Below are 72,089 nucleotides of genomic sequence, written 5' to 3'. Positions count from 1 at the left end.
CTCCTGCTATTGAAATAGTTCCTTTCCCACCATTTAAAATAATCCTTTTGAATGAAGTCTCTCCTTACCTAAATGCCAGTATTTTTACATGGCTATTTGATTCTCAAATAATTCATGTTCCTCCTAAAAAATCAAGCAAATGAAAATCATTGTTTTTGTATGTTTTTATGTATTTGATGGTAAAATTAAACCCCTACATAATAGTCAAAGTAGGGTCCAAAATATCAAATGCATAAAACATGTGCCCTTGCTATTGTGAAGTTAATGAAACAATAAAAAATATAAAAATATTGAAACTTATATAAAGATTGTCTGTACTCAGTATTCGGCAAATCCAAAATAATCACAAGGCATCACTTCCTAAGCTTCCTTTGGCCTCCTGCAAAAAGTAACTCATTTCACATCTCCCAATCCTTCTACCACCTTCTAACCCTACTAAGTTGACCAGAGTACAGAGCCAAATTGCTAATCATATCATAACCAAATTTACATGTTTGTGGGACATTATTGTGGAATATTATTGCTTTGCTTGTCTTTACTTGAGCAACAAATTCATTTTTTTTCTAACATAGCAGGAACACTCTTAGTGGAAATTGATCTTTGTGTTAAAGTATTATCTATGCTCCAAAACAAAGCCTCTAACAAATTTGATTACATCAATTGCTTTTGTAATTTTCAGTGGTCATAGAGCAGGAATTGTTCTATGAACACTTTATTTTTTTTATATACTGGCTCCTAACTACAACAAAGAATTTATCAAATTTAAGAGAGCTATCATTTTTTTAGTTTTTAAACATTTTTATTTCTTAATTATATTTATTAAGGTGACATTGGTTAACAAATTATATCGATTTTTTTAAAAGATTTTATTTAGTTAGTTTTAGACAGAGGGGAAAGGATAGAAAGAGAGGAAGAGAAACATTAATGTGTGGTTGCCTCTCATGCACCCCACCAGGGACCTGGTCCCCAACCCGGGCATGAGCCCCAACTGGGAATTGAACTGGCAACCCTTTCCTTGACAGTCTGGTGCTCAGTCCACTGAGCCACACACCAGCCAGGGTGAAATTATATAGGTTTAGAACGTACAATTTTATAATACATCATCTGTAAGTTGCACTGTTCATCAACCCAGAAGAACTTGATAAAGCATACATAGAGGACCTGATCCTAAAATTATTTTTTTCCATTTCCAATGCACAAGATTTCACTCATGTTTTGGCTTATTACATGACATTTATGTTCCTAATGTGAAACTTAGTGAAAGTAAACATGTAATGAGCCTTCATAAATGTCACATGGCCAAGATATCTAAGCTTTACAACCCAGTATGTGGTATATGTTTTATTATAGATTTTGATAATTATAAGGAAATTACAGAAAAATCTGTTTATTCTCCAAATTTTGAGATTCAAAGGCTACATTTCCTAATACTGAAGGAATTAGGCAATAAAAAGGACAACTAAAAGTGACATGCTAACCACTTGAAAATTATGACACACCCTCTTAATCCCTAGATAAACATAAAATAAAATAAAAAATTTAAATTATCTTGAAAGTATTAAAAAAGAGAATAGTTTAGAAAATTACTGGCACACTTATAAATAAATGTTTTTATCATTTAACAAGAACTGAAAACAAGCTGGGTATTAAAAAATTAGAAAATTAGCCCTGGCTGGCACAGCTCAGTGGATTGAGCGCGGGCTGCGAACCAGGCATCGCAGGTTCAATTCCCAGTCAGGGCACATGCCTGGGTTGCAGGCCACGGCCCCCAGCAACTGCACATTGATGTCTTTCTCTCTCTCTCTCTCTCTATCTCTCTCTCTCTCTCTCTCCCCCCCACTTCCCTCTCTAAAAAGAAATAAATAAAATCTTTAAAAAAATTAGAAAATTAGAAAGTAGACATAAAGATAAAATCTTAAATTAATGAAAAATTTAAAACTAGAAGAGATACTGATTAAAGCAAAAGGATGATCTTAATAAAGACCAGTAAAAATCAATCGATAGCAAACTTGATTAAGACTAACAAGAGACAGCAAGTTCTACCAGCAATGAAAAACACGCCATCATAAATGGATTAAACAAAATCATTATAACAAGATGATATCTGCAATTCTGTAGCAACATTAACCAACATTTTAGTGCCTACTCTGTACCAGATACTATTCTAGGACTTTATCACATTATTCATTTAATTAGCATCAAAATAAATACACTCTGACCCAGATACTTAACTATTTTACACACCAAAAAACCGAAGTACAATTATACAACATATTTGCAGTACAAATTTGAAAATCTAAAGATAATTTCTTATACAATTATAATTTTCCAATATTTACCAATTAGAGGTAAAATATTAACAGGCCAATAACCACTGAAGAAATTGGTAAGGTAATTAAGAACCTAAAATTTTAAAAAAGACCCTGAAAGTTTTGCAGAGGCATTAATATCTTTTAAAGAAAAGACAAATTCTTCATTTTTAAGTTGTGAAAAAATGAAAAGTTCCTTTATTTTATGAAGCTAATAAATCCTTTCCAAAACCCATTAATCTAGCACCATAAAAAAAAGAATACTAGAACACTTTTGAAAACAATTTTGATCATTAAAAAGACAGAAATTAGAGAATTTACATTTCTCAATTTCAAAACTAACTATAGAGTCTCCTTGTAATAAAGAGCCTGACTCCATTTTTTGATATTTGACTGCTGATTTTGATATTTTAATCCTCCTTCCTCCCTCCTTCCTTTTTGATTCACATAAGGCCAAGCTGACAAGAAAGCCTGAGCTCCCTCCTTTGGCAGGAGAATCAAACCAGCAAGTCTCTGCTAACTCAACCTCTAAACACAATTACAGCCCCTTGTCACTCTGATTTCCTTGTTCTCTCCAACCAATTTCAGATTAGCCTAGCAAGTGTGTCTTGTTCTCCCACAGAAAATCTCCTCATGGGAGTGCTAAATTTTTTCATACATTTTTAGGAGGTGGCCTCATTTACCTTGACATCTGAGCCCCAAATCTTGGGTGTGGTTCCATCCTCCTTCTGCAGTGTGGCTACCACACTTCCAATCAAAAAAATGCAATATTGTCACAAGGGTGGACATAGAGATCCACAGAACAGCCATTTGTGATCAAATGTTTTCCATGGTGAGAGGACAGTTTTTTCAAAAAATAGTACTGGGACAAATGAGTCTCACACTCAAAAGGGTGAACATAGACCATAGAAACATTGTGCCATAGAAAAATGAATGTAGACCATATTAACATTGTACCATAGAAAAATTAATTTTAAATGGGTTATGGACCTAAAGGTAAGAACTAAAACTAAAAAATATTTTGAAGAATATAATAGAAGAAAATCTTCTAAACCATGGATTATAAAAGTTATACAACACTAAAACCATAACACATAAGAAGTAATTAATTAATTAATCATTAAAATATTAAAAATGGTGGCACTTCAAAAGATACTACTAAGAAAATAAAATGATAAGTATAGACTGGGAAAATATTTACAAATCATGTGTCTGATCAAGGATTTTCATCCAGAATATGAGGAATTCTTACAACTAAATACTAAGAAAGGAACTCATTAAAGAATGGCCAAAACACTCAAGACAGAAATTTCACCAAAAGAGATGTACAAATGTTCAACAATCACATGAAAAAATGCTAAAGATTAAACAGTCACTAAAAAACTGCAAATTAAAACCATGAGCCCATGAACAACTTCCTGCCCATAGAATGGCTATAATAATGAAAACCAGACCAAAGCAAGTGTTGGTGTTGAAAACTGGGATTCTCAAAGGCTTCTGATAGGGATAAAAAATGTGGCAGGCACCTGGAAAACAGTTTGACAATTTCTTAAATTGGTATGTATATAGATACCATATGATAAGCTATTCTAACAAGAAAACTAAAAACATATGTCCAACAAGATTTTATGAATGTTCATAACAGTATTATTTACAGTAACTAAAGAATGGGAACAACCCAAACATCCATCACCTGGTAGATAAACAAAATGTGGCACATCCATCATTTAAAAACACAACAACAGACCCAAAATGGAGTTGTTTATGCTAAGTCTCACATCACCAAACCGAGACTTAACTTAGTTTCAGCTCTCCTAGAAATGGAATCTTAAACGGTCCACCAGCAGTCACCTGACCAGCGCTAGTTAGGCCACTCCTTACAGTGACCTGCTTTTTGCCTAGTCTCACTCCCTTGTGCCCATTCCCTTTTACCCACAGAAGTCAGTTTGTTCAGCTCCTCTGGGTGCCTTTCTATCTACTAGATTGTATACTGCCAATCTGAATCAAATTTTGCTCAAATAAACTCTTACTTTTAAAAACTATGCCTCACTTTATCTTTTAACCCTTCCCAGAAGAGGGAACCCAAGGAGACCCTCCAGTAGTCCCCAGAGGCAAGGGGAAATCAGGGGTAGTTACCTGTTGAGCCCTTTGAGCTAGCTGCTTTTCCACTACCTCTGCAGGTGGTGAGTTAGCTCCTCTGCAGCTTTTGTGTTTTGAGCATGTCAACTTTTGAGTATTTTCTTTTCCGGACTGGATCGGAACACTGGCCAGATTTGGAGTGGGCCTGACTTAAGAACCAGACTGGGTCCTGGTGGGAATGGGTCCGGCGTCAAAATAGGTCCAACTTAAACTGAACAGGGTCCAGTGGGAGTCCTCAGGTGAATAAACTTTTGTTTTAAGGCTGAGAAAGCCAGTTAAGCTTACCAAAGATAATCTTGAATGACAGTGGCCACAGTGGGGAACTTTTAACCTGAATAAGCTTATTCCTTTATGATGTGCCTTAGAGCAAAAAGGGTCTCAGCCAAGCACTCGCCACAAAAAGGTAAAAGAAAAACATTTTCCCATCCCGATGGTTTCTGGTAACAAAGATGAGACACCCTGGGACGCCCCACTCATGTGTTACAGCTCCGCAGAGCTCCAATCTACTGGATTGGATGCTACCCAATGACAATCAATTTTTACTCAGATAAACTCTCAAAAATTTTAATATGCGTAAGTTTATCTTTTAATACCATATCATGTAATACTGTTCAGTAATGAAAGGAACAAACTTTTAATAGCATGTTACAGGATGGAAGAATCTCAAAAACATTAAGATAACAAAGGAGGCCAAATGCAAAACACTTTGTACTTTAATATTCCAGTGTTTACATGAAATATCCAAAAAGATGAACTTACGAAGAAGAAAAACAATGAGTGGTTGCCTGGGTGGAGGAAAGGAATGTATATTGATTGCAAAGAGGCAAAAAACAGCATTTCACAGTGATAGAAATGTTCTAAAATTGGATTACAGTAAAGGCTGGAAAACTGTAAATTTAGGAAAATGTATTGAGTTGTACTGTTTAAATAGGTGAATTTTACAGTATATAAACTCTCAATAAAGTTGTAAAAAAAAGACCTGAGACCTTTATACAAAGGGTTATATAAGTGGGCGCTGAGAAACTATTTGATAAAATTCATCAGTCATTCCAAACTTAAAAGAAAGTTCTAAATGACATTAAAATTAATGAACTTAAATTTGATATATAGACTGTTTACTCAAAACCAACAGTAATCAGCATTCCAACCTGTGGGAATAAAACAAAGCTATTTCCATTATAATTAGGAACAAAGCCATGGCTATAGTCATCACAATAACTTAACATTTTTTAGAGGTTCTAATTAGTTTGAGCAAAAACATTAGAATTTGAGTATTTACATATTGGGAAATAGTGACAAAGTATTTTTGAGATACAGCTGTACACCTGGAAAACACAAAAGATTCCAATGAAAATGGTATTAAAATTAAGAGAATTTAGAAAAACTGACCGCAAGACAAATAAAAATATGTATTTTCTCTCTGCTAGCAATAACCAGTAAGAGATAGAACATAAAAACATTATTCATAGTAGTGACAAAATTATAAAATACATAGGCATAATTTTAACAAAAAAGGCACACAATCTTATAACCCTTTACAGCCTAAGAAAACTTTTAAGTTGTACTAAAAAAAAACTTGAAAAATTTACTGATATCAGTTCTTCTTCATTTATAAATTTAATGCAATTTTATTCAGATGCCCAGTTTTGTTTTACTTTAAGTTGGGTGAAAAATAAATTTAAAGTCATAATAAAAAATATATCTTTTAGTAGCTAAAATTTTTTTGGAACAAAATAGTGGGAGGACCCTTGCATACTAGGTATTAAATTAAACATCACAGTAGTCCCCCTTTGTGGGGATACTTCCTAGACCCCAATGAATGGATGCCTGAAGTCACAGAGAGTACCAAACCCCATATATAACTATGTTTTTCTCCTATACATATGTATCTATGATAAAGTTTAATTTATACATTAGACACAGTAAGAGATTAACAATATTACTAGTAATAGAATTAAAAAATTAACAATATACTGTAATAACACTTCTGTGAATGTGGGCTCTCTCCATCAAAACATCTGATACTACCCTCACGCTTCTTCTTGAGACCATGTGAGACGATGCAATGCCAGTGTGACCAGAGGGGGCGAGGTGCATGTGACGCTCTCACATAGACGAGGCTTCCGGGTTAGTTTGTTGCACACAGGCACTGCAGTGCCACCAGAGTGAGTCTAGTAACTGAGACGGCTACTGCGAGACGGGGAGGGAACGTGTACCAAGGATAAACGGGACAAAGGGACGATCCACATTCCAGCAGGGAGGGAAGGGGACAACAAAATTTCATCACACTACTCAGAACAGTGCATAATTTTAATCTTATGAATTGCTTGTTGCTGAAATTTTCCATTTAATATTTTCAGACTAGTGGACAGTGGGTAACTGAAACTATGGAAAATAAAACTGAAGATAGGGAGGAGGCCGACAAGACTATAACACTATATATAATTTAACCATTAACAAAAATGCTGACATTTGTATGGGCAAATAGTTCAATAAAACATGGCAGCATAAAAATTCCAAAAATATAAGAGAACTTATTATGCAGATATGGTATCTTACTTCAGGAAGTTAAATACATTAAAAATAATGTATTTAATAAATTATAGAATAGAATCTTACTTCACTCTATATGTAAAAATACATTTTAGAATGATTAAATATTTTAAGGTTAAACAGTAATAAAATAAATTTATATGCTGAAAATAACAAAGATTATTTATACATTTTGGTTTGGGAAACAAATTCCTATAAAAAAATAGGAAATTTTGGAACAATGTGCCATTGATTACACAAAAGGTTTTTAATTAAAATTCTGTCCAAAGATAAAAGACAAATAATAGACTGGGAGAAAAAATGCAACACATATGTCAATCAAAAGATTACATTTTCTAATATACAAAGAATTTCCATAAATTAAGTATAATTAAATAAAAATGGAAAAGATTATGAATAGCTGATTCTGAAAAAAATAAAAAGCATATTCAAATACCAGGATATATATGAACACTTGCTCAGTATCACTAATAGGGAGATACAAATTACAACAAAGAAATGCATCAGATTGGCAAAAACATAAAATATTATAGTATTCACTTGTGGCCAAGAAATGAATAAATCAGCATTCATACACTACTAGTATGAGCTGCTGCACTGTTTTTAGAAATGATCTGACAATATCTACTAAAATTTTAAAATATATAGTATTTCACCTATAAGTATGTTTAGATGGTAGCCTTGCTTTTAACTCCAGAGTTAGGTTATTAGAAAGCAAGTGAGATTCAGGTTGCATACCATATACAAAGAGATCCTAAATGCCATAAATTTTTCAAAAAATACTTTACAGAACTAGGTCCACAAAAATGTTCACAACAAAAGGAACATAGGAATCTGAATCCAACTGAGACAGTGATAGATTTCCTGTCTGCAGACATGTTCACTCTTGTTGGGATGCGTAGGGTCACTGAACACAGTGGCAAGTGGGGTGACACACACTGTGGGCATTATTTCTTTCCCACCTTAACAAAGTTACAAAGTTAGCATCACCAATAGCGCAACAAAAACGACACAGCATCTCTCCCAACGTAATGCACTGAATAGGGCCTAATATCACTTAGGTAGTGCTCTGTCCAAAAATGCAAACACTGAATCTAATCAAGAGAAAAAATCAGAGGAATCCAACTTGGGTGACATTCTACAAAACAATGGTTCTTTACTCTTCAAAATGCCAATGTTATAAAAGATGAAAAATGCTTATGCATTATTTCAATTAAATAAAACTAAAGGAGTAAGACAAGAAAGCTAAAATGGTATGACAACTAAATGTATTTTATGATCCTACATTGGATCTTAGATTTTTAAAAAATTGCTATAAACAATATTGGGACAGTGGTAAAATTTTAGTAAGGGCTGTATATTAGACATTGTCACTATCAATGCTTGATTTCCTAAATTTGATCAATGTATCATGGTAGCTAATTATTATTTATTCTTCAAAAACTCAGGATGAAATAGAAGTGAAAGCTACATGCTGAAGTATTTAGGAGTCTGCTACTTTCAAATACTTCAAAAAAAACCTACATATAAGCACACATATACTAAAAGTTAGTAAAATCAGGTGAGAGCTATATTACTCATGTGCATACTTTGCTATTTTTGTAGTTTTAAAATGTTATCCAAACAAATATGAGAAAAAATTTAGACAACCTGTAATCTTTCAAATTGTGCAAAGTGGGTGTATTAGAGTTCTATAAAGTAACAGAATCATGAGGATATATATATATGTGTGTGTAGAGAGAGGGAGGAGGAGAGAGAGACATTGATTTTAAGAAATTGGCTCATGCAGTTGTGGAGCTTGGCAAGTCTAAAATTTGTTGAGCAGGCTGGTAGACTAGAAACTCAAGGAAGACCTGATGTTGCCTGTTTGCATCTGAAATCTGAAGGTTAGTAACTTAGGCAGGGTTTCTAGATTCAGTTTAGAGGCAAATTCCTTCTTCTTAGGAAACCTCAGTCTTTTATTAAGGCCTTCAAATGATTGAATAAGGTCCACCCACATGTCATAAAGGGTAATCTGCTTTACTTAAAGTCCACTGATTTAAACATTAACCATATCTAAAGAATACATACACAGCAACAACTACACTAGTGTTGGCCAAACAACTGGGCACCGTACCAAGTTGACACATAAAAGTAGCCATGACAGAATGCTAAAGGATATGTTTTTTAAATTATTAAACTTTTACCATAAATGCATGATATCTGTATTGTTAAAACCTTCTCTCCTCTCTATCAACACACATTCATAGGCACACAAACACACAAAAAAAGGGAGACAAACGTGAATCTACTCAGGCAGCTGTGCCGATTGCAGTAAGTCTGCTTTACCAAGGAGTGATGGCATTTATGTGCACAGCATCATCCAATATCCTGTGTCATTCAGGACAAAGTATCTGAACCAACAGCTGAACCAGTCCTGCTCACCCTAACCTCCAAGTACATCTCTCCAGCTCTCCCAGAATTTCTGTGAACTACCCAGCATCCTCCTGCCATTCAGAACTGTGCAAGAGAAAAACAAGACTATTGACCTGGATGTTCAAAGCTCTTCCTATACAATAGAAGCACATGCTTCAAGTAAAGGACAGAAACAAGATTACTGGCCACATATTGACAATCTTCAACACATGTGGAATCACCCTGCTATCAATTAAAATTAAAAACCTAAACAGTCACAAATGACTTCCAAATATGTTTCAAGACAGTCCTTTCTTGAATTCAAGTTTTGTGCTTACTGTCTATCTAACCCTTCTGGACCTCCCTTTTTTGGCAAAAGTATTAAGCAACAACAGAAGCCATTGTGTTTGGTACTTAAGCCTAGCACAATAATTTCTAAGAAGATACAAGGTTAGTGTCAGAAGAAGAACCCTAGTATTCTCTGCAGTCTCATTATCCAGTTCCAGAAACTGGAACAGCTACTATACCCTTCAAATAAAAGTAAAATACTAAAGCTGCACATCTCAGGTGAATCAGTTGCAGAAAACAGCTCCCTTTTCCTCCCAAAGGACTAGGCGGGTCAGATTTGCCTTCAGTTTCTTCTTCAATGGCTGCGATTTGTTTGATATTGATTATAACAACAGCAAGGGAGAAAACCAGAGACCTCAGACACTCTGGCTAGAGCAATTCACGTATGGCTGGTGATATCCTCAGCCAAATATGTGGCTGTTTACCTATTACTAAAAGCTGATCTAAAAGTGCCTTCTCCTTTCCAGAAACTTTCATCATAAAACAACTCATTTCATGTTGCAAATGAAAAACATTTTGAGATGCCAGGGAAGTGCTTCATCTCTGTGAAGAAAAAGCACTTTCTGCCTAAATGTGCCCTGGTCCAGCCCCTGGCAGGAAATGACTAGGTTATCAGGGCAAAAAGGGCAGGGGAGAAAGAACATATCTCATATGCAATCAGTCACCAATTACAGTTTGTCAGCAGGAGAACAGATGTGAGAGGAGTTTTTTGGATTGGTGTTGCCTGTCTAAGCCAAGGAGACTGAACTCTTCTCAATGAATAAATAAACCCCCTGCCATGCTAGTCCCCTGCATCAGCCTAGCTGTTTGTGATATGATCCTTAGAAGATTCTTTTTTAAAGGATTATTTTTTTCCCAAATGAATCCAATTTCTTTCCCTGGGTTGTGGATCAAAGCTGAGTTTTTATTCTCTTCTTTTGGCATTATTTTGTGATTTGTAAAGTTTAATTCTATAGCTGGCAATTTTCTTCAACATCTGATGAACTCATCACTGGAGAAAATCTACATTTATTGTGAGAGTGCTGAAAGTAAGAAGCATTTTCAAGTATACATTTAACTGAAGTAGAGTTAGATATCTTTTTATAAAATCTTGATCTATTATACTAAGTGAAGTTTGTCTCCTCCAAGTCTGGGATCCAGCTGAGCCAATCAGACACCAACATGTAAGTTTCTATTTAATGAGACAACTTTTCATGAAGCCAAACCCTTAATTAGTAACAAGCCTTATTGAAAGGCTAGTACACAGTCATCTGGCACAGAGAGGAAGCTGTTACCCAGGAGTGAAGAGAAATGTAGTTCTTCAACCAAGTCTTCTCATTACTACAATTGCAACAATGGTGGGAAAGAGCCTTCTCACCCCTTTGCCCCACAGATATACTCATTTGTCTGCAATAATTTTTCATTAGAACCCATTCAGGCACAGAAGTCAGGGTTCCCAAGTATGACCTGCACAGCAAGGTGATTCTGGACAAGCTGTTGGCTAAGGTGCAAATCAGCTATAGTTTGAATCATTAAGCACTGATTTCAATATGTATTAAAATACATATAGTTAAAATAAACACAATTAGCACAAGATTATGTGTATATTTTTGTTTAAGGTATTTAATTCAGTAAAAGGAGTGACTCAAAGAAAATGTAAGTAAATAATAATCCCGGTGGCCTTTAGAAATGTCATAAGTACAGAGGTGACCCTCCAATGGTGGAGGCTGAGGAAATCACGACCAAAGGGGCATGCCCTCTGCACTAAGGTCACCAGACTCCTCCGACCTTGCACAGTCCCCAGTAACACTGGCACATCTTCTCTAACATCACCTGAGACTGTCCTTCCTTATTTTGCCACTGGTACCAACCTCGGGTAGTCAGACCAGGTCCCGTATTCAAGACTCTGACTTGCTTGCTATGTGACTTCTACCAGGTTTTAAATTTCTCTGAAGTTTGATTAATAGGAAAACAATAATAATTCCAGAGAGTAGAAAATAATTTCAAAGAGTAGAAAAGTGGTTGCCAGGGGTGCGAGTGGGGGAAATAGGGAGAGGTTGGTAAGAGATACAAGCTTTAAAAGAAATCATTGTAGTAATTCCAATACCTACCTCATGGCCGGTGTGAAAATGTAGCAGTGTGGGTAAAGGCTAAGTACAGCTCCTGTGTATAATGAGCAATCAGACAAGCATTCAATGTGCTGAGGCAATGGTTCGTGGTGGAAGCATCTCCTCCCCATGCCAGGGATAACACATTCTTCCAGCCAACCCCTATCCAGTTTGTTCAGAGGGTAACTGAGATTATCTTTTGGTCTTCTATCACAAAAATTTCCTAAGCAAAAACTTGCATAGGAACTACTTAAACATCTGGCAAGATGGAGTAGTTGTACTTTTTTTATATTTTTAAAATTTATTTATTTATTTTTAGAGAGGGAAGGGAGGGAGAAAGAGAGAGAGAAACATCAATGTGTGGTTGCTGGGGGCCATGGCCTGCAACCCAGGCATGTGCCCTGACTGGGAATCGAACCTGAGACACTTTGGTTCACAGCCCGCACTCAATCCACTGAGCTACGCCAGTCAGATAGTTGTACTTTTTTATATTTCTCCCAGCAAGCATAACTAATATCCCTGGACATTTACACTAAAGTAATCACAAGAAGGTCCTGAGAAGTCGAGAGAAGGCAGACTGGCTAGGGACTTCAAGGCCTGAGAAAACCCAATGGTCCTCTGGGTTTTCTATTTGTCTTGTATACCCTAGATCTATAGTTTAAGAAGCTGGTAAACAGCAAATGCCAGTGCGGACAGACAAAAACAGCCCCTTCCTCTCCACAAGAAAAGTCTGCCCTCTCTAGCCAAAAGACCAGGAAAGGGAGGCTAACAAGACAAAACTTCTAAGTAATAACCACTATACCTTCACCTTGTAGAGAAAATATTTTATCTCTATTAGGTGATGATAAGACGACCTCCCCACACAGGATCATGGAAAGTCACTTAGAGGACCTGGTCTTCCACTCCCACCTCTCAGCCATGATGTGCTCCTCCCCTTTCACGCAATGAGATGCTAATGTTAAATAAAAAGAAATGAACACAAATATGGGCAAATCTAAAAATAATTAAAAGAGGAAGACAATAAAGAATACCAATTATATTATTCCATTTATACAAAAACCTATAAAATACAACTAATCTATAGAGACAGAAAGAAAATCAATCAGTGGTTGCTTAGGAAAGCAGTAGAGAGGATGGAGCAGGAAGAGAGAAGGGGCAGAGGAGCATGGACAGATGTTTGGTGACGGTGCACATGTTTACTCTCTTGTTTATGGTAATGATTTTGTGTGCAGATAATGTATGTCAAACTTAGAAATTGTACAGTTCAAGTATATACTGCTTGTGTATGTTCCATAGAATTCAATAAAGCTGTTTAAGGAAATATGGCACAAAAGAATCCCAGCACTAAAGTCACACCTGAGACTAATTAATCAGGATCTCTAGGGATGAGACCCATCCAAGAATTAATAGTCTTGAAAGCTCTCCGTGCGACTCCAATGTTCAGCCATGGTTAAGAAGCCCTGAGACACAAAGGCTCCAGAAAATAAAAAAGGGAGAATGTGATCAGCTATGTATGATGTACTAGAGAATACAGACAATGGGAAATTAAGAAGAATCTCTGTTTTCCAACTGGGAAGAAGTTAATGTTGGCATTAACATGAGAAGAGGCACATGTCAACAAAAGCTCTGAGTCACCACTGAATCTACATCAGCTACCCTGGGTTCAATTGATCCTTTATGCTGAGCATCACACAGAAAACCTTCTGGCAAGACCCTGTGGGAACAGTGGGGAGGAGGGCCGGTGTTCACTGCCCCCATGACAGAGTGATAGATGACTCAGGTTCTAAAACAAATTTACCAAGTGGGAAAACATAAACATACACGCTTTGTTCCTATTTTAGGTTTTCCCAGGAAAATCATGGTTTAACACTAAAGCAGTTCCTTCACAACACAATGCAAATTTGCCATAACTTTCATGTTTTTCTTTTTTTTATTGTTGTTCAAGCACAGTTGTCTCCATTTTCCCACCACCCTCCCCTGCCCCACCTACCCCTAACTCCCACCCTCAATCCTACCCACCTTTGGTTTTGCCATGGGTCCTTTATACACCTTCTTTGATGACCCTTCCTCTTCCCAAGGCAAGAAGTATTTTTATTTCCCTTAATTTTCTGCTACAAAGGCAGCTATACATATAGGAATCTAATACACAAACAGAGCTCTATTTTAAAACATTGGACTTTCAAAGGATGATTAATGTTCTTCAGACAACCATGGAGGTTACCAGAGACTTTTACCTGTGATCTATGAGCTTTAGAAAATTGTGAACAATTTTAGATTACATGCATGCATAAATTTTGGAAACTAGACAGGCCAGAACTTGTATTTATAAACAAAGGTGTTGCTGATCTTAAAAAGGTAAAGAATAATTATCTGAAAGCAAGCATATCTAAGTATATTTTTATTCAACAGACTATATTCTACAACTGGCAAACAATTTCCCTTAAGTATGGAGTCTTGGGTTACAAGAATGTTTTTGCAGCAAACTGCTAGGTTAACCAAACCCACTGAACAGCTCTGATGACCTCATTTGAGAGTTTTATTTAATGTACTGGCAAATCTTTTTGCCTCAAGGGCAAGGCATATTTTCAGGATACTGACAGATCATCAGCTATTCTCACCGAGTGCTCCCAATGTATAGTTCGCTGCTGGAGTACTTCAATGAAAAGCCAGGAGTCAGAAAACTGGAACTTTTCTGAGCAATTTTAAGAGAGCAAGTGTTTTAAGAGCCTTTTTCAGCCATTTTACCCACAAGACTAATTCCTCTCTTGAGTAAATGGAAAATATAACTCAGTGAGGAGGGTAGAGCCAGGGTATAAAAGCTGCTCGGGTTTCACGAAGCTCAGGGGTTTAGAAGAAAGTACAGAAGAAACACAAGTGCTAAAAAGGATCATGTGAGGAAACAAAAACTCAGAAGCTTTGGACCAAAGTTGAAAAATTTAATCTGGGCTTGAAAGTATGAAAATGTTATATTTTCAGAAATACCGTGCCTTTTACCCAAACAATTCATAAGAGTAGAAATATATGAAATATATTTGAGCCTCAAGCAACACAGATTCTTTCCACATAAGACACATCCCAGGTCTCAGGGTCAGGTTTGCACGTATTATTGTTCCTCAGGAGCCTCCGTAACAAATAAATCTCTCTGTGTCACCACTGCTATTCCATTCCTAGTCAGTTTCCTCTCTCTCACACCCTCAAACATCTCTGATTGGTTAAATATACACAAGAATTACCCCACCTTATGCATGTTTCTTCTACCTTAGTTCCCCTGATGTAATGAGTATTAAGGCAATCTATGCTTTTCAGTCTTGAAGTCTCCTCCGGTGTTATCACAATCTTTACTTCCAAGGTTATTTAGATTCTTTTGTCAACTCCCTGGAAGACACCATATATGTAATTTTTCATTTTATTGAAATGCCCTACAGTGATTATTCAGATTCAGAAATGGAAAATCACATTAAATGAGAGTGGCACCTTTCTTGGCCTGTGACCTCTGGTGATGATAAATCTAATAGAAACAGCTGTTGTTAGACAACATATATAATTCTTAAATTGGTTATAAGTATACATGTTCTGGATATAATCTTAATAATTATTTGGATCTATAGCTTTAAAATCTTTCCTGATAAATTATAAGGCAAAGATTAAATTACTTCACTCCTCGAGAATCAAAGGCAATGCCTTGGGATTTAGGTAGAAATAAGTTAATGGTGATCTTAACAAAAATAAGACCAGAGTACACGATATAAAATAAGTCATGATCTAGGCCAAGTTCAATTGTATTGGAGAAAAACATTTTAGGCAAATGGGAATAAAATCCATCCATTATTTTTGTAGCTCTGTCAGTCGCTACAGATCGTGATGGGTAACATCGGCAGAAGCAGATATATTGAAAACCATTGCTCCAAACAATTATCTAGGACAGTGGATCCCAACGTGTGGTCTCTGGATAAGCAGCAGCATCACCTCAGTACTTGTTCAAAATGCAAAAATGTTCCAGTCCCCATTCACTGAATCAGAAATTCCAGGTATAGGGTCTACCAACTGGAGTTTTAATAAGCCCTCTAGTTGATTCTGACACTCATTTATTCCTCAAAAACTGGGGAGAATCTGCCTTTTCCACTCTACTTACACTGGCCTAGTTTAGGCCTTCATTACCTTATCTGAACTTTTACTGCCACCAATTGATCTAAATCCCTCCCTCTTTGGTCCCTCCTCCACTTACCCTGTTTCCCACTTATCAGAATAATGTATCTAAACCATAAATCTGATTATCACCTGGTTTCTGCTCCTCCAATGACTTCCCCCTCCTCAAGTTTTTGTCTGCAGAACATCCCAAACTCCCTGACACTCAAAGCTCTTCATTACCTAGCTCAGTATTAATTATTCAGGACATCTTCTCTCACCTTGTCTTACCAATTACCCTCTTCTTTAGGTACCTTCAACATTCTTGTTATTCCAGGAGCCCCCGAAACTCTCTGTGTGGCTCCTCTCCTTAGCCTACACAACTACAGTTATAACATACACACTAGTGGACTTGTAGTTCCACATTCTTCTCTCCTTGCACTTCTCCCCAGTCTCTGCCCCCTCCTCTTCAGCAACTAAAGTTATATCAGCTAATCTGACATACTAAACTGGGTCAAAGGCAAAGGGCAAAAGGCAAAAGGAACCTCTCTAATCACATGCAAACTTTAAATAAGAACTGAGAAGGCAAAGCCTCTGTTCCTCTGCTAATCCATCCATGGCCCAACAAGTGGAAATGTTAGATTCTTTAGGTACAAAAGGTAGTAGGAGCAATTTGGGCCAAAAAGGACTGTTTGAGGCTCTAAGATTAATCTTTTAGATAGGTCACTCCAGTAGAGATAGTACAGAGAGAGTGCAGTAACCCTCCATTCAAGTATATTTATCATATGTCTTGAATTATCTAGGAAAGTTCTAATTTCAGAGTTTTTTCCATTGTCTTATAAATTACCAATTTTAACATTTTGTTATGAAAAATATATCCTAGACTTCTATGTCACCTGAAAAAGGTATTAAGTCTTTTGAGCTATTGTATTTTAATTTTTCTTTTGGAAAATATGATTTCTAAATCAAAGGCCTTTTGCCTAACACATACATAATTCTGACCCATCTCTACGATCAACAAAATGATGGAATTAGAAAATCATTTAAGACACCTTTATTTCTCCAGTGAGAACAACCTCTCCTTAACCTTTCCTAAGTTAACTACAATTTGGACATAATTTTTATAAGCGCCTGACCAATACTGAATATGTTAGAAGAATGGCTTTTTAATTTGCAACTACGAAAAAAAAGGTCTCAAATTCAATGATTAGTGTTACTTTCCTCCATCCTGTCTCATGTGAACAAAAAAAGTTGGCAAGGCTTTTATTTCCTGCTGCAAGTCTTTGAACTTTTCAATTACACAGTGATTATGTTAACAGGATCAAATGCAGATTTCACCCTAATGGAATGACATTGGGGCCTGAAAACCACAAGGTCAACCATGATTGAACACATGTTTTCTCTGCACACTAGGCTTCTTTCTGATCTAGACAATTATTGTTGACACGATATCTGCAAAAATTATTGTTGATACAATACCCATCATATCAATGAGGATGGTTCTTGAACCAATGGCCATTGTTTATTGTTGCTTCTGAATCTATAGGTCTACTTTTATATAAAGGAAGTTCTACAAAAAATAAATTAAGAGAGTCAAAGAGAGAGTCATAAGAAGAAATCATCAGAGATCCATTCACAATATTTCTAACCCCATTTGAATTCAAATTGTGACTAATATCACAGTTCCTGGGCTTATATTAGAGGTATTTTCTTTAATCAGTGTTTAAAGCAATATCAAAGCAACATCAATAGCCTGGATTCTACAAACTAAGTATTTCCACTCAGAAAGAAGTCATGAAAGCAGAAATTTAAAAACATCACAGTTACTCAGTCTGAAATCTGCTACATAAAGTGAAAAACTATGTCAAAGGTATTTCACAGTTTCTGTTGTTTACTCACAAATAACATTTTTGTTATCATTCTTTTTCCAGATTATATAGGAAACTTTTGACTATGGATGGAAATCAAAGGAAATATAGCTGTAACACCACCTCCGCAATGTGCATAAAAGAACGATGGGTATATCTTGTGATGGAGATGATACAAGGAGAGAAGGAAGCTTTATTTGTGTGGAAGAATAATGCTTATGAAACTTATGGATGCTTATTATATTCATGCACACAGTACAACACTGAGTGGCATCTTGATCAAAGAAAAAAATTCCTGTAAGCAGGAAATTATTTTTGAATAACTTAAAATTTTATTTGTCAATTTCTCAAAAAAAATTTTATATATATATTGATCAAACCCACACAGTTAAAAAACTCTTTCTCCCTTTCCTTGCTTTCTCATGTCCCACAAACACCTCAGCTTCTCCCTCATCTTACCCTCCTTCTCTCTCTCAAACTAATTTTGCAACATCTTCCCATAAAGTCCTCTCCTTTCCTGCTTTACTCATTATTTTGTATCAACAAAAACTCAGAAGGTCAAATCTGCCAGGGCAAGACTCTGAAGAATGTTGTAAAAAAAGACAGCAAATATTCTGCTCTGGTCTAAATGTGCTGAATAGCTGTGCCCCCTCCCACCCCCCAAAATTCATAATGTTGATATCTTGACTCCTAGGTAATAATATTGGGAGCTGATTAGGTCATGGGGTGGAGTCCTTACCATTGGGATTGGTATCTTATAGAAGAGACCCCAGAGAGCGAGCTCTTCCCTTCTACCAGGAAGAAGGCACCATCTATAAACCAGAAAAGTGGCCTTTACCACACACCAAATGTGTTGGTACCCTAATCTTAAACTTTCCAGCCTAGAACTGTGAGAAAGAAATTTCTGTTGCTTATAAGCCACTCAGTCACAGAAATTTGCTATGGCAGCCCAAATGAACTAAGACACTAGCCAAGTCAGAATCCTCTTTAGAAGTTGAGGGTTCTTCTATTGTTCATTTCCCTCATATGGATCTAAGAAATTACCCAAAATACAGTATCCACACCTAACTTGACCATCTTCAGCTTAATTTCATCTAAGACAGAGGGATTTTACAAAGTTATCACAATGAAGCTAATTTTTACCTACTTTTAGGATAAGAATTAATAAATAGTTCAAATTATTTTTAAGAAAATGGGAAAAAGATATTTCCAATTTAGACAATCAGAAATGTGTTGCAATTGCAAACGTTATGGAATCACTATGGTAGATACTTCCCTTTCCCCCTCAGTGTCAGGTACTCAATAGTTTCTTAATGTATCTTGGCTATTGAACTTTTAAATTATTTTCCTTTCCCAAGTTTTTCAAGTCAAATGATTCTTTTTTTAATTCAATGATTTAACTGTATAAGATTGAATGAACTAGGAATTATTTCCTAACCTTCTACTTGCCCTTCCATGGGGCGGTGATGAGATCAAGAATTAAAGCCAGGTTTCCTTCCTGTTGCCATTCCAGGGTTCCTGCTCCATTGCTTTCAGCTTGTCAAAGGCGTGGCCAATGGGCACAGAAAAGTATATGGATTCACCTTCATAACAAGCACACAATCGGGTAGAAAAATGAAGTTTCATTTATATTGACAGAACTTAAAATCCAGTAATGACAATGATTAAGGCTTCATGGTGCTTTATGGCAAACAAATTGACTGATGTTTCTGCATCTCTACAAATTACATCACTTTATGAAGCCATCAGTCTTTAAGAAGGGAACAATAAGCCTTATGCCACTAATGATGGTAATCATAAATTCTTATTCTTTCCCTCTTAATTAGCTTACCCCAAAATAACATTCTCACTTTCTTTCATGTTCAATGTAAATAATGGTACATGTTGATGCCAAGGAAATTAACACATTTTCATAAACTACACCCATAGCCTAGTATGGCATTTAAAAATAAAGTGTTTTTGGTGACAAGAGAACCAAATACAAGAGTGAGGATATATTGAGTGAATCTCCATCACATCTACTAAAGTAAAAACATATTTTTTTATGGATGGTAGTCTGTAACTGAGAGCATACTTTTGTTTCCTGATGAATTTCCCATTGATGTTAATCTATAATACGCAACTTTTAAAATGGGTTCTTGAAAAATATTTTTGCCTCTCCATTCACACTTTATGACTTAACAGAGATATAAAGACTTTGATTTTAATTGAGAGTATTTCCTAAAGCATTACAATAGCCATCTTTAAATGTCATCTGCATTATGGACGGTCAAGGGAGTATGCCCCTCAGGTCTCCCTCCAAGAAACTGCCTTCCATGAAGAGTACAGTTGACTGACAGCCTACAGCAGCCCGATCTTTGGATTCATTGCAGCATCCACACTAAGGTCTCATTCCTTACGGTTCCTCCCAGCCAATGACTAAGCACAGCAGAGAATTGGAGCCAGACCACTTCTGACCAATACAGAACTCTGTTAATATTGTTGGCCACAAGTTTCTGAGAGCTGCACAGCAGACTAAAGTCCTTCTTACCCAAGCCTTTTCCTTCCTCCTCTCCTTTCACAGGTATCAGATCTATACTGCAGTCTAAAAGGTCTCTGTGTCCTCCTCCTGCTCCCTGTCCTCCTTGTGCTCCACTTGTTTCACTCAATAAATCTGCCTATCCAATATTGTTTCTGTATCTGCTTCCTAGACAATCCAAAGGGACACCTGTAATGATTTTTAACCCTAATTATTAATGATTTAAATACCTAAATTTGTTGCACTTGAATTTTACAAGTTTCACTTCTGTTTGGACAGTATACCAAGGTATTGAGTGTTATATCAGAATTCCTTCCCTTGCCTGGTGCACTCCGCAGGGTTGGTACAAGAGACTTTGTAATGCTGGCTTAGAAAGATTCAGCCACCAGAGCTGTGAGTGAACTTGGTGTTACTCTCTCTGGAATAACCAAAATGGGGGAGGGGACCAAGGTAGGCTGGATATTGTGGGTTTCCTGCAGGACAACCCAACCAAACAATGAGGGCAGATGTGATTTATGTGTTAAGTCATCTGTGACACCAGAATTACCTCACAAGTAAAGAAATTGATGGTCATGTTGCAATTACTTTCTCTACTTTTTACCCTGGCCTCCTTAACCATCCATCTCAGAACTGCCCTTTAATTTCCTTCCATGTCTTCTGTTGACATTTAGCACTAAATCAGCCTGACCAGGGGACATATCTTCTCTCCAATAATGCACAGCTGACAGTCCTTCAGCCACAGAAAGTTTATGGAACTCAACCTTGATGCTGCTGTCCTGCTATTGATCCCTATGATAAGAAGTCATTCCTACTCAATTATATATCCATAGCAGTCTCTGGCATACCACAATACTTTACAGAATACAAATAAATTATCTCTCTACTGTCAAAGAAAAACTTTACAGGGAAAATCTAAAACATTCTGAGAAATCCCCCGTCTACTGGACGCAATGACACTCTGATTTCACCTCCATTTCGCTGGGTGATGATGACCAGGATATTTAATCTCTCTGGGATTCAATTTTCTCATCAATAAAATGAGGATTCTTTCCAATTCTGGTCTATATGATCTAATCCCTCTTTCTAACCTATAATTCACCAGGAATTTTTGTACCCACACCTTCTTTCTTACTTTTTTTAATATTCTACATTCCTAAAATTTGCTCTTTATTTTCTAACTTTACCCTAGTCTTTAATTTTCACAAACTTCACAACTTTACAGCTCATTTCCCACCAATCAAGCATGGAAGCTTACCTATGCACAGATGTAGAAACTGTGAAAATGCAGATCAAGCCTTTCTACTCCAGAATCTTTAACTGGATTATCACTAGGAAAGCTAAAATTCTACTTTTTTGCAAAGACATACCTTTGTTTTTATTAGCCTGATTTAGAGAAGGAAAAAGGTAAAAGTAAGAAAAGATGCTGAGGTGCCAAATTTGGGAATCAACCACAAATTTTCTATGCTCACAACCAGACATTCCCAAATAATAAATGGTTAAGAAAATGCCTTTCAAATAGCAGTTTTTCCAATACTAAATAGTCTTCCTAGCCACAAGCTGCTAATTAGTGTTTGGTTATTGACCTGAGGCAGAGAAAACAATGTGGAAACAGGCCTGCAGATAAGAGGGAATAAACACTGTGTCATGGAGGAACTGAAATTATTCCAGCATGGCTGAAGCTCAGAGCACAACACAGGATGTGGCAGGAGATGATGTTAGTGAGGAGGTGTCAGCAAGTCCAAGTCATGACAAACCTTAAAAAAACATTATAGGGCCTGAGGGCAATGCGAGCTGCCGGAGTATTTCAAACCTGAGAATATTCTGGTCATCTCGGAATTCAGGGGAAGTCAGGGGGGAAGAACTGCTGGTGAGGAGATCTTTTAGGAGGTGAGAGAAGCAGCACAGGTGAGTGACAATGGTCGCCTGAACTAAGTCTTAAAGGTAGGGAAGGATAGAAGTGAGCCAGGTTGAGAGAAATAAGCAGAAAAAAATATGTATAACTTTGTTATTATATTTTATGTAGAGAAAGGCAAGAGAAAAAAATCAGGGAATTCACCCAGTTGTCTGGTTTGGGCGGCTGAGAGAAGCTTGGTGTCACATGTGAGTTTAAAATGCACAGAGGAAGGAATAATACAGATGGAAGTGCATGGTCAGCTGAGTTTGGGGTACTTTGACTTTGAGATACCTTTTAAGAGCAACTACGAGGTCTTTGGTAAAATGTGCCCTAATCTATCCAACAGTATCCTCTGCAATGGTCTTTTTCCCTCAATTGGACACAGCCATGGTTGCTGACCCCTGACCTTGAAGCTCCCACCACTGCTACGGAAACCTGTGTTGTATGGAAATATTGGATACGGACCAGACATCCATGTCGTATAACTCTAAGAAATATCACCCACATTATAGTGTTGTTGCCACAATGCACCTTTCTGTCTCATAAGTATTTTTTAATGAGATCTCCAACCAGGAGCACTCTGGGGCCATGTGACAGAGTCCCTGGCATGGTCGCCTACCCTTGCTGCTCTTTTACATCTTTGTGGTTCAGGGAAATAAAACAAACCAGGTCATCCCTACCTGAAAGGGAAAGCCAACATGTTGGGCTTTTAAAAAAAACACAATTGAGTTCTTGCTGGATACAGTTTGTGAAGCACAAAACAAGCCTGTTTGCAGACAGGGTTTCCTCATTCCATTGGGCCGGCTATAGTAGCACCACTGGGAATTTTCCTATTTTTTTAAGGCATACCTCTCTGAGATCTACAACCAGGCTCTGGCTAGCAATAGTTAAGATTTATATATGGAAAGGTTATCAAAAGTCTAGGAATGAATGGGAGGGGTTGCATTTATTGCTCCCTTATAATTGAATAAGCAGACACATTGTTACAGACTACAATATTCCCGGGAAGAATTAATTTGCCATATGAGTTATTCAATATTTGGACATAAAATCATTAGTTATGGAAGCAAGAAGGAACCTTGGAGATTATCTGGCCTAATTTTCTCATTTGACTAATAATGAAACTAGTGTCCAAAGAGGCTAAACACTTTGTCAAATAGGGCCAGTGCTGTGTACAGCAGCCAGGCCGCCTCACTCCAAGCTTGTGCCCTAATTCCTAACTTACACAAGTTCTCTATGAAATAACTCATAGGCTAATTGACAGAGTCCATAAAAGAACATAGAAAAATGGCTTTATATCCACCTCATTCCCTCTTGTATGTGTACTCCAAGAAGTGCAATTGTCATTTTAACAGTATGAAAACAGAAGTTTCCTGCAACTATAAATTCACTGGTCAGCTGGCCCTTGGCAATATTATTGAGTGTATAAAGTGCTTCACAGAACACACACACACATGCACACGCACACACACACACACACACACACAGGTATTCTGAATCCACAGTCAAGGTCTAACTTAGTGGTTCTTAACCTGGGGCAACTTCGCCCCCACTAGATATCTCCAGAGACATTTTTAGGTGTCACAACTGGGAGACTGCAACTGGCATCTAGTGAGTAAAAGCCAAGGATGGTTCTACACATCCGACAGTGCACATGGCAGCCCCCCACAAAGAGAACTGTCTAGACCAAAATGTTAATAATGTTGAAGTTGAGGGGCTCTGGTCTAGATGAATTATGTAGACAATAACTCAAAAGTCCCCTATTACTGGCTGGTGGTAATAGTGTTGGTTGCAAATTCAGAAAATGAAGAGTGGTAGATAGCTCTCTGGGGACAGATTATACGCCCACCATGAGGCAAATATAATAGCTCAGCAGAGGACAAACTACCAAAAGGAAGTGTAGGGTAATAGCTAAAGTCAGAGGGCTTAGGTTCATGTTCTCCTGGCTGGGCAAGTTACTTTAATCTTTCTGAGTCTTATCTTACTCAGCTCTAAAATGCAGCTTAAAAAAATAGTACAGCTTTTCAGGTAGTTGTGAAGATTAAATTTTATATATATGAAGTGCTTCTTCACATATATATATTTATATATAAAATTTATATATATATATAAAGTGCTTTTTCACATATATATATAATTCACATATATATATGAAGTGCTTCTTCACACAAACCTGCATCTAATAAATGCTTAACAAGTGGCTATAATTTTCACCAAATTTAGAGCTTGTCAGAATTATTGTTGAATAATAGAGCTTGTTGAATCCAATGCTCCCATTTTACAGATGACAAAACTAAATCTCAGGCTCATACATAGAGAGCAAGATGACAGCTATGGTGGGGGTGGTTAGGGGGTAGACAAAAAGGAAAAAGGACTCATAGACATGGACAACAGTGTGGTGGTTGCAGTGGGAGATGTGGGGGTGGCATAAGGGGACTAAATGGAAATGGAAAAAAACACAATGTAAAAAAAAAATCTAAATCTCAGAAAAGTATAGGTATTTCTTATATTTCCTCTGCCATTCCACACTAGGCCTAGACAGTAGACAGCCAGCCAACAAATGTTATTATTTTTATTTATTACTAAATTCTCAACATCTCAGGAGAGGAAGAAAAATATTGTTATCTCCTTTCAGAAATGGGCGCCTGAGGCCAAACATTCAGTATCTTACCCAGAGTTCCCTTTTGGGAATCCTAAGGCAGATCCTCAGTCTAAGTGCCAAGCACTCATTTGGTAATGTCACAGCACGGTGAATTTCAAATCATTTCTATCTCCTATTTTAAGGCTTTGGTCCTAATGTGATTATATAGATCATGTTCATATTCCCCTGAAAGGCAGAAGTTTCCAAACGAAAAGTGATTGATCAGTTGCTAGCAGCCTAAACCATTCACAGGCATTAGCTCAGAGAGGGCCCAGTTCGCTGTGCATCTGCTAAACAACAAAGCAAATTAATACACCAGCTCTCTAACAAACCTTGTGCCAACTTATCTAAATAGGTCAAAAATAAAAAATAATGTATCAGGACTTACAATGCTAATGAATAAACCTGTTTCTTCACAAGGATTCCAGATTTATGATGTTTTCCCAAGGAATTCTACAAAACAGTTCAAGACTCTCTGTACATGTGACAGACCACGTGCAATCTCCAAACGCTGGGTGGGTCAGGAGTTTATCTGAAACCCACAGAGAGGAGCTTTGGGAGCCCAGGTCAAGAAATAATGTCTTTTATCCTAAGGCAAAATACTACGACTCCCTGCCCTGCTCCATACAACGAAGGGTCAGAGTCTGTGACTGGTGACTGCGGAGGATGGGACTCAGGAACTGCATTTCTTCCCGTTCAAAGGGAAAAGCAAAGATCCAAGTCTTGGGATCGACTTGAAGGCCACACCTGAGAATCAACTGGAGAAACAGTCCAATCTGAGTAAGAAAATCATAAATATGTTTCTGAAAGCGTGTATTCCTAAACCCCTCCACTTTCACAGCCTGCATCTAAGCAGCACGAGAGAAAAACTCAGTAGAATTGCCTCTCTATCTTCAGTTTAGTTTAGTTTTTTTAAATTAGAGCCATTGGTGGATCTGCTGTTTTGTTTATCTCATTCAATTTCTCTTGCCAGAGAACACACACAGCTTCACTGTCATAATCCCCGTATCCCCGTATTCCCCGGGTTCACCTTTGCAATAATGTATCTCACCCAACTTCAAACAAAAGAAAGCTTCCAGTCAAGAAAGCCCCAAATGTTAATGGCCTATTTAATTCCTATCTTTCCTTTGCTAAGCTTCTACTCTTAGAGTCTCCCATGCCCAGAGGCATATTCAGAAATAACTTGAAACAATCAATCATAGGTGCCAACCACAGGAATGGCCAGATATTCAGGAGGCCCCCTGTGATGCCAAATTTAACCTTTCCTTGTTTGGAAGGAGAGGGGTCCACGGGTACTGCAGAAGTGACCAGGGCACTGCAGCATCAGTTGAAACTCTCAGGGTTTGAGACCAACATTTATGGGGTTTCTTAAATTTTTAGCACTGAGTATTGGCACCAGTAACCTCTTACTCCTAAGTCAATCAGCAGCATCCACCACCACTACCTGCACCATTACTAGACATGGCAAGTTTGAGTTCTGCTCTATTTGAATTACTGAAACCAAGCAGCCAAGAATCTGTGGCTTCTTATTCCTGTTCTCTTAGTGGAGTACATTACAATTCCAAGTGGTGAATTAAGAGTTGATGTGTTCACCATGACCAGTGTGGTTCAGTGGGTTAGGCGTCATCCTGCAACTAAAAGGTCACTGGTTCAATTCCCGGTCAGGGCACATGCCTGGGTTGTGGGTCAGGTCCCCGGTTGGGGGCGTGCAAGAGGGGACTGATCAATCTTTCTCTTACACATCCATATTTCTCTCCCTCTCTTTCTTCCTCCCTCCCCCTCTTTCTAAAAATGAAAGAACAAAATCTAAAAAAAAAAAGACCTGATGTGTTTGAGTCCTGGGCTAAACATTCAGGTACATATACAGGGGTGGGCAAAAATAGGTTTACAGCTGTGACCACACAAAGCACAGAGTTTATTTTTCTATTATTATTTGCTGATTATTGTTTATTCTGCATGACAACTGTAAAGTTGGTTTTGCCCACCTTGTATGTAAGGGTTAAGTCAGAAAGGGAGAAAGTCGTATCATAGGTTAAATTCTCATGGCAGGTGGTTGTCAGCCTCAGATACACATGGTAATTTTTTAATGAAACTTCATAAAAATAAAAATACCAGATCCCTCTCCAAACCTACTGAAATGGAACCTTTAAAAATAATAATAGAGTAAAAATATCTCCACATATAATTCCCAGACACCATCATAGTTAAGATCACTGAGGTAGCTTAATTTTGTAAGTGTACACACACCTCCCTACCTGCCCACTTCATTGCTGTTATCTTCCAGACGTTGGCAGATCTGGAGTATGTGGTGCTGGGAGACTAGGACTCAGGCACAGGATCTCTTTACTCAGCTGTCCCTCCTGCTGCAGATCCTGAGCCCCACCTCTCCCTCACTGGGCCAAGAGAGAAAGTAGCTAAGGCCGTAGCAATAACTCAAGAAGCAGGTTTCCTTATTCATTAGGTTTCCTGTGTACTAATTCTGGACTCCACTTACCAACTTTTACAAGCTGTATTTGCTGGAAATTAAACTGTTTTTCTGTAGTTTGGAACTACAGGTTAGGCAGTGAGTCATGATTTAAACTCATTCCAATTCTAAACAAAATATATATATAAAGGTACACAACATTTTATTATAATACAGGCTACAGTCTATTTTGTGTATTACCATGCCATGTGAACTTTGTGTCTTTTGGGTTTGGCTTTCTTGCCTGATTACATGTTTGGCCCACCAAACCATTTTGGATCGAAGCAAAATGAAAGCATCATTATTTTTGTATCTTGGTCATGTTCTATAGCCCTGAGCAGAGCAGATGTTTGGGGAAACAGATAATAAGAATGCTCTACAGAGGGAATATGAAGTTGAAGAACTGCTGCTAACCTTTCCCTTTGCATGTGAAGTGTGAAGACACCATGAATATGTAAGTGCTGCTTTATTAAACTCAGGGAATTAAAGTCCACTCTTTTGCCTTGAAGGCTTAGCATTCTCCTTACCCTTGTGGGTGTACTTTTTGTGTCACTCTGTTAGAATTTAAAATCTGAGAATTTGAATATTTCACATGAAAGTGTGAAACAGATAAATTACACCATCATTCAGAACTTTCCACCTCTTAGTGGTCTACTAAATTTAATCTTCAATTGGACTGTAACTCATAAATTCTGCAAAACTTGGTAATAAAACTAACCATTTTTCAGCTTATTATTCATATTTTGCCTCATCTTATTTTTTTTGAGACTCACACACTTAAGCCTTAAAAATCCACCTGTCAGAAATTGAATTCCAACCAATTTTGTCTAAAGGATCAAAGTATGAGTATCTTACCTTCCAGTGATTCAAGACGTTCTGTTAGGATCAATAAAGCACATTTCTGTGTTGAATGACTGTTTCAAATGTGAAAAAGTCTAATTGTATATGTAAATTGGTTAATATTTTAATGAGTATATTACCATATTTACAGAAATTAATATTGCAGCAAAAATTCTGGTCACCCCACATTTTTCATTAGCCCCAAGAATTTTTTCTAAAGACACTCTTCTCCTTCCAATTAATCCTATGCCCATTAATGATGCTTTTCAATTAGAACAGAATGCCAGACATTTAGGAAATTCTGTTTTATGTGGTCCAGATTAAATCAAATCACATAAACCAGTTTGAATGGACTATGCAAAGAATAGGTAATTGTATTAAGTCAAATAGACATTATTCTCTTACTGTATAACTGGGTAAAATAATCAACGATTTTAATAATCACATTTGGTCAGTGTTTTATTTTTTTCTTGTTTCTTTGAGACATTGTAGACATAAAAAGATTCTCACAGAAAGCATATTAAAAATATTTCTTGCTGTCTTGTTTAATTTGTTTCTACCTTGCTAGGTTCATGAATAATTTGATGTAGCTTTAAAAGATCATACAATAGAACAAAAAGAAAGTATCTTGAGTACAATGATCTAGTAGGAAATAAAATAAAATAAGGAAAAAAGAAAACCAGAAAGTTAAGTTAGAATAGAAAACCTGTTGCTCAGCAATAGACCAAGGAGAAAAATTACATCACATGGCCCACAGGGGCATAAATAACAAACTTGTCCATGACATAACTATGTGATAGAAGTGTCAGTTTCTACTACAATCATATTGCAGTATAAATGTTTCAAATCAATATTTTGTAGACCTTAATCTTATGCAATGTTGCTTATCAATTATAACTCAATTTTTTAAAGAAGAATACAAGTTGCTCAAAAAAAAAAGGAAGCATTCCTAAATCTTAGTCCTGAGAGACATTCTTCCCATGAGTCTTTATGAAGTAGATTGTGTGAAACATAAATAGGTTTTTCAACAACACCCTTGCAGTAAATGCAACAAGAATCTCAGGGCTGTTTCTAACAATGTCTCTCAAAGCAAGTCAAGAAAAATCACAGCGCAAAACAACTGAAAACCTGTCTGATTAAAAGCACCTGGGAAGAGAGGGCTGCTAAAATGATGCAGTACAAGCAAGCACCTCTCTGATCTGATGACTCATGAATTCATTTTATAGGTTCCAGAAGAGTAGTCTGTATATCCTTCAAAAAACACTCTATAAACTTTTGATAAATACTAAGTGGTAGTGAATTCAAGATATTTTTTAACAAGTAAAATTATAAATAAGTGATTCAAAGTTTCTCAGTGGATCTTTACCTGGATTTCATTTAAAGCCCCTATTAATCTAAGACTTCCCTAGAAATCACTGCTATTCTTTCCAAGAGTTACCAGAGCTAAGTCCTCAGGGATGCCCTTCCTCCACAGCCGGTTCACCCCAGGTGCGTAAAGTGACATGGTTGTTAGTTTTCAACCTCTTCCCTTTTCCATCCCTCACATTAAGAGAAAAGACAAGATTATTAGAAACATTAACACAAAATAAACAAAGCTTTACCACCCCATTCATCCTCATTTTTTATTTGGAATTTTTTTCAGAAATTAAATAAAAAGCAACACCATAGACTAGAGCACCAGCCTCCACTGTTCTTACCTCTCTGGACTACTTAGTGCCAAATCAGTCATGGGTAACAACAGTACACAAAGCTCTGGGACCACATGGTAAGAGTGCATATTGTTTTGAAACCCACAAGAAAGTAATTGGAATCAGTTTGGTGTTCAATGGGCGGCCCAATATTTGTTCTGCCTCCAAAATAAAACCCAAAAAACACACAGAGACACAAGCCTCACTCATCAGGAGCTCCTAAAATGGACCAGTATTCTTTGCTGGCTTGACCTTCAGTCTCCTCTGGCTCTGTTCTGTACTGTGGGAACTTCCCGTTGATGGAACCTATCTAAAAGTCAACTAACTAAAAGAAGCCTACTAACACAGCCCAGAGCAGAGAAGGAAAAACAGAAACAGGGTGGAGAATAACCGCTTAATAACCTTTCAAAACAAAGGTATTTCTGATGCTTCCATGGAGCATTAGGGGACTATCTTGGCAGTCATATGGATGTAAGTGGTGTGGGGTAGGAGGCAGTACTGTGTATCTACTTATGAGCTAAATTCATAATCCTTCTTGGTTTTATCCTCTCTCAGAAAAATAGAATTTTTCACTTATGGTTCTTAAACTACTAGCTGATTTCATACACTTTTGTTTAATTTATCTCACTTACAAAGACAGCATTTTTATTTTTCTCCTTGAATGGTACAGCATTATATGAGAATATTGGAGGTGTGAAGGTATCCAGCAGTGTGCCCTCCAATCCCATGTTTACTCCCATATGGAAGAGAAAAAGAAAGGAACATAGTTAATCCAGCTGTTTCCTGATCCTCATTATAGACTTTCGTTTCAACTTCTTTATAAACAACAATGCACAGAGAACCTCATTTATTTAACTGGGAGGAAAATGCCATGAAGACAAAGGAGAGAAGCTTGATGGAAGGATGCTTGAAAAGACCTTGACCTATACACCACAATTTTCACATCCAAAATGTAATTTACATGTATTCAACAAGGAAGCATATTTCAAAAAAGTAATTTAAACTTAAGTTAAACAGCTGGTCTGAAATAAAAGCTACTCTTTAAGCATTTGTTTAATGTTAAATGTAAATCTTGGAAGAATACTTCCTAAAATAACTCAATAGCATACATTATCAGTGAAAAACATACTCTACAGTCGGTATGGGAACACCTCCTAGCATATATTCACCTGATATTGCTCCATACAGAAAAAAGAAAAGGAAACTAAGGTCAACAACAATAATTTAAAGATACTAAAGCTGAAGAATTATTCCAGAAACTTATATTTTCCCAGACTGAAAGTTGGGACTCAAAGCTGGAGTATTCATCCTGAAAGCAGGCTTATAAGATAAGAATACTCTATAGATATGGAGACTTCAGGTCAAGATGGAGGCATAGGTAAACATGCTTCACTTCCTTGCACAACCATAAGAAGGATCACAACTAACCTCAAAACAAAAAACACCCAGAACTACCAGAAAATCGAACTGTATGAAGTCCAACAACCAAGGATTTATGGATGCTGTATTCATACAGACAGGTAGGAGGGGTGGAGATGAGGAGCTGGGGCAGAGAAGATGCAGTGTGGTGGTGGTGAGGCAGCAGTGGCGAGGCAGCCAATGCAATGGGTGGTCCCACATTCATGTGTGGTGGTTAAAATCAGGAGGGATACCTTGGGAGCAAGTGATCCCAGTCCCAGGCCAGACCATGCAGCCCAGGGTTCCAGCACCAGGAAAATAAAGCCTCATAACTTTTGGCTGTAAAAACCAGGGAAGGTTGGGGTAGCAGAAGAAGGGCTTGTAGGGTCCTAGAACAAACATAAACCCACCCACTCTGGGAACTACCACCAGGTAGTACCATGTGGAACTAGAACTACCTGTATGGAAATAGAGGGCTGCCACTCACCTGCAGAAAAGGGGTGAAGGTCCTGGAAATGGGGAAAATGCCAGGCAAGCATTTGTTCAGCAGCATTGAATGCTCAGCATTGAAAATGCTCAGCAGCATTGTTCTCTCTCTGACCCCTCTCCCACATACAGAGCCACAAAGCAGTGAAGCAGGTTGTCTCAACCTGGTGAATACCTAAGGCTCCACCCCACACAACTTAACAGGTGTGCTAAGACAGGGAGTCAAACAGCTCTACCTAATACATGAAAACCAACACAGGGAGGCTGCCAAATTGAGGAGACAAAGAAATATGCCCCAAATGATAGAACAGAACAAAAACCCCCCAAAAGAACAAAGTGAAACAGAGATAGCTAACTAACCTATCTGATGCAGAATTCAAGACATTGGTGACAAGGATGCTCAGAGAACTCACTGAATATGGCAAAAGCATAAGGAAAGAAATGAAGGCTACACTAAGTGAAATAAAGAAAAATCCACAGGGAACCAACAGTGAAGGGAAGGGAGCTAGGGTTCAAATCCATGATTTGGAACATAAGGAAGAAATAAACAACCAATCAGAACAGAATGAAAAAACAAGAATTCAAAAAAATGAGGAGAGAATAAGATGACTCTGGGACATCTCAAAAGTGCCAACATCTGAGTTATAGGGATGCCAGAAGGAGAAGAAGAAGAGCAAGAAATTGAAAACTTATTTGACAAAAATAATGAAAGAAAACTTTCCTGTTTTGGCAAAGGAAATAGACATACAAGTGCAGGAAACACACAGAGTCCAAAATAAGTTGGAACCAAAGAGGGCCACACCAAGACACATCATAATTAAAAGGTGAAAGATAAAGAGAGAATTTTAAAAGTGGCAAGAGAAAAGAAGAGAGATACCTACAAGAAGTTCCCATAAGACTATGGGTAGATTTCTCAAAACAAACTTTGCAGGCAAGAAGGGAAGCAAGGACGTCCAATCAAGATTACTCTACCCAGCAAAGCTATCATTTAGAATTGAAAGGGAGATAAAGTGCTTCCCAGACAAGGTAAAACAAAAGGAGTTCATCATCACCAAGTCATTATTACATGAAAAGTTAAAGGGACCTATTGAAGAAATAGAAGATCAAAACTATGAACATTAAAATGACAACAAACTCACAACTATCAACAACTGAATCTAGAAAACAAAAATAAAAATAAACTAAGCAAACAACTAGAACAGGAACAGAATCATAAATATGGACATCATTTGGAGGGTTATCAGTGGTGAAGGGGAAGGGGAATAGTGGGGGAAATGGTACAAGTATTAAGAGGCATAAATGGTAGGTACAAAATGGACAGGGGATGTTAAGAAAAGTATAGGAAATGGAGAAGCCAAAGAACTTATATGTATGAACTATGGACATGAACTAAGTTTAGGGGGTGAGAATTGTTGGAGGGAAGGGGGTACCAGGTGGAGGGGGGGCAAAGAAGGAAAAATTGGGACTGCTGTAATAGCCTAATCAATAAAACATACTTTTAAAAAAGAATATCCTATCGATCTGAAAAAGAAACTCCTAACCCTGAGAGGATGTCACTAGGAAAAACAAAATTATAATTATATGAGGTATGAATTGTTCTCAGACATGCAAGATACATGTTATACAACAATCCTTTACATTTTTTATAATTAAGTAGAGGAAACTCAATTCCCTGCCCACTCAAACTGGCAGGAAGATATATTCAGTCATTTTGGGTTCTCTGCACCATTCCTAGGATAACCAAAATAAATCTCATAGATTGATAGATAAAACAGACCTGTGAGCCTTCTAGTTTTTGAGCAGAGAAGAGCCTCAGTCTGTGGCTGCCACAGTTGCCATTTGCTCTTTGGGGCCACATGATGCCACTGTCAAGCACTAGTCTCTTACCATCTATCCAAGCTGTTGTCCCATCTGTGGTCTAAGCCAATAAGCCCTATTTGTGGATGGGTATTTCCCCAGCAGTTTCACTCCCTTGCAGGTCAAGTCCCACCATGGGAGGCTTTGCCTGCTTCTAAGGCCACAGTTTGGTTCTCAGAAGTATCACCTCATATTCCTGATCCTCAGAGTTGCAGCATCTAAGTAAGTTTAGGACTTTCCACCTCCCTTTTGTCCTCTCAATCCTGAGAGGTAACCCCAGGTAGATATTTTTTTCTCTTTCCAACACTATAAGCCCAGATGGGTTTGTTCTCGTTTTTGGACATAACACCTAATTGCTTTGATTCTCTTGCATGCACACACACACAAACACACCACACAAGCCTTTTTAATGGCTTTTTTTTAGAAGGGCCTGCCAGCATCACCACAGTATAAGACCCTCTGTTTATAAGAAAAACTCAGGCATTTGGAACCAAAAGATTCTTGAGAGAGGAAAAACTCCATTTCTTTCCTTCCTGATGAGATTGCTGCAAGGGAGAGTGAAGCAAGTGATGTTTCTAGAAGTCACCTACTTTACTAAATTCATTATAAACCTATTTTTCATTCAGCTATTCAAAAAATGTTTGTTGAGCTCCAACTTTGTTTCCAGCAGTGTGAAAGGCACTGGAGATGGCAGAGTGAGGAAAAGAAAGTGTTGTTCTGTTGCTACGGAGTTTACAGTCTCTAATTACCATGATGCAAATCAATAGACACCTCTGGAGAAATGGAAAAAGTGCAAGACAGGAGCCCTGTGTTTGAAGAGTGTTTACACATAGGATAAGTACATAAAAGATAGGATAAGTACATAAAATGATTGATGCTAAAAGCCAAAAATACAAATGATAGGTTCCATACAGAATGCCAAGAGTGATTGAACAATTGCCAGGTTGGAAGAAATTAGAAATAATTTCAGGAGGAATAAGTATTTGAACAGAACCTGAGGAAGGTGAAGAAGAACCTTGAATAATGAACAAAAGAAGGAGAGGAAACTATCAAATTATTTCCTTATTTATGAATAAGAAAATACCTGGAAATTCAAGATTTTCAAATAACTTCTAATAGAAGCAAAAAGCACTTACTTTAATTATGTTTTTTTATTTTTTATTTAGTTATTTATCTTTTGGCAGTTTCTTTTTTTTACCTTATTTTTTTTGTTGTTGACACTATTACAGATATCCCCATTTTCCCCCTTTGTCCACATCCACCCAGACCCCATTACCCATTACCTCTGGCCATTACCATACTGCTGTCCATCTATGATTTATGCATGCATGTTCTTTGGCTAATCCCTTCTTTACCTTCTTGCTTCCAGTCCCCCACCCCCTCTTCTAACAGCTGTAAGTCTGTTCCATGTATCCATGCCTCTGTTTCTGTTTTGGTTAATAGAATGTGTAAGATACACAGACTCAAATTTTATCTATCCTTTCACTCTTTAGAGAACTGATCTTGTTATATTTTAGAATAGGAAGTATCAGATCAACCATAAAACTATCTCTCAATTTTCTTTTATCATGAAAAATTGTATTTTTCCCTATTTCTTCCTCATCTTGAAGAAGTAGGTAAACTACCCTTCCAAAAACAAACACTACATAATTTATTGTTTTTCAAGTACAGTTGTTTCCATTTCCCCCCATCCCCCCTACCCCACCCTCAATCCTACTTGCCTTTGGCTTCATCCATGGGTCCTTTATACATGTTCCTTAACTCTTCCTCTTCTTTCCCCCATTCTCCCCCATTTCCCCCCATTCCCTCCCCTCTGGTTACCATATGTCTGTTCTTTATTCCAATGTCTATGTTTATGTTTTACTTGCTTGTTTGTTTTGTTGACCAGTTTCCACTTATAGGTGAGATCATATCGTATTTGTCTTTCACCGCCTAGCTTATTTCACTTAGCATAATGCTCTCCAATAATCTTAGTGGAAGAGTAAATCAGCATGATCTTCTGAAAAGGTAATTTGACAATTAGTATCAAAAGCCTAAAAAAATGGACAAACCAGCTGGAATGATTAATCTACTTTTAAGAATTTATCTAGAGAAATAGTAAAAAATATTCACAAAGATTTTGGTGAAAGATATTCATTATATTGATATTTATAAAAGTAACATAAATTTAAGGCAACTTAAATATCCAAAGTTATAGATGTGGCTAAATAACTTATAGTATAGTCATATAAAGATGGCCTTGAATACATTTAAGAATATGTTCACAAGTTGAAAAAATTAGTTATAAACTATGAACAGTAGGATTGTAAGTATATCACATATTATGTGTATATAATATATTCAGATAGTGAAAAAATATTTAAAATGCTAAGGGCTGTTATCTTGCTGGCAGCATGATGACCAAAATGTGTTCCTTCCTCATGCTTTCATGAATTACTTTAAATTTCCCACATTAGATACATGTTGGGAATAACAGGCTTGTGCATGCACTCTTTTGACCCACACTTGGCCACATTAGTATGGACCTGGGACCTGGAACACTTCCTCTCAAAGAGATAGAATCTCCTCAAGCTCAGTACCTTGTGTAGGAATATCTTTCCCTGTTTGGGATGTAATGTATACTCTTTTGTTCCACTTAAGATGTCAATCATATAGCACCTGGCCAACCCCACCGCTATATATGGTCCCTGTGGGGAAGGGATGGGATTCTTTATTCTACAGCACAAGAGGGGTAGGAGCGGGTCAATTGTTCATGCATCAACCATACTAATAAATACATGACTATAAATGGTTTAAACACACCAATCTAATTAAAATAGAGAAATTTTCAGATTAATATAAAAACAAGATCCAACTATATGTTGTCCATAAGAAACCCACTTTAAATAGAGACAGATAAAGTAACAGTAAAAAGATGAAAAATGATGTACTTTGCTAACAACAGCCCAAATAATGAGGCAGTAGCTCAATCGGCATCAGATATACAAAATAAAAATATGACCAGGGATAAAGACAGACATCAAATAAAAACAGAGGGGATAATTATCTAAGAAGATATAACATTAATTGTGTAGGCATATAAAAAAAACAGAGCTTCAAGCCCTGGGTGGCGTAGCTCAGTGGATTGAGCGCAGGCTGGGAACCAAAGTGTCCCAGGTTCAATTCCCAGCCAGGGTACATGCCTCAGTTGCAGGCCATAACCTCCAGCAACCGCACATTGATGTTTCTCTCTCTCTCTATCTCCCTCCCTTCCCTCTCTAAAAATAAGTAAATAAAAATCTTTTAAAAAAACGGAGCTTCAAAACCACATAAAACAAATAGTGATAGAACTCACAAATTCACAACTATGACAACATAGACAGAACATACAAACAAAAAAAATCAGTAAAAATATAGAAGGCCAAAATGCAATATCAACCAACTTGACATAATTGACATTTATAGAACACTTCACTTTATACTGAAAAATACATATTTTTTCAAGTTATATAGAACATCACCAAGGGAGATGATATTATGACAATAAATCAAATATCAACAGATTTAAAAGAATAGGTATTACACAAGGCATGTTTTCAGAGAAAAATGGAATTTAAATATCAATAACAGAAAGATATCTGAAAAATCACTAAATAATGGGAAGTCAAACAAAACACTTCTAAGTATCCCTGGGTAAAACAGAGAGTACCAAAGAGTAATGTGGGCAAATGGATAAACACAAAGATCAGTGGAAAAGAATACACAGAAATAATCCTACACAAAATAGTCAACTGGCATTTGACAAAAAAGAAAAATAATTTCAGAAAAGAAAGGACTACCTTTACAATAAATGGTGATTGAAAAACTGAACAACCAGAAAAATATACACCTCAGTATATACCTCAACTCTTACTCAAAAACTGACCATAGACCCAAATATAAAAAGTAAAACTATCAAAACTCTAGAAAAAATAGGAGAAAAACTTTTAGATCCCAAGTTAGGCAAAGATATTTTCAACATACTGTATTTACCACGATACCAAATGTTCAGTCCATGGGGTGGGGATGACAAATTGTGTTTTATCAAAATTATAAACCTCTACTTTATGAAAAACACTGTTAAGAGAATGAAAAATGCCACAGACTAGGAAAAAATGTTTGCAAATCACATTCTAACAAAGGACTCGTGTATACAATATATGAACTACCCTCAAAAAAGCAATATGAAAATAACCTAATTTTTAAAATAAAATGAACAGAAGATCTGAACAAACAACCAAAAAAATGTTTAAATGCAAAATAAGTATTTTTTAAATGCTCCATATTACTAATAATTTTGAAAAGGTAAATTAGCAACACAATATTACATGAGTATACATTTATTAGAATGACAAACAAACAAAAAACCCTAATACATCAAGTTCTGAGAGGACATGGAGAATCCAGAACTCTTGTACACTGCTGGTGGGAATATAAAATGTACAACCACTTTAAAAAAACACTTTGGCAATTTCCTATAAAGTTCACCATGTACTTACAATGCAAGCCAGTAATCCCAGCCCTAGGCATTTACCCAAGAGAAATAAAAACTTATGTTCACGCAAAAACTGTATGAGAATATTTTAATATCATCTCTGTTCATAGTTGTCAAAAACTGGAGACAACCCAGATATTCTTCTACCAGTGAATAAATAAAATGTGGTTCATGCATACAATAGAATACTACTAAGCAATAAAAAGAAATAAATTATTGATTCATGTAATAGCATGGATGAATCTTAAATAAATGTCATTAATTTAAAAAAGCCAGAAAAAAAGGTTTGATTTAATTTACATGACTTTCTGGAAAAGGCAAAAAGATATGAGTAGAAAACAGATCAGTAGTTGCTAAGGATTGGGGGTAGAGGGTGAATCTGACTATAAAAGGACAGAAAGAGATTTTTGAGGTGATAAAATGTTCTACATCATAATTGGGGTAGTAAATACACAATTCTTTGAATATGAAAAAATGTATGAAAATATACGCTACAGAAAGTAAAGTCTTCTTTATGTTAATATTTAAAGAACCAGAAATAAAAGGAACGCAAAATAGAATACAAATATCAATAAACCTAACTGAATTACGAATAAATAATATAACCACAGTGAAAAGGATGAGGAAAGAAATAACCTAATTTAACTTTAAAAAATAATATTTTGACTGTAAAGCTAAAGACTAAAGAGTTATACGTGAAAACTACATTGTTAGTAAATATGTCTCTCACAGGGATATGTGTTAGTGATTTCAAAAAAGTTTTGTGTGTACCCTAGAGTTCAAAAATAACTACTATAAATAGCACATAGATGATGAGAGCTGTGTTTCTCACTGTTAGGGAAGTTACACATTAGAAAGGGGGGAAGGCTAGAATGCGCAGTGTTGGATTGGAATAAGCGATATCAGTATAAATGCATGTGTTTTATTGCATGCAGAGATAAATACAAAAATAAGTATAAATGTGAGTAATAAGATACATCAACATCACATTCACTCTGACATGTTGCATCAAGAAGGGGCACAAAGATTGGGAAATTACCACAGAGTGCATGTGACTAATGAGAAATAACAGCTAATGCAATATGAGGTTTTGGATGGAATCTCGTAACAGCCAAAGGACAGGTGGTGGAAATACTGATGAAATCAGAATAGTCTTTAATTTCTTCATTGTGCCACTGTTAATTTCTTCATTTTGATACTATGTTTATGTGAAATGTTAACATTGAAGGAAGATGGTGAAAGATAAAAGAAAACTCTCAGTACTATTTTTGCAACTTTTTCATAAATCTAATATTAGTTTGAAATAATTTTAAAAACTGGGAAGGAAATGACCCCGTGTGACCTAGGCCATGTACACAGAATAGAGTCACAATATTTTCAGTCACAGCAGCCAAATTTGTAGCTAAGTATGCAACCTTGAGCATGAAAATTAATAGTCACATTAACGATGGGTATCAAAGAATTGATAGTCAATTCTGTGGCCAAGATAACCAAAGCATGACATATGAAATGAGGGACAATTATGGGTGAGTGTGTCACAATTTAGTTCAGGAACAAAATACGCGTTGCCAATATGCCCTTCCATGTTGCATCCAGCAAGCTCTTCACAGGCAGCCATGATGAGTTAACGGGCCATGTTAATAACTGAGAACCTGAACTCAGGACTTAATAATCCACTGCGGATGTTATTCCTTCTCACTTCTTCTAGGAAGGAATACTTTTTTCTTCAAGTTTCATCTCCTGCTTTCTCCAGGCTGGTTTCCCATTACCTTATTATTCCAATTTGGAAACAGAGGGGTTTTTCTGGTCTCCCCTTTTCATGTATTAAACATTGCTGATACTTCCCTAAATGATTTCACAGCTCCCATCCTGGCAAACCCCATATCTATCAGAGGCCAGTAGCTTTGTCACTGTTCTCCTGGTCATCAGCCTCTTCACTTATTCCTTCTTTCATGGAACAACTTTAGTAAAATGACACTTACATCTTATTTTTCCACTGTTCAAGAAGCCACAATAATTTCCTGACACTTATTCCATTGTGTATTATGGATTCATACTGACATTTATGAATTCTTCTTCCTAGTTTACCATAGATCTGTCAACAAAAGGTTGCTGCTACCAATTCGATGCTAATAGAAGTGCCCAATCTGGGGTGCAGTAAAAGGACAGACTTTAATCAAGTGAACAGTTTGCAAACCTGGGAAATGCAGCCTCCAGTGGAAAGTGAGAGTGGGCATCCCTGAGACAACAGCAAGGCCCATTTACATAAAGAAAGTGCCTGCCCCAGTCCCTAATTAGTATGTTTTGATGGAAATGAGGAATCCAGATTTGCACAGTTTAATTGGCTCAAATAACACTTTCCTTATTGGTCAGAATTGCATATCATGATTGGTTGTTATGGAGCTGCTCTGGTCAAAAAAGATGCAAATGAGGATATAGCTGAGTTGCTCCAGTTGGATGGGGCAGGTCTCAGCCCATTGGTCAAAATATGATTCCAAGAACTCCTTTATAAAGGTTGACCTAGACAGCAGTTACACTGTGCAGGAGGCTGGCAACTCACTTTGTGACTTTTTCCTGAATTGCTGGCAGTAGCTGCTAGACTCTGATTATAAATTTGAACCCAGTTCAACACAAGGAGTCCTTCTTGGCAGGTATATTTTTTCTAGGGGATAAGAGACCTAACCTTATAACTTTATTCTTTCTCATATGCAAACAAGGTCTAATTATACCAACCACGTACTTCTCCCCTCATAAAATATTAATCTCTGCATCCAACAAACTCTTTCTCTCATCTGCTTAATCCAATCCTACCAGCTTTAAAGGCCAAGCTCATCACACCTAAAGCAAAAGGCAGCATGAGCTGACTCCCTGGGTCCCTTTAAATTCTCTTTGCTGATCTCCTGGTGCAAATTGTATCACCTACATCACTTACATTGTGTTATTTATTTTCACTTCATTCCATCTAATTGTTTCCTGTGTGTGTTCTTGTCTCCACAACTAACATATTATGGAAATAAATTTTAATGGATTATAGCTACATATAAAATGCATCCCACATGGCAAAAGACATTTGCTTTGGATTCTCAAAAGCTATAACAAACAAATTTGCTAATACAAATTTTCTGTAGAAATAAGTATTTCCTACCACCAATTAAAGTTTTCACTTTTCATATTGCACAAGTTATGAAAATGCATGAAAGAAAAAAATTTTAATCATCCTTAGTCCTATCACAGAAAGATAACATTGTTAACAAGTAGGTATATATTCAAGACTTTTTCTTATTCACATGCACAAATATTTCTTCATATATGAATATTTTGTAACTTGTTTTCTCATTAACAACATATTACAAACATCATTCAAAAGCAATACAAATGTGCTTATACATCATTTTGAAATACTACATAGTATTCCATTGTATGGATTACCATAATGAATTCACCCAAACTCTTAATACTGAACATTAACCTCTGCTCAGTTTTTCTGTATTATTAACAATGTTAAAATGAACATATCTATTAATGTATCCTTAATCAGTGGTCTGATTACACAGGAGAGTTTCTTAAAGTGGAATTACTAAGCCAACAATAACACACATTGAAAGGTTCATGATAGATAGAACCAATTTCTCTTCTGGAAAATTTGTACCAATTTATATTTTATTAACTGTATGTATGAGTGTTCATGGTCATCACACTTTCACTAATAATGAATGTTATTCTTTTCTAAAAATTTCTTGTGCCTTTTATGTAATGATATAAAGCACATTTCTCAAAGACATCAGTAGAATTAAGATTTTATTTCTACTCACTGGCCACTTCCCACCCAAGCCTTTATCTTGGACTTAGAATAATATATTTTTAGAGATGCTATCCAAATAAGTTTTCCACAGACCCTTTCTGTCCATCTCCACTCTACCTGACTGTTCCAAACTGCCATTTCCCAAGCCAGCTGGGCAACTCCTGTATTCCTACCCACCCACATAGTCCATCCACCAGACAGCTGCCACAGAAATCCTTCCCCAATATATGGCACACATCCCCAAATCATTTAAGGATTTCCATGTCAACAAGAAAAAACAAATCACAATGCTTTTTCCAGGACCTACAAGGTTCTATGTTTTGACCATAGACCTCTGACTCAAAGGTTAATACAAATTTTGAGGAACCTAAGTTTATGCAATTTGGTGGGTAGATTCAATTAAAATAATACAAAATTAGGTTCAGGGTCTTGCAAGAACTAGCGGGAAAGAAGCTTATACTTTGGTACCTTTATAGTAAAGTTGCTTCTACTTGGATCTCATAACTTGTAACTCCCTCCTTTATTCTTCTTCAGTCACACTGGACTTCTTTGATTCTTCTTAGCCTTTCTACTCATTACTGCATCGTCCCAAAATGCTTTACTGCAAATTTTCCTGTGGTTGATTCTCCTTATTATTCATATCTCAGCTCTGCAGTCATTTCTTCAGAGAGTTCTTTCCTGACACACAACAAAATATAGCTCCATACCCTCTCTGCTAGTATCTCTCTCCACAGGAATCTTCTTTATCACAATATTCTGTTTTGTTATTTATAGTCCTTTATCGCTATTTGAAGTACATTGTTTATTTATTCATTAATTTGTGTACCATAACTTTTTGCATCAGATCCCATGAGAGCAAAACTTGTGTCAGTACAGTTCACCTTTGTGATCTCCAGTACCTCAAATGTGCAGGACACATTATATGTGCTCAATAAATATTTATAAACTATGTGAGTAAAAGAATAAATCAATGAGTGAGTGGATAAATTAATTATATTTTAAGCATCTGCATATCTCCCTCAGATCTGGTACTATTTCTACTACATCTTTTAGAAATTCCTCAAATTATCTAGCTAGTTGATGGCAGTTTTTACCTCTTTAGTCCTACTGATATAATCTACGTGGGCATTTTTTTCTCTCTTTCTATTTCTCATGGATTGTGTTAGGAATTTAGCAAGGGTGAGAAATAAATGTGGAAATTCAAATGACTATTGGAAAATAGAAAATTCTTGTGTAATTTTAAAGTTTTCTATATTTAACTTTAACAAATTAAATTGGAAGCATGATGGAAACAATCTATGAAAACCTTTTAACAGCAAATTTATCAGGGTGTATAGGACAGCAAGGAGAGTTATTTGTTAATAAAATTAACATCTGTCATGATACAGTACTTGGTCTAGTCATCTAATTCCTTTAGAACTAGTCCTAAATTTCCCTTGGAGAAGACATTTTTGTCAAATAATCTGCTTTTCTAGTATATGACGTCTGTCCAGAAAAAAAGTCCAGCCATTGCTAATATAACAAGAACAGTTTGCACAATATTTGTATAACCTGGCAGCCAAGGAGTGTGGACTGGAATGCATATGTGTGAACAATGACGACTTCACTGTACTAGTCAGTGGGTGTGGTAGACGCCATTGAGTGGGCATGGGTACTGTGTGGTCATTGCATTCAAAATGACTGAGTGAGTAGAGCAATGAATCTGCATCACATTTTGCATTACACTTGAACATTCCTCAGCAGAAAATATTCAGATGATTCAGAAGGCTATAGCTACAAGCAACTGGTGATTGGCAGCTTCATCACAACAGCACAAACTTCATGCATTATGTCTCACACAGAGTTTTTTGGCAAAACATCAAAACACCTAGGTGACTCAGCCTTACAGCCAAGATTTGGTGTCCTGTGGCTTTTAGCTTTTCCTAAAACTAAAATCACCTTTAAAAAGAAAGAGATTTCAGGCCATCAATGAGAATCAGGAAAATATAATGGGGCAGCTGATGGTGATTGGGAGAACTGTGAGAGGTACCTAGATGCCTACTTTGAAGGGGACTGAAGTGTCATTGTCCCATGTACAATGTTTCTTATACCTTGTATCTTCTTCAATAAATTTCTCTATTTTTCATATTACATGGCTGGATACCTTCTGGACAGACCTTGTATCCTTACTAAAATGATGACAGATTAAATGAAAGGTTCCACCTAGGTGAGTTCATATCTCTAAACAGTGCTGAAATACAAATTTGCCAAAGATTTATAACAGCAGCAAGTTAAAATTTTATTTGTCAAAATAACCATTGACCTATGTTCCTCCTTCTCGTTAATACTTCTTTGTTGTTATTAAATGGATCAATCACCTTCCTCATTATACCCCTCCAGGAATGTGGTTTATCATTCACAAACTCAGAGTTGAAAACTTCTTTAACCTTCTATAAATGTGATTTCTACAACACGTGTATGTGTGTGTATATGTGTGTGTATGTGTTTATAAAATCTCCTTCCTGACATTGATCACTAAATGTTCTGCAGTGACAGGGCCTTGTTCTGGTTGTCAGAGGACAGCATTAACCTTTTCATCTCTGGCAGTTATTTTTCACTTTCACAAGATCTAAAATTGATTCACCTGTATAATGTAGATATCCTAAATATTGATCGCTTTGTTTGTAAGTCCATTTACAGTTGGGTTCTATCTATGTTGAGTTCCAACGTGTTCCCCAAAAAATATTTTTGACAACAGTATCCCCCAAAGGGCACCCAATAAATCAGAGGATGATGGCAATGGCTCTTTATTGTTTTGCATGACTTCCCTAAACACTGCTGTGCTGACTCCCAGAAGGCTCCCTGGAATAAGGAGACTAAATGGAAGAAGGTAGCACCAAATGCCATATATCTTTGCTATAAAGTCTCAGATGCATAAAATTATCATCCTGAAGCACAGAACACATCTTCATGGATGATGAGGTTTCTGTGATGCCATTAGATATTTCCTAAACTTTTGTGTCCCTGCTTTTCTGTAGTTTGGATTGCCCAGTGAATTTGCTTTGTTAATAGCAATTGGTCAGGCCCAACTCCAGACCCAATAAACCAGAAGCCCCAGGTGGCAGTTCAGTCGTTCATATATTTAGAGGCTCCCCTGATAATTCATGTTAGACATTATTAAGAATGACTATTGGAAGATAAGTACTGCATTTACAGACAGCTCCTCCATCTTCAACATAGTACTTCAGTGGATAATGTGGAGAATTTGATCACAACTCACTTCCTTACCATTCAACTAAATAAATATTTTGGAAATACTGTTATGGGGTCACTTCACCCTAATTTTTCTTATTCTCTTACCTTAGTCTTAGTGTTTTTCCCACTAAGCTGAAAATTCCTGAGATTTTCTTCTTTATTTTTGGACACTGAAAGCTCTCATCATTGAAAGTTCTTCCTCTCTGCAGCCAGGCTACTTTCATGTCTCAATGTACTCCAGAATTTACCAGTTTACCAACCTACAAGCTACCTAGTAAATGTTTAACTGCAGAAAACATGTGTGAAACCTCTATGCCTCTATGGTGTATGTATAGTACCAGATGTCTAGCAGAAACTTGGTAAATATGATGAGAACAAATCCTTATTTCAATCTGTAGACCCTAAATTTCAGGAAACCTTTGACTACTGAGCAAGTTACAAGATGGGGTGGATGATTTTGTCAACTTTTCCTTCTCTATTCACTTTCAAAGGATTCTACAAGTTGCTGGAAAATATTTAAATAGAACTTATTCTAAATGATCAATATTTATCCAAAGATAATTGAGTCTATGTCTCCACTTCATTTAAAATTAATTACCTCAACTATTAAAACAGAAGACATTTTATGAAAAGCTTAACAATCTTAGTCCCTTGCCAAAATAACACCATAGGAACAACTCTGTGGTGGAAATGACGGTGGATTTCTCCTCTAGGTTAAATATTCTGAAGATCACTGACACTATTATCCAAGGTTAGCACCACAGTTATTAGGCACCAAAGCTTGTTCCAGTTCTCATTTAAATCTGTACCCTGACTGATGTCATTCTGTGACAAATGCATTTATTATTCAATAGCTAAAAGAGGAGTCAGAACTTGCAGAAACACATGAAAATGCTATATTGCTTCAGCTGTCTCAGTTTCAGCATGGCAACATTAGCAGAATTGACAGCATCAATTTGAAATTTACTTTCCTTGAATACTATGATTAATGTTAAATGTAAACTTAGAGTTAACACAAGTGAATTTAATTCTCCATAAACAAAGAAAATTTTTAATTAAAATGGTTATCTGAGATGATTGAGTGTTTAATAACAGATAGAATGGTGACCACATTCCCTTTGGAATTTTCATGTGACTGAGGCGCTGGGAGAAGCAGAGAGGAGACATAGCAGGCATTTTTGTTCACTTGTACTACTTGCCTGTTTTCTTTCTGGAAATACAGAAAGTCCTTCTCTAATTCCCTTCCTACCATTAGATTGGTAGATATATGTCTGACTCAGGAGCTTAAATGCTTTGCAAACAGGAAACTGGGGTCACTAACCAGTCATGCAAACTTAAGATAATCATTAAATTCCATGTTTTGCATCTGTAAAAAGGCATATTTATTTGGAAATTCTTTCATTTCCACATCCATGGATGATACAAGAACTATAAAACATTTTAAGCGTGAGAGCTCCTGTTAAAGTTAACAAGCATCACAAAAACAAGGTGGAGTTTATGGCATTTTTTATCTTGGGTTTGTCCTATTTGCATACACTGCCTCTTTGCTGAGCATAAAAGTACTGTTGGCTGGGTTGTAAATTGATGAAGCCACTAAGGGAAACAGGATGAAGGCTCCTCATAAAATTTAGAACTAACATATGACCCAGCAATTCTGCTTCTGGGTGTTTATCTGAAAAAATACAGAACACTTATTTTAAAAGATATGTACACCCCTATGTTCACTGCAGCATTATTTACAATAGCCATGATATGGAAGCAAACCAGCTGTCTATTAATAGATATGTGGATAAAGATTTTATATAAAAATATATATTACCCTGGCTGGTGTAGCTCAGTGGATTGAGCATGGGCTGCAAACCAAAGTGTTGCAGGTTTGATTCCCAGCCAGGGTACATGCCTGGGTTACAGGCCATAACCCCCAGCAACCGCACATTGATGTTTCTCTCTCACTCTCTCTTTCTCCCTCCCTTCCCTCTCTAAAAATAAATAAAGTCTTTAAAATATATATATATATTACATATATTTATACATGAAATATTATATATATAATGAAATATTACAGAGCCATAAAAAAGAATAAAATCTTGCCTTTTGCAACAACATGGATGACCCTAGAGGGTATGCTGCTAAGTAAAATAAATCAGACAGAGAAAGTCAAATTCTGTATGATTTTGCTTATATGTGGAATCTAAAATAAACAAAATAAATGGACAAACAAACAAGAACAAACTCACAGATACAGAGAACAAATTGATGGCTGCCAGATAGAATGAGATTTGGAGGAACAGATGAAAAGGATGGAGGGATTAAGAAGTACAAATTGTCAGACAGAAGAGTCAGGAAGATGTACTTTTTATGAGAAAATTACAGCAGAGAATATACCCAATAATACTGTGATAACTATGTACAGTGTCAGAAGGGTACTAGCTTTATTGACATGATTACTTTTCAAGTTTTATAAATGTCTAATCACTATGTCATATACCTGAAAATAATATAATATTATATGTCAACTGTAACTGAAAAGTAAAAAAGTCATTTTTTAAGTATCTCAATTTTTCCTCCCAAACCATGTAAAGGCAACCACATACCCATTTACCTACATCAGGATTTCTCAGCCTCAACACCATTGATATTTGGAGCCACATGCAGCTGTGAGGCTGTCCCATGCGTGGTAGGATGTTCAGCTCACTGCCGGCATCTACCTACTCAATGCCTGGAGCACCCCTCCAGTCAAGATGAGGAAGAATGTCTCCAGACACTGCCAAACATCACTTGGAGGTGGGGGTGTAAATCACTGCCAGTTGAGAAATACTGATTTACTTATATTCTATTTTATACATGTGAACATAAAATTTATTTTGTTAAAAGTACATCATACTCTATAAGTATGCCAACTAATAAATTATGTGAGTGTATATGTGTTTATGAAAAATCAGTGATGATGCTGCTAAACCCATTATTAGCATAGTATATATTATTAAAATCTGATTAAAAGAGTAAAAGGCATATTAAACCAAGCATAATGAAAAGTTAACAAAAAAAACTATCAAGAGTGCAATATTAGAAATTCATACCAATTGAATATTTTAATATAAGATACTATATGATCAAAGCTTAAATGCAAAATAGGAAGCAGATAGTTAGGTCAATTTAAAATTGATCTTTTTCCTAAATTGCTAAAGCAAAATTGTAATGTCATCAGATGACACCAACCAAGTGTGTTTCAGATGATCAAGTCTTAGTCATTTAACAATGAAGAATGAGAACAATAGCCTAGACTCTCAACATTTTTTCAGTTTCACAGTCAGCTCTGAAGTCCCCATTATTTAATGGCACTCTGTCAGAACTGAAATGCAACAAAAGAATAAATATCATTTCTTCACATTTTATGGTTTATATTACTGTTGTTTTGGCAGCTCTAGCATACCAGCCATCTGGTTCCTCTGGAGAGGCTTTAGTGTGATCATCTCCCCCACCATGCGAGAGCTGAAGATGAGAGAGACTGAGAGACCGAGAGACCAAGAGATTGTTGATAAACAAACTTTACACTTCAAATTCAGGCAAAATATATATCAATAATATAGATTTTAAAATAAATAAATTAAATTAAATTAAAAATTAAAAAGACAAATGGAAACAACTATTGGCAAGGAGAAATCAGAAGGAACCCTTTCACATTGTTGGTGAAAATGTAAGAAGGTAGAGCCATGTAGGAAAACATTTTGGAGGTGCCTCAAAGTGTTAGAGTTCTTTAGAGCTACTATATGACCCAGCAATTCCACTCCTAGATTTATACCTAAAATTAGGAAAACATGCCGGCACAGAAATTTATATATGAATGTTCTTAGCAGCATTATTTATAATGGCCCCAAAGTGGAACCACCCCCAAATGTTCATTAATGGATGGATAAATAAAACATAGTATATCTATAAAATGGAATATTATTTGGCAATAAAAAGAAATAAAATATTGATACATATTACAACATGGATGAACCTTAAAAACATTATTCTAAGTAAAAGAAGCCAATTATAAAAGACCACATATTATATGATTCCATTTATATGAAATGTGCAGAATGGGCAAATTCATAGTCAAAAAGCAAATTAGTGGTTGACTAAGGCTCAGATTTCAGTGAGAAGTAGGGAGTGATGTTAGCGGAACATCAGCTGACAGCTAACATAAAACAGTTTATTTTTGGTTTATTTTAGAACATGAAGCTGTTCTAAAATGGATTGTGGTGATAGCCGCACAACTCTCTGAATGTACCAAAAACTTTCAACTTGTACACTTTAAATGGTTTAATGTAAAGAATGTGAATTATATCCCAATAGCCCTGTTTTCAAAATAAAACTGTACAACATAGCAAGATGGCAGTGGTAGCATAGTAGGAAGTTAAATTCAGGTGACTTGGCTTGCCAAAAGCAAGATTTTTCACCATGTGGTTTCAGGTTGTAGGTCTATATGAGTGAGATTCACTGACACCCCATTCAGGACTTCCCATCATCTGGGTGGGCCTTATTCTGAACAGGTTGAATACTAATACTTTCAACCTAAGTGAGTCTGCTGTCAGGAACTGGGAAACTCCTAGAATTTGAGCATACAAATTCCCAAATCTGAAATTTCCTGTTGAAAATATATGCTTTGTAGTTTTCATAAAAATATTTTAAGATTTAAGATTTATTTGTTCCAGTTCTCATTCTCACCAAGCCTCAACCTCATACCTCTACTTTATTTTAAGTACCAACTCAAATGTCACTTATCTATATTATCTATAATCCCTTTCCTCAACACCCTAAAAAAACAACACCCTTCCCCTCTACCTTAGCATTCTTTATGTATCATAATGTAGTTAATTTTTTCCATAATACTGATCATCACCTGATATAGTACATACATATGAGGTATTGTTGTTGTTAATTTTCTCTCCTTTTTCCTAGAATGTAACTCCTTAAGGTCTGCAACTATATCAGTTAACCTTTGCAGTATGACAAATTACCCCTCAAACTTAGGCCTTAAAATAACAACCATTTATTTAGTTCATAAGTCAGTGCTTTGACAATTGGGAACAGGGAATGTGGGAGCTTTCTCTGGTGTTGTCTGTGCTAACTCTTGTGTCTCAAGGCAGCTGTTGAGTCCATTGAGATCTGGCTGGTCCCTGATGGCCTTAGCTGGGACGACTCTTCTGTGCTCCAGGTGACTTTTTGGTCTCCAGCAAGTGAGCACAGGCTTCATCACATGATGGTTGGGCAGAATTTGGGGGGAGCATTTGGAAGAGTGCAAGGCCTCTGAGTTCTGTGGTCAGACTGTATCACATCAATTCTACCTTGTTTTATTAGTCAAAGCAAGTGCAAGGCCAACCTAGATCAGAAAGCCTCCATACTGTCATGGAAGAAGCTGAAAATCACATTGCAAGTAAAGGTAAACACATAGACAGGAGTAATTGTGGCTATTTTTGTAAACAAGCCACCAGAGAGAATTTGTCTGATGTGTTCACTGCTATGTATATCCTAAGTACCTAGAAGAATGCCTACCCTATAATTGTTCTAGAATTATTACTGGCATGAATGAATGAATCATCTGCCCACCACTCCTGACCCTGAGGCTATTCAATAAGCAGCCTCTTCTGTTTCATGTTTTCACAGTATAGTATATAGGCTTGTAAGAAACTACACTGCTTATGAATATTTGCTACTGGAGTCCTATTTCTGTTCTTTTAAATGAAAAAAAAAACAGCTTTCACAGTTTGCTTTCTGTCTTCTTTAGTTTTTGTAAATTCAGACTAATTGCTCCCACAGACCTTGAAGTACACCATACTTCATAGAATGCTCTCCTCCTACGACCTTGGAGAAGTTTCAGAACACTTTCTCATCAATCTCCACAGCTATATAACAACATAGGTGAATTTTGTTGTCTACTCCTTTTTACCCCTCCCCTTCTCTCCCATCCAGCCTGCTTCCTTTTCTTTATTCCAGGGTGAAAGAAACTGAAACACAACAGAATGACCACCTGCCAGTGCAAGACAACTCCTTGAAAACCTGGCCTGGGGAATTCTCTGAAAGGCTGAGCAATTGAACAGGGTTACTGACAAGTGTCATGTAAATACCTGAGATTGGATCATATTTTGAAGTGTCTGTGGTTCCAATTCATTTTCCCATTCTTCCCATTGCCACATAAGAAAAGTGGGTTAGAAAATAGAAACAAAGTCACTGAATATTTTAATTTCATGGATCTAGATTTTTCCAGAAATATCTAGTTTAAGAATCAAACAGGACTGCTATGGTTCTTGATAAGTGGACTTGAAGAATGAACTGATCTATTCTCCACTTGGTCAACCTGTCAGACCCAATCTTCTGGGCTTCCTGTATCATTCTTAAAACACTGCTTAACATGGCGTGTTTGGGTTACAATCCTTGAAAGGCTATTGTAGTCTGTTGGAACTTCCCCTCTCCTAAAAACAACATGTTCTACTAAAAAAATGCATCAATTATCAGGGAATTGATCCAACCACTGCTCTGTGAGGTAGCATTCCTCATATACCCAAATGATAGATTGTTCAAATGCTGTGATGTGTATCAATACCTTTTCCAATGGTCCGCTTTCCAGCTGGTTTGAAGCCTCTTTTAGCAGAGGACTAATCCTTTCCATACTTACAGATAAAGCTGAAAAAGAAAAGACCAATAGGAAAAGCAACTCTCAGCTTCCCCATTTCCAGTATTTTCAAAAAACTCCCTGGCTCAAAACTTCATCAACATCTTCAACTCCCTCTCTTCACATCCAGACACCGAGTACTGTCAGCTCTTTCTTTGTGTTCTTCACAAAATCTTCCTTGTTTTCATTCCTTCTGTCAGCATATCACATTCAGTCCTTTATTGTCTCACACCTGCATCATGTAAATTACCTCCAAACAAAACATTTAAGCTTTCATCATTAATGACCCCCACTGATTACAACTACAGTTCTAGCTTTTTAACTTGGAGTTATAATTCTTCCATATATGATCACTAGTACTTTTTTCTATACTTACTCACTACTATGTGAAACTTCTGCTTTGGCTAAAATGGTCTTATTGGTATTTCCAAAAGGATCTGCTACCTCAAATGTATGAAAATCACTTGGCAAAACACAAACAATCCATAAGTATGAATTACTCTGTCTTGTACCTACTGGTCATCTGTTGTCACCCTTTAATGGTTTAATTGTATTCTCCTTATTGATACGCTCTATCCCTTACTCTGCTCAGAAACTTCTTCCTTTTATCTACTTACCCCAACCCACATTCCTTTGACTGTAGATGCATCTCTCTCTCTTTCTCCTCAGACCTTTTCAGTTGGCACAACACATGGAAAGATTTGCACCTGCACCTCTCTCTAGGATTACCGCATTGATAATCAATCCAGGCTACCAGCAGTCTAGCACTCAAGAGAAAAAATTAATCCTAGGTCTCCAGCTGACAGGAAGAAGGCATCAAGCTGTTTTGGGCAACTCATAGAGAATGTCTGCCTTTTCATACCCCGCCATTTGCCCAGAGGTCAGTTCTGAAGAACCACACTGCTTTCTCTGCCCCATCTTTTCTATCCTCCACAGCCCACGGTGATCTTTGTCCTGTGAATTCTTAAAGGGCCAAACTCCAGTGGTTTGTGCTGTTTAGATGATAGTTATATATTCTGCCATTCATGTTTACTTAACCTTAGTAGTTTATTCTTTTATACCCACATAGGTTAAATACTCCTTCAAAGTGACAAGAGCATCTTATATTAATTTGTAGTTCCATATTTCAACATTATTCAACAAAGCCTGACATGTGATAGCTGCTCATTGATTATATGGGCTTAGTTGGAAGTGAATGATAGCAAGTCTCTCTCTCTATTGGAGTATTGATAGAGGTTCAGGAAGGCCTGTAGAAAGCCAAAGACCACTGTTCCCTTGGAAGAAGAGATGTGAACCAAGAAGGTAGCTATCCAAAATCTAAAAGGCAAATGTGCCAATGCATCATTTTACTCAAGGTCAGGAATACTTTTATGCAACACTTTTCAAATGGTAAACTCAAGATTGTTCTTATTCTCTCAATTCCTCTGCCTTTACTTTTCATTACTGGGGGATACTGATAATGGAAAAAATAAAGGGAAATAAGCATTGTTAAGACTCACTTAAAATAGAGTCAGAAGAGTAAGTAAGTGAGGACTACACACATCTTGTATCTCATTTCCAAAAGCTCTATTACTAAATCTGTTGCTAAACTCAGCTCAAAACCTCCTGGGGCCATAAATGTCACAGAGTCATAAACATCCTGGAACAACAAGCTGTACATGGACATATAGGGACTTTGCTTCCTTCCTTATAGCTTTCAGCTCCCTCATGTACATATTGGAACTAACCAATCCCTGTTAACTGGGGCAACGAGACTTCATTTGCATGCAAGAATTACATTTAGTGGGCTTGGCCTTTATAAACCTTGTCTTTCCTTGTTCTGTCCAAAGCACAGTTTGAGTTGCTACCTGAATGTGTATTGCTCAGATTGTAAACTTTTGCTCAAATAATACTTCTTTTAGAGTCTATACCATTTTTGTGGCTAACAATATGTAATACATATATACCTGAACTAAGCATGTAGCTTCACATGCTGTCTTCTATGGCCATAATATATCCCTAACCTTTGTTTTTTCTCTTGGGGTTTACCTGAGTTCACTTTGCCTTGCAACCATCAATCTGATATCAGAAAACAGTGTGATTAGCAAATATAACATAGGAAACAAGAGGCATTATTGATGATTCCAGTTGGAAACAGAGAGAGACATAATAAGAATTAATTTTAATGGGGTCATAGATCTTACATATGGACCTCCACTATCCAATGAGACCCACCCAGAAAGGAAGATGCCCCTTTACCTTTAATTGATTGGCAAACCCCAAACAGTTGCTTCTTCTGAATCTAAGGGAGGCCATTCCTTCTAGCAGGACATCATGGGGAAGACAAAGGAAGGGCATCAGCACTGTCTGCTACTTTGAAAAGGCAGGATGGGCCTCTGTTGCTTTCACCAGAGGCTGCATTTCTGTCGCATGTCCCCTGCCTCATTCATTTTATTTAGACAGGTGCCTAAACCTTATCTGAAGGTGTCAGTGAGGGCTAACACATGGTTTCATGGCTAACCAATGAGATGTGAGCTCCTCTTGCCAGAGACAGGATTTCTTTAAGAACAGAAATAACTCATCTAAAATGAGTTTCAGTGCTAAAAATTAAATTTATTTCTCTAAGTATCAAACCCCTGATCTGTATAGCAGGATCTTATACTGATAACTGTATTTTTGACTTCTGTTTTTTTAATTTTTATTTATTGATTTGAGGGGGGGAAGAGAGAGAGAAAGAAAGATTTGTAGTTCCACATATTCATGCATTCAATGGTTGCTTTTTGACTGAACCTGCAACCTTGGCCTATTAGGACAACACTCTAACCAACTGAGCTACCCAGCCAGGGCCTTTGACTTCAATTTTAAAATTATATAAATGAATACAAATAGACATTGATTCTGATTAAAATAAAGATGCGTGTGTTACTGATATCAGTTTATTGTAGCATTACCATTATTAAAGTTCTTTATTGTCACAGGGAAGAGTGAAAGCCAATTTTGATGCATATATACTTTACCTTAATATAAATACTTCAAAAAAAGCATCAAACAGGGTCTTTTTTCTGCTATGCAGCTCTTTTGCACATTTTCCAAATTTCTCTATTACCTTGGCAATTATAGTCCAAATGGATGCTCCTTCCCCATTCTGGTATCAATCCTCCAGAACAGGAAGAACAAATGTCCAAAACCTATTGCCATACAGTTCTGTGAAAGATACAAATAACTAGAAGTCTCAAAACTTCAAATGTAATACTTGCTGGCCAAGGTATAATTTGCATGAGCCAATTGTGGACTTCAGTTATTTTAAATATATTATAGGATTTTTTCTAAAGATTTAGGAAGACACATACAGAAAAGTGTTTTCATGTAGGTCTACTTAAATTATTGTTAGAAAAAGAATCGAATTTTCAAATGAATAATTGTTGGACAGGAGAAGTCTATCTTATTTTCTCCACCACAGCCCCTTCTGGGCATTACATATGCATAGATAGACCATCCACTGAGTTCCCAGAGTTCTTATACTTTTCCTGTTTTAACGGGGTATAATGCTTACTCTCAGTTTAGGTCTTAGAAAAAGTGCAGGCTTTGTTCAGTTTAACGAACAATAAAATGGCTTCAAGTGATAGAGCCAGCTGTCTTTTCACCTTCTTAACTTTAAACACAAGTGAACTTTTCACTGGCAACTTTCACAATACAGCTCTCAAAACAACAATGAAAACATTCAAAAGGTATAGTTGAAAGGAGAGGGGAGTAAGAATAAATAACTGTGAAATTGCTGGAAAACGAAACTGTTACACATCAGAAAAGTAGAAGATCTCACTATAACAAACTTCTTGATCCCAGTCAGGTCACGTGGATGGAAATTTACATTCTAACGGAGCACCGAAATACCTTCCCTTCTGGGGGCAGTAATGGTTATAACCGATTTCTCAGCAGGAGTGGCAAGGCTGAAAGAATAACTTCTGGGGGGAGGGGGTAGAGAGAAAGCTTGGAGTGCTCCACAAATTCAAAGGGCGAGAAGCCCGTTTTCTAGAGTTGTGGCTAAAAACAGTCAGGCCAGGGAGCAAATGTTAACCCTGTACAAGCCTCTCAGGGACTCCCCAGGGAAGAGCACCCCTGGCTAGGCCTTCACAGCCTCGATATTTGAGGTAACCGCCTCTCAGAGCGCGGGGAGTGCTAAACCTATCGGGACCCCTTGGATTGAAAGCCTAGAAATCCTTGTTGGAAATGAAGGTCCTGGTAATTTTGAGTCCTGGACGACCTGCAGAACAAATCCTGTGTACTGTTAGGACACGCTACACAGAGCTATTCCCTTATCCGAAAAGGTTGAGGGGTGAATTAGGAGCAGAACTTGCATCCATTGGAGAAAATTGCCCTTTAAGTGCCAGCTGGAGCCCCGGCCCACACATTGAGATGCCCTCCCTCTTTGATACCGGACAAGGACACTCCTTTGGCACTCCGGGTCTTTTTGGTCCCCAGAACCCCGCGGTACCCAGCGCGGGAGGAAATGGCAGACCCAGACTGTGGTCCAGCGGCGCTTCACCGCGTCCCGAGATTTAGGCCGGAAAATGGTCCTGTCCCGCCGGCGCGCTCAGCGTTCGCGCGGGAGGTTGGCGTCCCCAGCGCGCACCCAGTGGCCAGCGGGCGCCTTCGCAGTTGGTAAGTCGCGAAGCCAGAACATGTAGACCCTCCAGCACCCAGACAGAAATCCGCTCCCCCAACCCAATGAGTGTCAGTTTCTTTGGTGAGTGCTGAAGCCAAACAAGAGGAGATAATCGTTCCGCACTCTCCCACTGGCCGAGCCTTGTATTTACAAGTCCACTCTAAGAGACAGCTTCTGGCCACTTGTTTTGAATCCAAGAAAAGAACCCATGGGCGGTGCTCGGAAGGTCAAGGTAGGGATTGCGGGGATCATCACAGCCGCAAGGAAAAGCATACCCGCCTTCCCCGAGTAGTAAATAGTGCACTGGGACTAGCGAGTGCTTAAAGGGAAACAGGGAAAGGAAAGAAAGGATGGCACCGAAATAGATAGTGAACGTTTTCAGGACAAGAGAGCCGGGAGTGGGGGCAGGGATAGGAACGGAGTAAAGTCCTGAACTTTAAGTCCAAATTCTAGCAGCAGAGCGAGCAGGTGGGAGCCATTAGTGGGCACAGCGTCAGAGTGTAGTTTATTTTTCTGCGTGGATGTTTTGCCCTGAACGGCTGAGTCTTAAACTTCCGCCACGAAAATTTAGGGAACATAAAAGGGAGGAGGCAACTGTTGGGAAAAAAACTAATTCTGAAGCCAAAATCAGAGCCAAGGTCGCTTTTTACAGACGCGGGAAATTTCCCGTGTCCCCTGCCCCGCCGCTGGCGCCTCTTTGCACAGGGCGCCCTCCCTCTGAGCAAGAAGAGGGAAACGAGGTCTGGAAGCCGCAGGTAGAGCCGCTGAGAAAGTCAGAGTCAAAGTAGCAAGTTATCATAGGTTGATTCCAAAGGGCTGCGGGAGGCTGAGTGAGTAGCGCGGGCCGTTCCCAGGCTGCTTCTCCACCATCATTGGCGGCAGAACTTGCACTTGATGATTTTCTTAAAGGCATTTTGGAAGTCCTTGTTGAAGTAGGCATAAATGACAGGGTTGAGCAGAGAGTTGGAGTAGCCCAGCCAGTTAATTATGTCGCCTAAGAGGGTGGGCATATGGCAGCTGTTCTCGCAGAAAGGTAGGACCAGGGCCACGATGAAGAAAGGCAGCCAGCAGAGGATGAAGGTGCCCATAATGATGCCCAGAGTTTTCACCGTCTTCCTCTCGCGAGCCAGGGCCATTTTGCGCTTGGCCTCAGCGTTGCGCTCATTTTTCTTCTCGAAGGAGGCCTGGGCACATGTGACAGCACCAGCCTCTCTGGGCAGCGGCAGGTGCTCTTTGGAGTTGCCCATCCGGTGCACTTCGATCACCTCCAGGGCTGTGCCATCATCACCTTGTCTCACTGCTCCATTGGTGCACTGAATACCCCCTGCCCTATTGCCCAAGCACTGCCTCCATTCTCTGCTCTCAGGTTCTCCATTTACGCTCTTCTTGGGCTGAGGGGCCGGTGACGCCCCAAGGCGGGTGTCCGCTCTCTTCTTCTCCACCTTCTTGACTGTCTTTCGGATGCGGAAGCGCGCGGCTCGGAAGATGCGCCCGTAGAGAACTAGCATGAGAAGCAGCGGGATGTAGAAAGCGCCGAAGGTGGAGTAGATAGTGTAGCCGTGGTCCTTGCTGATGGTGCATGCGTCGGGGTCCGAGCGGTCTTCCGGGGTCCGCCAGCCTAGCATGGGTGGAATGGAGATGAGGAAGCCAATGAGCCAAGTGAGCGAGATGAGCGCAGCGGCACGCCGGGGTGTCCTCTTGTTCACGTAGTCGATGGGGTCCGTAATGGCCCAGTACCTGTCCAGTGCAATGGCGCACAGGTGCAGGATGGACGAGGTGCAGCACAGCACGTCGAGGGCAATGAACAGGTCACAGGTGACCTGCCCCAGAGTCCACTTGTTGAGCACCTGGTACAATGCGGCCATGGGCAGCACCAGCACCGACACCATGAGGTCGGTGACTGCCAGTGAGCCGATGAGATAGTTAGCCACGTTCTGCAGGGAGCGCTCCAGGGCAATGGCGGCCACCACGCACGCATTGCCCAGTACAGCACATAAGATAAGCGTGCCCAGCAGCAGAGAGGTGACCACTTGGTAGCTAAAGGTCACGTCAGAGTTGCCAGTAGCGTTGCCGTTTGTCCCGAAGGGACCTTCGGAGGACGTGGTGTTGTTGCCCTGTGCAGGGCTGAGCACATCCATGCCTGCGCGCTGGGCAGGGGAGGGGGAGGGGAGAAAGACCTGCACAAAGATCCCCTCGCCCCTCCCCCTGGGGTCTGCCGCCCCTCTCTCCAAGGAGTTTCTAGGGGAGGGGATGCAGGGACTCAAGCAGGAAGTTCTTACTGCTCAGGCGAAGGCAACTCCGAGGAGCAGCTTCTAGGCGCTCCGTGGGCTCTCTTGGTCCAGCGCGTTCAGGAACTCTAGCTGAGAAACGAGTTGGCCGGAGAACAGCTCCGGGATCTCTGGGTAACAGAGAGATGGCTGGAACGTCTGTCTCTCGCTGTTCATTTTACCTTGTCGCTGCCCAACTGGCTGCCAGGAACCAGCGTCTCCTTACTAACAGAGTCTCCAACCCTAAAAGTATCTGGAATATTGAAACTCCATCCTTCACGGTCATTCTGTGACCCTCCTCTCCCTGCTTTTCTCCATCCGTCTCTCCCACTCTCTTCTCTCTCTTTTCTTTCTCTTAAGCCTCCTCCTTCCACTTCCCTTCTCCTCACTAGCCTTCCCTTTCGGTCTCCCTCTCCCTTCTCACACGCTTTCTTTATTCCTCTGTGTCGCTCAGACAGCCAGTCTCCCTCCCTCCCACACTAACCCTCCCTTCCTAACACTTCCTCAACCCTGAGTGTCTCTTTCCCCCGTCCCCGCCCTCCTCTGCCTCTAGCTCAGCGTCGTAGCGTTCAAGCCCCTTTTGTCCGCATACTTAGAACTGCTCACATACCCGCGATCTCCCGATCAGACCAACATTGCAACAAATACCCTTGCCTTCCCCCCAGCCAAACTCGAGGGAAAAATTCTAATTACCCATTGCTTTATATTTCTGTCAAATTCTTAAACAGAGTCAGCATCACGCAATAGAAAATAAGCAAAAGAGGCACTTGGAGTCTGAACAGGGAGGTGGACAGCCTTGGGTCGGTCTGTAAATTATCATAAATTGATAGAAAGAAAACGGTGTCTTAGCTTTTTAAAAACCACCCCTCTCACCCGTTCATCGTTTTACACTTAAATCTCTTGGGGAGGATGTTGCCTGTGAATTTTTTTTAACTTTGGAAAATTTGGGGAGAAAGGATTAGAAAGGACTTTTAAAAAGACAAGTAAATAGCTGCAGCTCCAAATGAAAACACTCAGCTCAGTACATACTCTACAAACACGCTTTCCCTGCACCATTTCCCTTTTAAATTCAGTGAACATTGCCGTCTCCCATAGTTTTGTGGTGAGTAGATTTAGGGGAGGGATTTTTTTTTTTTTTGCTAATGTGTTGTAAATGAGGTAGGGCATTTTATATGGCTTTTTTCTTTTCTTTTCTTTTTTAACCAGAGCTTGCAAATCTCTAAGGGAGAACTTGGTGGAATCCCTGGTTGCTGCCCGCTGAGTTTCTCTTAAACTCCGAAACTGGGTTCAGCACCTGGGACAGCTCCAAGCAATAAGGGCTTATGCCGCCACCTTCCGGCAAATGCTTTAGAGCGCCATCTAGGAACCCTTGCACTGCAAAAACCAAGCAGGTATTAGGAAATCGCATAATTTAAGAAAGTTAAGAAGGGGGCTTTGGCTGGGTGGCTCAGTTGATTAGAGCTTCGGTTAGAGCTTTTTCCAATATGACAAGGTTGTAGTTCGATCTCCGGTGAGGACACATACAAAAAGCAACCAATGAATGCATAAATAAGTGGAACTACAAATTAATGTCTTTCTAAAATCAATCAATAAAAATTATTTTAAAAAAGAGAGAAAAAGACTTATTAAAAGTAACATTGAGTTATGTATTTTTCTCCTATTTCCTTCAAAAATTTATTTTCGTGTCCTCTTTTGCTCTTAATCATGTATATACCAAGCTTATATTTTCTAGCTTTTTTTGAAAGCCTGCAGCATCTGTCATTCACAAGTTCTCTCTAGGAATGTGGTTTTAATAGAGTTAGGCAAACACTTTCACACCTCTATCTGTGTTTGTTTTGTGCTGATGAAGACTGAATTTGAAACTCACACATTTGCACAAATTCACCAAGGAGGGGGGTGGGAAACAATATGGGATTTTCCAAATGAGGATGACTTCATGTAGAAAATAAAGAGGCTGCTATTGGTTGGTTCTAAGCTGTTTCCTTTTCCAAGGTAACCAAATTTAATCCCATTTGAACATGGGTAAAGAATGATATTCATAAACCCTAGAATAGATACAAAACAAATTCACTTATACATTCTGATTGCATGACTGAAGTAAAAAAAAAAAAAGTGCAGAATGCAATCCCAGAAGCAGATGACTCTGGATAACATGCACAGATTCACTCCAGATAGCAACAGTCTTAATATTGTACTCAAATTTGAGCTCTGAATTTCATAGCTTTGAATTCTTCAACACCAAACAAAAGAGCAATCACCAAAGCATCAAATAAAATTTAGTTGGGCCGAGGCATACAGTACAAAACAATGTGTTTGGAAATGGATTGTTTTACAGTACAGTGCTGGGCACAGTTTCCACTTAATCACTTCAGCATGTTGCAGTAATGAACCTGACATTTGTAATGATTCATGGCATTGAAAAAAACAGAGATAAGTATATGTGGTGATTCTGGCTACAAACTCTGAAAAAGTCTTTAAAAAATTTGTCAAAGGTCTCATTCCTCCTTTTAAAATTTCCCAACATATACAGAACCAAATAACTTTGTTAAAAGACAGCTGCAGCTGTCTTTTATAAGAGGAAAATAATTTAAATTTGGATTCTCCAAAGATAAAACTTTGAAAGTACAGTTGATAAGTATAAACAAAGAGTAGAATACCTTTAAATTTTAAAAAGTAAGTATATACATATCTGTACATATACATGTGTGTACTTAAATAGTAAATATATATACAAGGACACACTTGAATAAGAATTGTATCAGACTTAGCATATATAAATACATATATGTCAGTCAGCAATTATGCATTTTTCTATTGGATCCCAAATGGCTTAATAACTGAACATTTATTTTATTTCAAGGAAGCTAAAATGCTGTAAATCTGAAGTTAACATTCATGAGGACTGGCATTTGCTGTTCTGCTTTAATATTCTATGATGCAGCATTTTTATTCAGGTTGAAAAATTCTCAAGTAGTTTATGTTTTCCTTCAAAACACTGTACATAAAATTTCAAACATTTCATTTCTTAAAATGTATAAGTTTTATAGACATTCTGATGAACACTAGGAAGAAAGTAGAAGTCTAAAAGGCTATGCAGCACTGACTATGCTTCCATCCCCTGCCAGTGACTAACACATAACTATGTGTAACTTTTATTGACTGAGACTATGATATATATTAAAAGCAGAATGTTGCATTTCTTTATGTTCACACTTTGCCAAGTCTCCTATATTCAATGCTTAAAGATAAAGAAAGACATACAAACAATGGTGCAAACTAAAGGTCCTGGATAAAGAGTTAGATTCTGGTTCTTTAAAGCCTCTGAAATCGGCCTAAAGAAAAGCTAGCATTAAAGCAGATATTATTGATGACATCATTTGAAAGCAAAGCTCCCAGTCATTCTACTTTATTTCCTTGTTTGAATTTACTAGATGCAAGTATGAATTTATCACTAATGGATCTAGGCTATGATACATTAGCCATTGTATGAAATTTTTCTAAAGTAGTTTATAGGACATAAAGATTTTTAACATTCTTACAAGGAATTTGATATAAGCCCAGCATTTTGATATAGTTATTTGACCAAGGACATATAATAAAAAGATATTAGGCTGAAGTTTTGCTGAATGGTCTGTCATTACTGAAGGCTCAGTAATGGTTGGGGTTTCTCAGTAATTATATGTTTACTCATGTCCCCAAATTATCACTGATTTTTTTAATTAATGAGTCAGTAATCTATATTGTAAAGAGTTGAAATTTTACTTAGGAGATTACAAAAGTGATTTAAAAGCTCCTATTTAAAAAGTTTTTATTTTTTTTCAAGTAATTGGAATAAGATAGACTATTTTTAAACTAAAAATACCATACTGAATTTAATTCTCCTGAATTCACAAATACTGTACCAATAGGGCAATTATAGTCTTATAAGAATGGTGAATTTTTACTGGAATTCACCAGGAAAAAAGAAACTTTAAAGAGAAATGTTTGCTCAGATAATTTAGGAAATTTAGTCTTCTGATTATCAGTAAGAACTAACTGGTCATTTATAAGAAATGCAGCCAAATGTCAGAGAATAAATTCTCCTTTAAAACTGGACATACCTTGCCCTGGCTGGTGTGGTTCAGTGGATTGAACACTGGACTTGGAACCAAAGGGTCAGTCATTCGAATCCCAGTCAGGTCACAGATTCCCCAGTAGGGGGCGCTCGAGAGGCAACCACGCATTGCTGTTTCTCTCCCTCTTTCTCCCTCCCTTCCCCTCTATAAAAATAAAGAAAGAAAAATCTTTTTAAAAAAACTTGATGTACCTTTTTCTGAGTGTCTAATCCTCTCTATCCACTTTCCTCTGATGATATCATTCTTTCACTGCTTTTTTTACACTGTCGGGCACTTCTCAGAGGCTCAGAACTGGATTTTCAGTGGGAAAACACAAACAGTAGAAGCCTCAATCTGTGCTCCTAAGAACTGTAATGTTAGCTTGGTTCATTTAACACATACATTAAAAACACAGCATGGCCCTGGCTGGTGGAGCTCAGTGGATTGAGTGCAGGCTGCAAACCAAAGGGTCACAGGTTTGATTCCCAGTCAGGGTACATGTCTGGGTTGCAGGCCAGGTCCCCAGTAGGGGGTGTGTGAGAGGCAACCACACACTGATATTTCTCTCCCTCTCTTGCTCCTTCCCTTCCCCTCTTTCCAAAAATAAATAAATAAAATCTTTAATAAAAAAAAAAGCATGTAGAAAGTGAAAGCAATATAACATACTTGCTAGGTATGTGACCTTGGGCAAGTCATAATATTTAACCCTTTTGTTTTCCCAGTAGTAGAAGGGGTATAATAACAGACTTGTGGACATTAAATGATTTAATACACTACTGGCCCATAGTAAACACCCAATAAAGGTTAAACAATAATAACAATAATAGTGATGCTTAATAATAATATTCTCTACTGATAATTTCTAAGCAATGTGAAAAAAGAATTATGTGGGCTTAGTGAAAGAACAAGAGCCTGAAAAGAAAAATATTAAAGCCTTTTCAGGCAGGGATTTATTATGAAGACAATTTGCACATGAATGTTACATTTTCCCTGTTCCTTAAAGTATTGGGTTGGACAAAAAGTCTGTTAGTTTTGTCCATGAAATAAAAGACACATTTTTATTTTCAGCAATGACTTTACTAATTTGGATATTTTGAATATGTCAGCTATCTCCTGAATGGTATAATGTTGACTGTTCTCGATTAATGTCTCAATTTAATTGCTATCAACTTCAACTGGTCTCCCCAACCGTGGAGCATCATCAGTTGAGAAATCTCTAGCACTAACCTTCACAAACCACGTTTGACATGTTCGCTTGATCAGTCACAGCACCTTCTCCATACACTGCACAAATCTTTTTTTTTAATTTTTTTAAGTTTAGGTTATACTTTACCTTTCTTGAAATAATAAAGCATGATATGCCAAAAATGTCCTGTATTTTCTTCCCTCTTCAATATTAAAATGGTTACAAAAAATCACCAACTTTGATGTTTTTCTTTAAATGCATGCTGACATGACAGCTGTCACAATGCAATCTAACAAAATTGTTTCAAGTGAAGTGAAAGACAAATAAGCACTGCTAGAGCCATCAACTTACAGAAAAAAATCCTAACAAACTTTTTGGCCAATCAAGTATTTGGAAAGCTTTCAGTTCCAGGAAGTTCTGAGTACAAAACAAGTGAAAAAAAAGACATGACCTTTGCATTCTGGAACTTCTTTATAAAAAAACTTTTCGTGAATTTTTGGGGTGGCATTGCTTAATAAAATTATATAGGTTTTATGCAGTGGAGTAGGTGGATGTTACACTCACCTCCTCCCAGAACCAAACTAGAATGTCTTTTTTTAAATTATTTTAATTATTTTTATTTTTTAATTTTATTTATTTCGTTAGTTATTTTTATTTTTGTTCAAGTACAGTTGTCTCCATTTTCACCCCACCACAGCCCTCCACCCCACTTCCCACCCTCAAACCTCTACCCCCCTTTTGCCTTTGTCCATGTGTCCTTTATACATGTTCCTTGATGGCCCTTCCCCTATTTTCCTCCATTATCTCTCTCCCCATTCCTCTCTGGTTACTGTCAGTTTGTTCTTTGTTTCTGGTTGTATTTTGCTTGCTTGTTTGTTTTGTTGATTAGGTTCCACTTATAGGTGAGATCATGTGGTTATTTGTCTTTCACCACCTGGCTTCTTTAACTTAGCCTAATGCTCTCCAGTTCTATCCATGCTGTCATGAAAGGTAGGAGCTCCTTCTTTCTTTCTGCTGCATAGTATTCTGTTGTGTAAATGTACCACAGTTTTTGATCCATTCATTTGCTGATGGGAACTTAGGTTGGTTCCAGCACTTGGTTACTGTAAATTGTGCTGCTATGAACATTGGGGTGCAAAGGTTCTTTTGAACTGGTGTTTCAGGATTCTTAGGGTATAATCCCAGCAGTGGTACTGCTGGGTAAATAGTCAGTTCCATTTTTAATTTTCTGAGGAAATTCCATACTGTTTTCCACAGTGGCTGCGCCAGTTGCATTCCCACCATCAGTGCACTAGGTTTCCTTTTTTCTCCTCAAGCTCGCCAGCACTTGTTGTTGATTTGTTTATGATGGCCATTCTGACTAGTGTGAAATGGTATCTCACTGTGGTTTTAATTTGCATCTCTCTGATGGCTAGTGATGCTGAGCATCCTTTCATATGCCACTGGATCCTCTGTATGTCCTCTGTGGAGAAGTGCCCGTTCGAGTCCTTTGCCCATTTTTTAATTAAGTTGTTTGTCTTCCTGGAGTCAAGTTCTGTGAGTTCTTTATATATTTTGGAGATCAAAACTAGAACTTCTTGACTTAAAAATTGAGAGGGGAATGAAGAACATTCAGCAAAAGTTCAATAATCAGTATTGAATAGTAGTCTGCCCTTTTTCTGAGAGAGAGCTCAACCATTTGTTCAAAAGCATAAAATGAATAATTGAAATTCATACATCCCAATAACATGTTTAAAACTACAGTAAAAACAAAAAGGCAGTATTTTTATTATAACAATTATCAGATTATGGTGATATAGTGTTAAGAAATACACTTTCTCAGTCTCAGTTCCTCTGCACGGTTCTCTTTCTGACAATGTTTCTAACAATATGGCTCACTTCTGAATGGATCACACCTTAGTAGAGATGAGAAAAATGTTTGAAGTGTTAGCTTAATATTTTCTGTCAACCTAAGGATAGTTGACAATTAAATTTAGTCTTATTAATTGAAACAAAATTTAATTACTATATTAAATCTAATAATAGTTGAAGGGAAATGACTACACTTTTATAAGAGTTTGAAAATAACATTTTTGTTACAAAACTAAAAGCAATTCTCAAAGTATTATTTTAGTCTTATTTTAAAATATGCTGCTTATATAAAAGCAACAATTGTAATTACAAAATACCAGTCTATTACTGTGCCATTAGGTTTATTGAAGCAGTAATGTGTTAGCAGGGAATAAGGCTCATGGCCACAGTTCTGCATTCAGATGGCTACTCTGCCATGTATTAGTATTAATTTTTTTCTTAATTCTTCCATTTCATTATGCAGCATATACAAATCACCAAAATTGAAAGAATAATATGATGTGGATAATAATACAGTAAACAGTTATATGATTAAGAAAACCTAGCCCTGGCTGGCATAGCTCAGTGGATTTAGCGCAGGCTGCAAACCAAAGCATCACAGGTTTCATTCCCAGTCAGAGCACATGCCTGGGTTGCAGGCCACGGCCCCCAGCAACTGCACATTGATGTTTCTCTCTCTCTCTCTTTCTCCCTCCCTTCCCTCTATAAAAATAAATAAATAAATAAAATCTTTAAAAAATAATAAAATATTAAGAAAACCTAAGAACAAGAATAGTATAATTCCATTGAAACACCTATTTACTCTTGAATGTGATGTTTATCATTCCCATGAATGACTTTATATTTTTACACCAAGTGTATGTGTTACTAATATAAAAATGTTATCACTCTCTATTCTTCCACAACTTGATTTTTTGTTCAACATTGTCATTGTAAAATTCATCTGTATTGATACAAGCACCTCTAGTTCATTTACTTTGACTGTTGTGTAGATTTAAATTGTCTGAATAATGCCACAAGTTGTTTATTCATTCTTTGTTAGGGAATGCTTGTCTTTTCCAAACATTTGCTTTTATAATTGATACTACTATAAATATTAATGTGCATATCATTTTTTTATCTATGTAACTTAGATTAAACTAGATTGGTGCTTTTCTGACAAATGACATGGGACCTTGATTAAAATGCAGATTTTGACATTTTAGGATTGGGGTAGGCTCAAGACTCTGCATTTCTACCAAATAACAGTTGACATGATAATGCTGATTCACAGGACAAGAAAGGAAAGACAAATCTCACTCGTGAACTTTAACATAATACCTAAAACAAACTATTGGTGACATAAGTCTAAGGATAGACTGGAAATAGAACTTCTACACACTGATTAAGTATACCTTTCAGAAATGTACTATGTGGTATAGCATTAGAAGTATTCTCTCCAATATCATGAATGAAATGAGTATACTTTCAATTACTCCTACTCTGACATAAGTAACAAAAGTTTTACTAATGTCATGAAAATGAAGTATGATGTGTTCTCATTTTATTATTCTCTGAGAGAGTTTTTATGAGGCCTCAATGAACTCTTCTTTGACTATTTTGTACAACTTGTTTGTAAAACATTTGGGATTGGTTTTTCTTGATGGGTGTGTGTTTAACTCAATATAATTACTTCAGTGGTTATATTCAGACTTTCTAATTATTTCTAAAATCAATGTTCAGTTACAGTTTTCTTTAAAAGTTCTTTTTTATTTTTACTAAGTTGTTTAAATTAATGATCTTTCCTATAATGCCCTGTGTATCCCGTTTTGATCTTTCATATTGTTTTGTGTGAGTCTTTCCCTTTTATTCTTGATCAATCTCAAAGTTATTCTATTTTATTAGTATTATAGAAGGTGCAACCTTTACCTTAGTTGGTGCTTTTCATTGATTGTTGTTTGTTTGCTTAATATCTGTTCTTATCTTTATTACATGGTCTCTTCTTCCTAGGAAACTTTTTTAACTTAAGTTTTGCAATTTGCTCATTAAATTCGAGACTTTCCTTTTTCTTGAACACAGAAATTTAGAAATATAAGTTTCTTTCGAAGTTGCACTTTAGTTACATCCCCCAAATTTTAACATATACTGTCATTATCATTCATTAAAAGAATGGAAGCCTTTTTAAAAATGCCAATGAAATGAAGCTGTTCTTAGTTATCTTTTGTTACTGGTTTGTAACTTAATTTCATTGTCGTGAGAGAATGTGGAACAGAATACATTGATTCTTTTAAAATTTAAGATTCATTTTATTGTCTAGTACATGATCAATTATTATAAATGTTGCATGTATAATTTAGAAGATTTATCACCTAATCATAATATACATGGTTCTATTCACATCTGTTTGATCCAGCTTGCTAATTATATTGTTCAAAGTCTCCATATCCTCAGTCATTTTTGTCTGTTTGATCTGTGAACTTCTGATAAGTATTGAAGTTGCTTATTAGTAAGGATGTAGGATAGGACAGGACACATGTTAGTAAGGATATAGGATAGGATAGGATGCATATTAGTAAGGATACAGAACAGGATAGGACACACATTAGTAAGGATGTAGGATAGGATAGGATAAGGTAGGATAGGATAACCTCTCACAATGACAGCACATTTGTCAACTCCTAGTTGTAGTTCTGTCAGTATCTGTCTTATTTATTTTAAGGACATAATAATACATACACACATTATTACAATCAGTACCTCTTCCTGTGGACTGAAATAGTTACCCTCTTTATCCCTAATACTGTTTGTTATCCTAAGTCTATCTTGTCTATACCAGTCCTTTTTTATATTTGCTTAATAGATCTCATTCCATATATTAACTTCCATCTTTTCTGTGTCTTCAAGTTTTTGGTGAGCCCCTTGTAAAAATATTAGAGTTGTTTTCTTTCCATATCTTAAAATCTTAGTTTTCAGCAAGTGAGTTTAGTCCTAATTTTACTGTGACTTTTCCTATATTGGAATTTTTCAGTCACATTAACTTATAGTTTATATTTATTTTGTCTCTTTTTTGCCTCTTGTATACCACTCTTGGCTTCTATTCTGCTGGCTAATTTTCAAAACTAATTTTCTTCCTCTATTGTATTACAATTCTGTATTCTAATCATGATCTTCCTTAAAACTTTAACATGAATAAACAACTTAAAGCACAAAAATTATTTATGGTTTTCACTATCTCTAATACCATACATGTACCTTTAAATGCTTTAATTCAGTTTACTCTCATTCAAAGTCTTATTATAAAATAATTAGTTTTATTATGGTTTCGATTTTTATTTTTTTTAACTGGACAGCCAATGTTTGCTTATATTTGCTCATGTGTTTAATAATTTAGTTGATTATCAATCCTTTCTGCATCTCAGATGTTTCTTCTGGGATTATTTTTCTTCAGCTTTAAGAATATCCCTTAAATATTTCTTTTATGAAGGCCTGCTAGTAGTAAGCTCTCCTACATTTTTCCCCTTACTGAAATGGCTTTATTTCACCTTCATTTAACTAAGTACACAATTCTAGGTTGACAGCTTCATGTTTCTCAGAACTGGAAGGTATTATTTGAAAATATTTTGCCTTCTATTATTGCTAAGATGAGAATGCTGCTGCCATTGGTTTGTCATTTTTAAGTAAGCAATCCTCCTTTTCTCTCAAGCTGCATTTAAGGTCTCCAGTTTTGAGTTTTTACTTTGTTCTGCAATTTCATTACAGTGTGCATAGATGTGGATTTTTTGTGTGTGTCTTTCTGGAATTTATTTTGCCTCTTGAAACTGAGGATTCATAACTTTCATTAATTCTGGAAATTTCTGATTCATTCATTCACCATTAATTCAACAAATATTGCCTTTCCTTTGTTCACTCTATTCTCTCCTTTTGAAATTCTAAATATATTAAGAGGAGAACTTCTTGTAGCTTCCATGTCTCTTAATTTCTGTCACATTTTCCGTTTTTCTCCTGTGCTGCATTCTGGTTAATATTTTGTATCTCTCTTCCAGCCTAAGAATTATCCCAGTTGTGTTTAATCTGCCATTTAACTGATCCTTAATGCTTCCACTGTACATTTCCACTATACATTTTACTTTTAGAAGTTTTATTTGTTTTTAATTTTCAAATGTACCTAGTTATTTTAATAGACCTTTGTTTCTTGCTCATGTTTATAATTTTATGTCTTCTGTTAAATATTAAGAATGTTTATATTCTGTCTCTGATTATTCCATTGTTTGTGTCTCTGAGTGGGTAGTTCTCTTTTCTGCTGAGTCTCACTTATGGAGGCTTGGTTACTATTGTGTTTGGTGATTTTATATTGGGAGTTTATATTTGACCAATCTCTGGTCATGGGAAATCCTGAGAATCTTGGCTCCTCCAAGAAAGATTTGTTTTCCTTTCTATTACATATAATAGTATGCTACAAGTCTGTGTGAGGGCACCTTTTATACCTAGGTATTATCAGAGGAGTCTTTATTTCCCATGTAGAAGTTAAGCCAGAGAAACACATTATTTCCACCAAAGGTCTTTGAGCGTTCTGTCATTATCTAGTTGTCTCCATAGCACCACTCCATTTCTGCCATCTTTTATACACCTTAGGATTTGTTCTGGTTTATTGAAGAGACATTAAAATTTCAGGATTTAGGTAACTTCCATCAGCAATGTTTCCAGGTACCTATAACTTTGGCTTATTCCTCCAGTTTTTGTTCTCATTTCGGAATATTGAAAATTTTTTACTAGTTTCTCAACAGCTCAGTTCTGCTTATTTGTTGTAACTTATACATCATTCTTTGGTGCTTTGCAATGGGAAATGTTTTGAATAGAGTCTGCAAGACTTACTAGAAGCAGAGGATAATAAAATATTTACCTAGGTCGCACCAGGATTAAATAAGAAAAATATAATTAAAGAACTTAGCAGTGATCCTTAAATGATATGTTCAATAAATATTAGTAAAATAAAACACTCATTTAAAAATTAAGATTTTAAGTTTTCCAAATATTTTCTATGATGGGTTTTCTTATCTTTTCCATTTATGTAAAACATATTTGTCCTTCAAAAAGAAAAGAAGTGTCCATTTATATTCATAAATAGCAACTAGAATGTTTGTTTTACATTTTAAAAAACTATTACACATCCATTAATTTATTTAATGTAAAATAAATGTAGGAACTTATACTAAATTATAGCATTTGAGTTTATAATCAATCACTAAAAATTATACAGGAAAGGACTTCTTTAAACTAAAATTAGCCAAAAATTGCTACTGATGTTTTATCAAAGGTAGTTTCTTATTTGGTTATCCAAGAGCCAACATTTTGAAAAGTTGTTTAGAGCTCATCATTAGCAGTGTTTATTCATTTTTAAAGTGGATGATATGATATGTGTCTTCTAAAATTACTTCACTCTTAGTTTCCAATTCCACCTTAAAAATTAAAAATAAGTCAATAGCATTTTTAAGTATGAGCTATGCCTTTCAATAATTTTAATGTGAATGAGAAGTCATTTATCCAGGGCCTATCACTTAATAAGATATAAAACAAAAACAAATAATAAGTGATTCTCCAAAGATGTAAATGTTCAAAATATCTACTCAAGAGGAGAGGAGATGAGTGTGCCATGATGTCTGACTGTGACAAAATGCAGTGCTGATATAATTTTAATGTCAAGCACATTAATATCAACTATTTTCTTTAAGAAATCTAAAGTTGAAACTTGCCTACAGACTGCATATTTCTTTGTTTTGGTTTATTTTTGGATTTTGCAGCTTTTGCAGATTGTTTAGGAAACACAGCCAGGCTTATTAATGTACTTAGGCATTTTAATTGGAGAAGATGACTACCGTCATGAGCAGTTCCGGATCTCTTTTCCCTTGGACTTCGTAGTCAACTGCTCTGTCTTCAATAGAAAAAAAATGGAATCAAATGCCAATATTTGGGATTAAATATTTTGGTTTCTAGCTCATGACTTACATAACGTAATAACAGCGGTAGCCAGCATGATTAAGTGTTTATTGTATTTCTCACACTATGCAAGGCCCTTTCCACACACTGTTTTACTTAATCTTCACCTCACTAAGGTGGTTCAATTTTTCAAATAAATAAATGGAGGCTTAGAAAGGCCTCCACTTGTTTTGTATTTTAAAGGTATGAGACAATAAGAAACTAGAATTCTTTACTCTGTATAACTATTATGTATGTGTGGCTATCTGACCTTAGCAACT

The 72,089-nt window shown here is 37.0% G+C and overlaps 1 protein-coding gene across 1 annotated transcript; it reads right to left on the bottom strand.

Annotated features, from left to right (window-relative positions):
• Positions 1-57,240: 57,240 nt before the first annotated feature.
• On the bottom strand, positions 57,241-58,596 carry HTR1A (5-hydroxytryptamine receptor 1A). Its single transcript, XM_045848240.1, has one exon. It carries the CDS (start codon positions 58,594-58,596, stop codon positions 57,328-57,330), a length of 1,269 nt encoding a protein of 422 aa, XP_045704196.1. The 3' UTR covers positions 57,241-57,327.
• Between the last annotated feature and the right edge of the window lie 13,493 nt (positions 58,597-72,089).

This window comes from Phyllostomus hastatus, unplaced genomic scaffold (genome assembly GCF_019186645.2).
Source record: "Phyllostomus hastatus isolate PE091 unplaced genomic scaffold, TTU_PhHast_1.1 phas_contig_58, whole genome shotgun sequence".
In the NCBI taxonomy this organism is placed as follows: domain Eukaryota; kingdom Metazoa; phylum Chordata; class Mammalia; order Chiroptera; family Phyllostomidae; genus Phyllostomus; species Phyllostomus hastatus.
Note: the sequence above shows the minus strand (reverse complement) of the source record. Positions and strands in the feature narration are given on the sequence as shown.

Coding starts and splice junctions, on each gene's coding strand:
- HTR1A (XM_045848240.1), bottom strand. CDS start 58,596: ATGGATGTGCTCAGCCCTGCACAGGGCAACAACACCACGTCCTCCGAA.